At 31.5% G+C, this 72,089-nt stretch overlaps 4 protein-coding genes, 2 long non-coding RNA genes and 1 other non-coding gene across 8 annotated transcripts; 1 reads left to right on the top strand and 6 right to left on the bottom strand.

The window, feature by feature from the left end:
* Positions 1-2,586: 2,586 nt before the first annotated feature.
* LOC108457263 (lipid phosphate phosphatase delta) lies at positions 2,587-6,811 on the top strand. Its single transcript, XM_017756229.2, has 8 exons — positions 2,587-3,092; positions 3,226-3,321; positions 3,408-3,482; positions 3,591-3,721; positions 4,100-4,203; positions 4,290-4,418; positions 4,794-4,909; positions 6,238-6,811. Exons 1-8 carry the CDS (start codon positions 2,934-2,936, stop codon positions 6,646-6,648), a joined length of 1,221 nt encoding a protein of 406 aa, XP_017611718.1. The 5' UTR covers positions 2,587-2,933; the 3' UTR covers positions 6,649-6,811.
* A 30,135-nt stretch (positions 6,812-36,946) lies between these two features.
* Positions 36,947-43,766, bottom strand: LOC108457006 (carbon catabolite repressor protein 4 homolog 1-like). Of its 2 annotated transcripts, XR_008270873.1 has the most exons (13): positions 42,873-43,766; positions 40,705-41,458; positions 40,078-40,164; positions 39,909-39,992; positions 39,745-39,831; positions 39,567-39,653; positions 38,366-38,419; positions 38,177-38,268; positions 37,959-38,073; positions 37,712-37,856; positions 37,396-37,551; positions 37,182-37,279; positions 36,947-37,070 (listed from the first exon to the last, which is right to left on the bottom strand). XR_008270873.1 is itself a non-coding variant. In XM_017755797.2 (12 exons), exons 1-11 carry the CDS (start codon positions 43,028-43,030, stop codon positions 37,406-37,408), a joined length of 1,809 nt encoding a protein of 602 aa, XP_017611286.1. In that variant the 5' UTR covers positions 43,031-43,766; the 3' UTR covers positions 36,947-37,279; positions 37,396-37,405. The 2 variants fall into 2 exon arrangements, 1 of the variants encoding a protein (XP_017611286.1); XM_017755797.2 differs by having other exon boundaries at positions 36,947-37,279.
* A 7,934-nt stretch (positions 43,767-51,700) lies between these two features.
* LOC108456440 (uncharacterized) lies at positions 51,701-52,318 on the bottom strand. The gene is made up of 2 exons (XR_001866919.2): positions 52,114-52,318; positions 51,701-52,041 (listed from the first exon to the last, which is right to left on the bottom strand). It is a non-coding gene; the product is annotated as an uncharacterized LOC108456440 (long non-coding RNA).
* A 3,038-nt stretch (positions 52,319-55,356) lies between these two features.
* Positions 55,357-56,901, bottom strand: LOC108456957 (60S ribosomal protein L21-1-like). The gene is made up of 2 exons (XM_017755730.2): positions 56,420-56,901; positions 55,357-55,782 (listed from the first exon to the last, which is right to left on the bottom strand). The coding sequence occupies exons 1-2, from the start codon at positions 56,654-56,656 to the stop codon at positions 55,525-55,527; spliced, it is 495 nt and encodes a 164-aa protein (XP_017611219.1). The 5' UTR covers positions 56,657-56,901; the 3' UTR covers positions 55,357-55,524.
* A 1,544-nt stretch (positions 56,902-58,445) lies between these two features.
* LOC108456958 (60S ribosomal protein L21-1-like) lies at positions 58,446-59,920 on the bottom strand. The gene is made up of 2 exons (XM_017755731.2): positions 59,565-59,920; positions 58,446-58,855 (listed from the first exon to the last, which is right to left on the bottom strand). Exons 1-2 carry the CDS (start codon positions 59,799-59,801, stop codon positions 58,598-58,600), a joined length of 495 nt encoding a protein of 164 aa, XP_017611220.1. The 5' UTR covers positions 59,802-59,920; the 3' UTR covers positions 58,446-58,597.
* Positions 59,921-65,819: 5,899 nt separating this feature from the next.
* Positions 65,820-65,926, bottom strand: LOC128281000 (small nucleolar RNA R71). The gene has a single exon (XR_008271217.1). It is a non-coding gene; the product is annotated as a small nucleolar RNA R71 (small nucleolar RNA).
* An 823-nt stretch (positions 65,927-66,749) lies between these two features.
* On the bottom strand, positions 66,750-68,647 carry LOC128280818 (uncharacterized). Its single transcript, XR_008270995.1, has 2 exons — positions 68,311-68,647; positions 66,750-67,105 (listed from the first exon to the last, which is right to left on the bottom strand). It is a non-coding gene; the product is annotated as an uncharacterized LOC128280818 (long non-coding RNA).
* Positions 68,648-72,089: the final 3,442 nt, after the last annotated feature.

The raw sequence follows: 72,089 nt of genomic DNA, 5'->3' as shown, positions 1-72,089 counted from the left end.
CATTATGCCAGTTCTTTTAGTGCATGGACAATTTATGAGCAATTTAATTTTTCATTATTTATCAGACTAAATAAATGGATATGAATAAAAATAATTTCTACGCAACGTGCTTATAATCCATCATTTGTCTTTATATTATTTTACCATATGTAATTATTTATCATATTTTTAATAAAATTAATCAAAAGTAAATTCCTTATTAATATATACTACCAATTTTGGAATAAAAGAAATTCGTTAGTAATCTTATTCAAAACTAAAATTAATAAATTATATTTTTAATATTTTTTTGGCAAAGTTCTGAGATTCTCCACTTTTTATTTTATTTTTTGAAAATGCATTTTATTAATTACATTTAGCAATATAATAAAAATTACAAATCTAATAATTTAAGTACGCTGTAGTAAATTTGATTTGAATATAAGTAATACTTTGAATATACCAATAAATTTAAAAAAAATGTATAGGTAATTTAAACAAATGTAAGATTAGTAAATTAAATTAAATTTGAATTTTTTAATTTTAAAAAATAATATTATGTTGAAAATGAAAATATGATATTATCTAATAAAAATGAAAAAATTAATTAATATATGAACTTTTAAAGTATTAAATTTATTTACTTTTTTTACACAGAGTATAGATTTCAAAATAAAATTGATTTTTTTTTAAACCTCAACATTACATCGAATAGCGGTTCATATATCAAGGGTTTTAAATGACAATAATCCCTACTATATTTGTTCTAAACATTGGTTACAAGAAAATATATTTCAAAAATATATTTCAATTTAGAATTTAAATTTAATTTTGTTTGCTATAAAATTATATAAAATTTAGTAATTATAAAAACGTGGGAATAATATTTTTAATATGGCAGGGTTTTATATAGAAATGATTTTACATGACAATAATCTCAACTATATTTTGTTTAAATTAATTATGGCCACATGCCACATAGTCGAAGACACGATGATTTAAAATAGTGGTTGGTTTTTTGGGAAAAGGAAGAATTTTAGAGAAAATAAATATTTTTTAAAGAAAGAAAAATAATAAAAATGAAAAATGTAAATATTAAAATCTAGATTTTGGGTTAATTTTGTTTTAGGATACACGGTCATGTTCAATACTTTAAATCGTTATTTCATTTATGCAATATTTTATTTTATTTTATTTACACAATTATATTTAATTCATTTTCTATGATATATTTTAAAATTAAAAATAAATTTAGTTTTAATGGAGATACCATTAAAAGCCTAAGGGTGATATACCAGATTTTAATGGAGATTGGTTAAGAAACTGACACATTATATCACATAAAATAATATAATAATAAAATTTGAAGTTGACAACTCTGCATGTAATAATAGCTTAATTAATTTAAAACAATGTCAAAATCAAGATTACATGAACCAAGTAGAAGATGGAATAATATATTTTTGTTTCGATATTCATCCCAAGACTCATTCTCCTTTTCTTTTCTAATTTGGTTGAAATTTAGATTAAATTAATTGAATATGACGACAACAAAATTTAATTGATTAAATATATATATATTTTTTGTAAATATAAGGAAATACGTTATTTTTAGAGAAAGTGTTAAAACGCATCTAGCTAAACGAGCTTTTTTACTGATATGTTAGATAAAACGTATTTAGTTAGACTCTCTTTTTTCGTAATTATCAAAAAACGTGTCTAATTAAATGCATTTTTCTTGACATTTTAACAGGTAGGAGTCTCGACCCCCTAAAATAAAATGTTTTCTATTTAGACCCTTTAAAATTTTAAATTAATAAATATAAAATTACACTTTGACTCTCCTAAAATGATAAAATTTTAATTTAATCCTTTAAAAATTATAAAGATATAGTCTATTAAAATGATAAAATTATATTTTATTATCGTAAAAATTATAATTTAATTTATTTATAAATTTTTTTTTCACTTTGCCCTATTAGCAGAAAAACTCATCTACTTAAGTGTGTTTTCACTCTCTTTTAAAAAAAACTTAAATTTCTAAATTTAAAAATAAAGAAACCTATTTTATCAATTAATATTTTTCAATATATTTAATTAATTTAACCTGAAATTTAATACCATTCAAGTACACGGTTTCATTTCTATTTTATATCTCAAATTTTATTGTGAATAATCAAACGAAAATAACTCATTAATAACTTAAATTTGGAACTTATGAATACACCGGGAACCTAAATGGTAGAAACAGCAACATATGCAAAGCAATTTTTATTTTTAAAAGTTAAAACACTTCTGTTTTAATAAATTTAAAATTTAATCATTATATTTTTATTTTAAGAATTTAATTCTTTTATTTTTAGATTTTTAAAATTAAAGATTAATTATTAATATTGTTAAAATTGTTTTATTAAAATTAAATTTATTACAACTTCATATTTTTGATTTCATTACTATCAAATAAGTATTTTTATTTTAAAATATTACATTAATAAATTTAATAAAAATTATAACATTAACAATTTCACTTAAATTTTAGAATAAAAAAAAATCGAAATCTACGTATATCTATGATTTTAAACTTATTTAGAATGTTCTAACTTTGAAGTTTTACTCCGCGTGTGGTTGCTGACCGTTCTAGTGCCAGACTGCCAGGCAAAGTCCAACAAAGAAAATTCATGGACCTAAAAAATCTCAAATTAAAAAAAAGAAAGAAAATCAAACAGAAAATGAACAAAACTATTAATGGCTCATAGATTAGATTTATATTTTCTTTATGTACGGAAATTTGGAAAGGAACAAAAAGATTTAGCCAATTTCCTCAAAGTTTCCTCCCAAGTCGAAGAAGAAGTCCTAATAATTTAGGACTGTTGGGGTTGTTTTCGTTTCCGTTTTGTTTCCTTCATTTCTGCTTCTGATCCCCCGTTTGTAGGAGGGAAAAGAAGAGAGATTGAATGGAGAGTGTAGTATGGCAAGGGTTGGCTTTATCTGGAATTTTCTCTTGGATTGTAATTACTTGTTATTTCGATGTAACGAAAAAGATTAGATCTTTGCTGCAACCTTGGGTGTCTCACCATGTTGTCTCTGGCACTTCTATCATCCTCAAGATCCAGGTTTGCACCAAAATAAGCAATACCCAGATTCTCATTTTTCCTTTTTCTTTCATCATTTGTGTTCTTTTTCCTCTCTAAGCTTTTCTGATTATACTAATTGTTTTTTTTAATATTTTTTTAATTCTTTTGTCAGAAACATCAGCATAAATTCTTGGATGCTCTCTTTTCAGGGTTGTCTTGTATAGTTTCTGTGCCCTTTTACACTGCGTTTCTTCCTTTGCTTTTCTGGGTATGTTTTCTATTTTGCTTTCTCTTCGCGGATAATTTTGATTTGTAATTTTTCTCATTGGTTATTTCCTTTTATGATGTTTCCAGAGTGGGCATGGGAAACTGGCTAGGCAGATGACCCTGTTGATGGCTCTCTGCGATTATTTAGGGAACTGCATAAAGGTTTTTGTTTTAAACATGGTTTCATCATTTCTTTTTGGGTAATGTGTTGAATGAAGTCTTAGAGTTAATATTGATTTGGTTTTCTGATTGTGGAGTCTGTGGTTTTAGGATGTGGTTTCAGCTCCTAGACCAAATTGCCCTCCTGTTAGAAGGATAACAGCTACCAAAGATGAAGAAGAAAATGCTTTGGAATATGGGTTGCCTTCTTCTCATACTCTGAATACAGTGTGCTTATCAGGGTATGGATGTTTCCTATTTACATATAACTTTTGATTGGTAGCTTTTCTAGATTTTGTGGTCCTTATTTTATTAATAAGTTTTTCTCTAAATGACTTTGAGAAAATTAGTTATGTAGACGCAAATATTAAGCCATGTAGGAAGTGCGTCGAGGGTATCTACTAGGTGTGACTGATTTGCTTATTACCCTTCAATATTTCAAGACACCTAGCTCACGATAATTATGAACGTAGAAACTTCATAATTCTCATGAGTTGAGAATCGGAAAACAAGTTGAAAACTTAAAGAAAAGCCATAGGTCTGATGGATTGTCAGCCCTTTACAATAAATTAAGTGCCCTTATATTTTTCCTTGTCAATTTATTGGCTGGTATTTTCCAGATTCCTTGTATGCTATGTGCTATCCTACACACAGTGTGAAGATGCTTTTGTGAAACTTGGTGCAGTCACCCTTGCTTGCTTGCTTGTGGGTTTCATTGGCTTTGGTAGGTTAATTTTGTTCAAAAGTTCTTGATTTTACTCTCGGCTTTCCTTATTGCAAATATTAAGCTGAATTTGGTTTCATTGGTAGGAAGGATATACCTTGGCATGCACAGCTTGATTGATATAATTGGTGGTCTTGTCTTCGGGTTTATGATTCTTGCAATCTGGCTAACAGTCCATGAATATGTGGATGCCTTTATTGTCTCTGGACAAAATGGTAAGTAGACCTATAGTCGGCAAATTTTTGCTTCATAGGCTGAAAGAGTCTGTCCAAGCAGGTTGAATTATTATCAGTCCAATTAGGTGAATAGAGATCTAAACCAAGGACTATTTTCTGCATAAAGAGGAGATGCGTGCCACAACAGAGGCTAGCTTGTAGTTCCTGTGATGATGTGAATAGTTTAGTCAGTCTTCTATTTCCCTACCTTTGGTTCTGTTGATTAAAATGACCAGCAGCCTTCTTTACTTACTAAATATGATTGGTAATCTTAATGCTTGAGACATAATTATGCTTCTGGTTCTAGTTAAATTTTTTAATGTTGAAACATAATACATTTTTTCTATATTGTTTATGCTTACTTTTCTGTTGTAGTTACATCATTTTGGGCTGCCCTGAGCTTCCTCTTACTTTTTGCTTATCCCACTCCTGAGTTTCCAACTCCAAGTTTTGAGTATCATACTGCCTTCGACGGTGTTGTGTTTGGAATTGTAAGTAATTTATCACCCATATGGCATTGATACAATTCTTAGCTACTCTGTTATCGCCAGAATTGTTGTAGGAATGCATCTTTGATGAATTACTGCCTCTAAAGTTAAATTAGCAATATTGAATGCATACAGATGAAGAACAGAGGCATGAAAAAACATGAAATTGGTATTCGTGAGAACTTAGATGCATGGCTTTCATTTAAGAGAAGGAAATTAACTGTCTCTGGGGCAGATGCTGTATCATCCTGTTTTGATAACATAGCTGATAATGTTTGGGCCTTGACAATGTCAAAGTTGGCCTGTACTGCTTTTGTTTCAAATCATTTGCTTATACAAACTTCATTCTTGTCAAACAACTAGTATATGTTTACAGTTAGAAATATTTAGAGGTGAATTTATGGTATACAATATAGCTTATAGAATTCCCACATTAGACTCCTATCCGTTGAGTACAAGAAAGTTAGCTTTGATATGTCAGGCTCTTTCAGGAACTTAGGATTTGCATGATTTACCACACCAAAGAGAATTTCCCCTTGCTTCTTTCCAAAAAGCCTATGGTTAGATAGGAAATCACCATTTCTCAGCATTTTCTCTCTTGACAGCATTAGGGGAGTGCCAGTTGCTGTATCAAAGATACTTTCTGAAGCTGTTGGGATCATTTAGAAGATGCATCAGGAGAAATTTTAAGCTAGGGTTCTGCATTTTGACTAGTATTATTGGTATGAATACATGGATATCAACATACATTCCAACACAAAAAAGATGATGAAAATTTATCAGTTAGAAGGAAAGTAACTAAGAAGTTATGAAGGTAGATGTGGTTGGTGTTCTTCAAACATACTGTACGGTGTTTGGTACTATTATAATTGTAAACTACCACATCTTGGAAATTTACCGGGAGTGCAATTCTGCACCTTGTTATTGGAATTGAATATGGAATAGAGATAGTATTCATTGTTTCTATGAAATGCTTCCTATTCAACCTATTGTGGTTCCTTTACATCTAGTGACGGAGATAACGTCTCCGTCATCCAAGTGGTATTGGATTCAGTTCTTCTATTTCAGTGGCAGTTCGGCACCCTACCTTGTTGATGAAACAGATCAACTACTCTACTGGTATCGTAACCTAGTCCTTTGCTTTAAAGCATGTATTTATAGGAGCTGAAAGGTAATTCATTCAACTGCAAAGACATGCATGTTACTTCATAAGTGAGCATCATTCATTGAGATAATAAAATTGTTTAGTAACTTTCTCTTATGGAAACAAAAAATGTAGAATATTTGCATTGACATTCATCTATTTGACCTGAAGTGTTAATGTTGAGCAGGTCACCGGGATTCAACAGACATATCACCAGTTCCACCATGAAGCTGTTCCACGAATATTTACCTCGCAACTCACGATCCCTACGTTTTTGGGAAGAATGCTAGTTGGGATACCGACAATCCTGATTGTCAAGTTCTGCAGCAAGGCTCTTGCGAAATGGATTCTCCCAGTAGTGTCAAACACATTGGGAATCCCAATAAAATCAACCAGCTACATCCCAATGCTTAATGGTTCAGCTACAGACAAGAAATCCAGTGAGATAAAGCAATCAAGTTATATCCACAAGATGTTATTCTTCTCTCAACAAGATTTATTTGATGTCGACACTGGTATCCGATTCCTTCAATATGCAGGCCTTGCGTGGTCCGTGGTAGATCTTGTCCCCTCCCTCTTCTGTCACCTGAGGTTGTGATGCTTCTCCTTGGGATTGGATCTACTTGATTAGCCTGTTTTAGTGGCAGCTTGCAGCTTATTTGTAAATTTACATTTTTTTTTTTGGCTTTGCTTTTGTTTGGTACTGAATTTGCCCATTATCTTTATGTTAATGAAATGGTCTCCAAGGGTAGTTAAGCAAATTATTTGCCTCATCTTCCGACTGATCTGCCCTTTGGAAATATTTTTAGTCCTTGGCTTCATTCCAAATTGACGATATCAATCCTTTCTCTGTTGCCCATAATTTCATAGCACTTCCTGGAGGCCATTTGCCAATCACAAATTATATCATTCGTCACCCAATTATTAGCTTTTCAATTTTGTAACTACCATTTTCGGTTAAAGTTAGTTTTTTCTTAATTGGTATAATATCAGATTTAGTACCTTTTTATTATTATAAATTTTAATTTTAATTTTAAATAATTCAAATTGATCAAAGATTAATGTTTCCTTTTGAATAAAATTGTAAATCCAGGTTTCATAGTTTTTGGTCAGAATCTCTCTACTTAGCCGTCTTCATTTCTTACTAATTTAAGATCACTGTTAAGTGAAAATCAGAATTTTGATTTAAAAAAGAAAAAACTTTGGGTTGGCTTGATTTTGGAGGAATTTTGGGTGTGATAAGTCAATTAGTTTCCCCCAATCCTCTTCATATTGATCTACACCAACATCTGTTTCCAGAGTAAGCTTGATCTCTTTGGATTGCTTATTTTACTTACATAGATGCTTCTTCTTTATTCTTGAAAGCCTCTTGCATATTTGCTATTGGTACGAGTTGAGGTTTATTTTTTTAAAAATAGGTTCTTATTTAAAATTAGTATTAGAAGGCACAATTTTTTTTTGATAGAAATTAGAAGGCACATTTTGTATGCAATGGAAGGAGGTTGAATTGCCATAAATTAACCATTTTTTTTCACTGCTTAATCCATTTGCATAGTGTAAACAGCATGTTTGAATTTACTCCCTATAAGATTCGATCAATAAATACAACCAACACCAACTCCCTATAAACATCATGCCAACACAACAACAAAAACCCCAATCAATAAGTACAACCAACATAATAACAACAAAAGTTGTTTCGAAGAAGCTAAATTGAGCCCGCAAACAGAAAAGAGAAAAGCTAGTATTCAAAAAAGAAATTGAAAAAGAAAGAGAAGGGGACTTATCTCTGTTTGAGTTCGGGCTTGGAGCTTTGGGATTCTATTCGGCCAAGAAGAGCCACATATCTCATACCCAAGACGATTGAACGACGGATGTGGTAGATAGAGTGAAGATAAGTTCAAAACTGACTTGTTATTTTTGTGATTTACAAGTGGGTTTCAAGATCTGAATCGTTAGATTGAAAGAAAAAGGAAAGGAGCATTGCATGGTGGCTTTTGAGACAAGTAGTGCTGTTGGAGTGCGGTGGTTAAGAAGAGTAGCACAAGGAAAGAGACGAGAAAATATAAAAGGAACAAAATATAAGGGCGGAAGAAATGAATTCAATAGTGGAGTAATTAAATTACATTGGACAAATCAACGAAATAAAAATAAAAATTTAAGAAATACTCTAAATATAATTCATCCTTTAGATAAACGACTTGACACAAAATCCCTCTTAAAAAAAAAGAAATGTAAAAACTATTTTATGATTAAGTAGATGTTTTGATTCATTATTAGTTATAACTATTTTGATTAATTTTTTTTATTTCCATATTATTTTGAGGAGGGTGAAAGATTTTATCTCTATCATTGATTTCGATTTTGACTAAGTAAAATTTAAATAAGTATACAACTTCAATCATTTAGTCACATTAATTTTTCATATTTAAATAATATATTAATTTGATTAATAATCGGTATGTTTCTAATTTATTTAAAATATTGAATCAAATCGAATCTAATCCGCCAACAATAACATAGAATCTAAACTCATTAAAGTTACTAAAAGCAATTAAAAAACTACCATGGGTATTTTATGGGTATTTTATGTAAGAAGTTTTGTTTTATAATAATAACTACTTTGACGGTTTAGGAAAAAGAATAATAAATATTTAGAATGACACTTGAATAAAATGGATTTTCATCATTGCTATTTATTTATTTTAAGTGATTTTTGATGAAATTAATCACACTCGAATATAAAGAGAAATAAGTTTCTCTTAAATAATGTAATACTTTCAAAAAATAATAAAAAGTTATCAAAATAACTCTTCAAAAGGTAGATATAACTTATCTTAACAACGTGACATGAAAGATCATTGGTCACACACATGTCATATACCCAAACATTTTGTTTCTATTTATATTCTTTAAAGAATATATATACGCCTCGTTGACAATGTAGCAATGAATACTATCTTATTCGGTATTAAAACAAATCAATATTATTATAATATTTGGTTTACAAGCGCCGCAAAAAAGCTGCTAAAGACAACGCCTCCAAAAGACATGACTTTTAGCGGCATTTTTGAGAAAGCGTCGTTAAAGAACGTGACCTTTAGCGGCGCTTTCCACACAAACGCCGCTAAAGAACGTGACTTTTAGCGCCACTTTTCATACAAACGCCGTTAAAGAATATGACCTTTAGCGGCGCTTTTACAAAAACGCCGCTAAATATCATGTTCTTTTGCGGCGTTTTTTGTAAAAAGGCCACTAATTTTAGCAGATTTCTAATATCCTATTTCATTCATAGACAACCCTTCTTGTAACATTAAATTCAACCAATAACAGCAAATCTAAATGATACTTCAAAAATCCAACAAAAGATATATTATATAAATTAAGAAATGAAATAACAAAATATTCTTACAATAATGTTAAAAGTTATATTGTTAAAACATTCTTACAATAAGAAAATAAATGTCTAAGATGGTGGATTCTGTGACTGCTGAAACATCTTCATCATATTCTAAAGCTGTAGCTGGAGTTCGTTGTATTTTCTGTTTTGCTCTGCTTCCCTTGTTGTTGCCTCCTTTTTAAGTTGTAGCTGGAGTTCTTCATATTTTCTTTGAACCTCTGCTTTTCTCGATGCTGCCTCCGCTTTAAGTTGAACAATTTGCTCAACTGTGCTCGCTTGCATTTGAGCCATCTGATCTCTTAACCTCTGAACTTTAGATTGAGCTTGACTCCCCGAAGGCATATATTGCTGCGAGCTGAATCCAAAATATTGGGTTGGGTTAACACCAGATCCTTGAAATCGAACCCGACCATACCTTTCAGGACCCAAAACTTCAGTAATAATTTTGTTATCAATGTCCTCAAGATTAACAGAACTATCACTCGAAGCAATCGCTTTATACTCCGCCTTTTTTATCTTTTAGTTTCTCCTAATAAATCAATTAAAGAGTTAGAAATGAAATATATAATAAAAACAAATGCAACATAACTTAACATTATTTAAAACTACTAACGGCGAATTAAACCATTATGATTAAACATTATAAATATTTAAAATAAATCAAATTTTATTAAATAAATATACCATAATTTCTCTAGCTTCAAAAGTCATTAGAGATCCATCTTTCTTCCTATGTGTAATGTCAAAAACCTGAAGGCGTCCAACTTTTTGACCAGACGAGAGTTCCTACAATATAGTAGTGAAAATATTATTTAATAGAAAGTAATTAATATTTGACACAATTAATAAATTCAAAATACCTCGGTCTCAGTACACAGGCAAAACTTTTCGACCCTACTGTGTGCGTGAATTTTTGTTTTTGCCTGCTGCTTGTTCCAACTCGCTCACGGTCCTACATTATGAAATTATTATTACGTATATAGTAAATACTATAAACCGAAATAATTATAAGAGTTTGGAAGTACGTAATACCTCTCTTTTCTTTGAATTTTAGAATCTAACCACATTTTCCCATTGGTACCTCATCATTCCTGGTGAGACATTTTGTAATTTCTCTTTGAGGCTTATATCTTTCTTAAAATATTCTTTTTTTAAAGTACTTTTATGGTCTCTTCATTTTTTTTCCCAATGCCTTCTTGATATAAGTATCCAAGACCTCTAAAGCAAACCTCTCTTAAAAAAACACAAGTTTAGAAAATAAATATAAATGAAACTTAAACCAAAGTATTATAAATTACATTTATGTTTTGTTACCTTAATATTATTGAGAGCTTGATTTTTGTTACTATCAGGCATTTGATGCCATGATTCGTAGTTGATATTGTAACACCCTTAACCCGTATCCATCGCCGAAACAGGGTTTCAGAGCATTACCAAAATTTACAAATCATTTAACAGAAATTTAGCTTCACATAACATCCATACCTGTAATTAATCAAATTTAATCATAGTGTCCCTTATGTGAGCCATCGAGGCTCAAAATATATATCGGGACTTAACCAAAAACTCGAAAATATTTTCAAAAATATTTAAAATTTTTCAACACTGCAGGGGTCACATGGCTGTGTGGCCAAGCCGTGTGGTTCAAATAATACTCATGAAGCTATATTCATCAATTTACAAGGTGAATAAATCCACAGCATCACTTGTACATATCATCTCTAGCGTAGTAAGATTTTAAATAATTTTAACTCTTCCTAGTTTCTTTATTTTCATATGTATCTCTTTAATTTCCACACTCATTCCTTATGTATAACACACCGGTCATAAGCATACTATACCATTATAACCACAAGCTAGTGCAGTTGAACATAACTCTTTTCGATTAATCATATGACAAGCCATTTCATAAAATATTGCACAACTTAAAACTTGCCATTCTCTCACGATCACAAGTATATTTTCATTTGAGTACTTGCCCTTTCAACACATCATATAAATAAGCATATTACCATTTAACCAATAGCTTGGAACTTGTCTAAGCATCAACAGTAACACTTGTTAGCATACTTAAACATATTCATATAAATTCAGCATAGATAAACTTATTTTCTCATCATATTACACTTGAGTTTATTGCTCATATTAACATACATAATTTCTTTGTAGCATATCAAAGATAATTACATTTTTACATGTCATGATACCTATCATTCTTTTGCTGTTTCTTTATAAACATATATCATTCATTTCATTATATCAATATTTCACGCACCATCATTTCTATATATTTCAGGTATATACCTATGATAATTCATTTCAAACTCATGTTATCTCATATCAGAACTTTACCCATTGAACCATTTAAATATCAATGGTACACTTATTTTAGATCAATATCAATAATAACCATAAGTCTTCCAATACTATTTTCATATGTCACTTACCAATCTTTGTCAAATTAGAGAACGTCTTGCGGATTTGAGTCTGTCGTTTGCTCAGTGCCACGATTCACAACTCAGTATGGAAACACCATACATTCATTTCACAGCTTGGTATGGAAATACCATACCTACGTTTCACACTTTGCCATGAATCAACCACGGTCTTATCCGTCAATTCATCACTGATCACTGAACACTTTGCTATGTTTGGCACACTATATCATTTTTCCATGATTGGCACACTTTATCACTTTTCCATAGTTCAACTATGGACTTGCACTTCCACACTTTTCACTTGTCACTGATCAGATAAGTGTAGCTAAAGTTGCCACTTATCACTTGTCACTTGTAGTCGAAGCTATCACTATTCATTGATCAGGTAGCTGGAGCTACTACTTTTCACTAATCAGGTAGCCGAAGCTACCACTTTTCACATTGTACACACAAGGCGTACATTTCCTTTTCAAGTGTACACACAAAGTGTACGTTTCCTTTTTAAGTTGTACACACACAGTGTACATTTACTTTTCCAGTTGTACATTTTAGGTACATGTATCCTTTTCAAGTATCACCCTTTCAGGTGAAATTCCTTTTCATAATGAGATCATAAGATTACTCCTTTTGAAATAACCTTTACTGCAACACATGCAAGACCTCATTTATAAGGGTAATCACCTGTCCAATCGGAATTCAATATTCGAACGGATTCTTGTACCCTTTTTATCAATCACATATATCATATGTTAACATTTTCATGCTACATATTCATGTCATTTACATATCATAATTCTCACAAGTCAATAATCAAATCAATAAATTTTCATACTTAATTAAGTTATATGAGCTTACCTAGCTAAATTACAGAAATATCAAGATTTAAGAGTATTTTGGTAATTTTCTATTTTTCCTGATTTTTCACTCGATCTTGATCTAAATTGATAATTTCATTCAATTTATTAATTTAAACGCTAAAACAATTCATTTTCTTCAATTTGGTAATTTTTTGATATTTTTATAAAATTACGCCTAAAGTTTTACTCTTATTCAATTTAGTCCATGAACCTAAAACATGAAAATTAGCCATTTTTAAAGTAAACCCATACTAACTGAATATTCATATAATTTCCTCCTCCTCTCCATTCCACATCCTTAATTTATACATAATTCCACTATTTACTTATATGTTCACATCAAGCTGTCTACTTGAGTCATAGTCACTAAATTATTTATATCTTGAGCTACAGAACTCAAAATTAAAATCTGCTAATCTTCCCTGAAACTAGATTTACATATCTTCTTACCATAAAATTTTTAAAATTTTTGGTTTAGCCAATAAGTACAGTTTATTCTTTAAAATCATCTCTGTTCTACTGTCTGACAGTTCTGACCCTTCTTCACTAAAAATTAATTATCTCCTCATACAGGATTCGAATGATGTTCCTGTTTGTTTATCTTGAACATAGACTCATTTAGGATTCTAAACATATCAATTTAAGCCTGTAATTATTTTTATCCAATTTTTGATGATTTTCCAAAGCTAGAATAGGGGAACCCAAAATCAATCTGATCTTGTCTAACTAAATTTGTTATATCTCATAATTTACTATTTCATTGCTTACACCATTTCTTCTATGAAAAACTAGACTCAGTAAAATTTAATTTCATATTTTATTAAACTTCTAATACAATTTTCACAATTTTTGGTGATTTTTCAAAGTTAGACCACTGCTGCTGTCCAAAACTGTTTTAGTGCAAGATATTAATTACCATGTTTATAACACCCTTATTTTCTTTCTCTACACTATTTCTCATCACTTTCTCTTGTTTTCTCTTCATTAACTTATCAAGAAAATAGGACCATATGTAAGGAAACTCTACATTAACATCAATCCCATGCTTTTTCAATAATATCAAACTTAAAAATATATTGATATCATGATGTTCTTACCCTTCATCTTGATTTTCTCTCTCCTTTAGCTTCTATTCCTTGAATCCAATTTGATATTATAACTCCCCATAGTCTCCTTAACATTTTTCTCTCTTGGTAGCTATGGAAATTCTTTCGATTTCTAGGTGAAAATAGTAAATTTTTGGTGGAAGGACTAAATTGTAAAGAAAAGAAAACTTTCTTTCTTTTCTTCTCTTCTAACGTTTGCATGCATGGAAAGATGATGAGAATTATTCATCTTTCCTTCCTTATATACTAAATAAATAAATAAAAAAATAAATATCTCATTAAAATATTAATAAAATAATATTTATCTAATTAACTAATTTAAAATATCATCAACATAATCATTACATTCTAGAATTCTCTCTCTTACTAATTGACCATTTTTCCCTTCATGATCTTTTAGAATTTCATCCTTGAGTCATCACTTAATTTGGTAAAATTATCATTTAGTCCCTCATAAATTTTTACCTATTCAATTTGGTCCTAATTCATCTATTTTCCTTAATTTTTAGATCATTCCACTCTTAAAATATTTTCACTATTGGTCCTTTAACTTTTTCATATTTACACTTTTACCCTCAAATTTTGAGTATTTACTTTTGTGCAACAAGACTATTCTCATCTTTACAATTTAATCCTTTCTTGAATTAATATACTTCCCAAGGTTGACACAACTCAAAATTTTCCTTTTTGTCACTTTATTTTCTTATTTTACTATATCAACGATAATATCTTATTGTAAAAATTTTCGGGGTATTACATTTAGGCAACATATTGGCATTTCATGCTCTAATGCCCAAATATCCTGCTAAAAGTCGAGCTTTTGATCCAACAGGCTGACCAAGATTATTTCTAGATACTTTGACACGCTCAACAGGATTTAACTCGTATAAATCTTTAAGTAGCGTAGGTCTTCGACCTCTGCGCGTCCCACAACTTTCAGCTGAAAAATGGTATATTATAATATAAAAATTTGAAAAAGAAATCAATAATAAAATTCAACATGCATGAAAATTAAATTTAACATTACTTTGAATTTTTGCAGGCTCATCATGATTACTTTGAATTTTTGCAGGCTCATCAGGTGTTTCCGAAACATTCGAAGATCCAATAGCAGTCTGTTGTTCACTATTTGTTTCTTCCGAATTTGGAGTATTCTGAACAATACTTAGATCTCGTAATCTTCTTCTAGGCATTTTTTTTGTAATACATAAAATAGTTTAAATTTTAGTAACTAATTACAACAATAATAATACATATAAAATAGTTGAAATATTTAACAAGACTAAGATTTAAATTATAATATTATATATAATTAACAAATCGTAAAATCTTACTACATAATTCGTAAATATCTTCATCCACATCCTGGCGAACCCATTAAAATAGTCTACTAGTACTAGGGATATTTTCTTTTAAGTTTTATTCTGGAAAAGGCAAAGTTTCTGATCTTTCGACGATGTCATCTCTACTTCCATTGCCCATGTCAAACAAGTCTCTAGGGGTATTTTGGAGTACAACGTACCAACCCTCATCAGTTGGATCTTTCGAATAAAAAACTTGTTTCACTTGAGAAGAAAATACATATAGCTCGTCTATCAATTGTTGTCCAGTGTGAATCAAGCGAGAGAAATTCACCATTGTAAAACCAAATTGATCTTTTTTAATTCAGCGAGTAGTATTAACATCAGCCCAATCACATTGAAATAAGAAAATTTTTCATTTGCTATAGTAATCCAACTCAATAATGTCAGTAAGAAGTCCCTAATACTCCACATTTCCCTCAACAGGATTACTGTCCCTAATATTAGCATAACTTGTAATTGAAGAATTAACAACAATTCCATAATTTTGAGTTCTCTTCAATCTCTAGCGATACTTTGTATGAAATCTGAATCTATTGATGAGGAAGACACTATATCTTTTTACTACTCTATTCGGACCTTGGGAAAACCATTTAACTTCGTCATTGACGTCCTTCCCACTACAAACCTATTGAATCGAAAGTAAATTGAGTAATTATAAATGTTACGAGAAAACATTATTATTTGATACAAAATATCGCGATTATGTGTAACTTATTAACTTCAGTTGCATACTCTTTGGCTTAACCATTCATGAAAAGATCCTGTGAATAACTTAGTAATCTCTCGATGTTGTAATCTTCGGGAGCATGAACGAGATCTCAAGATTTGTTTGTACTCACTATGTTAAAAAGAGGTTTAATTGGTTAGAAGATAAACAAATAAAAAAGATGAATATTTATCAAATTCTATAACTTACTCCCGTAATGGTTCAAATGAATCGTGGTGAAAAAGAACATATCGATGTGCTTGTATCCAAGATCTATCATCTAATTCTACAATTTCAACTTTACCGATTGGTTCTCTATAACTTTGAAATAAATAAGTTTCGGCCAAGTTATGATCAGTGAGCCCAGCATTTCTACTTGGTCTATTCAGTCTTGTTTCAACATCTTCTAAATATCTAGAACAGAAAGTCATACACTCCTCTGCAAAGTAACCTTCAGCAATTGATCCTTCTGGATAACGCTTATTACGATAATAAGACTTCAATTTGCATAGGAACCTAAACACGATATACAACATTTTCAAAAGTTGTAACTAAAGGTATAGAGGTGAATGAATGAATACTTTACAAATAAATTAGCATCTTTCTATAGGATACATCTATCGATAGAAAACTGGTCCACCAAGTATTGCTTCATGAGGGAGATGGATTAGAAAGTGCACCATAATAGTGAAGAAGGAAGGTGGAAAGATATTCTCCAAATTGCATAAAGTCAAAGCGGCTCGATCTTGTACTTTCTTAAGTTCTTCAACATTCAAAACTTTACCACAAATAGCTTTCATTATATTGGATAGTTCAATTATACAGGACGTTACCCTTTTTAACATACAGCACCATAAAGCAACTGGCAGTAAATCTTGCATCAAAATGTGATAATCATGTGATTTTAAAAAATATAGTCTTCGATCTTTAAGACCCACGCATCTAGATATATTTGATGCATACGTATCTGGGACCTTTATATCCTTCAACACCATGCAGAACACTTCTTTTCTTCCTTCGACATTGCAAAAATAGAAGGTGACAATCGATATTTCCCATTTGGAAGTACTTGGGGATGAATATCACGCCGAATTCCCATGTCAACCAAATCAAGTCGACTCTGAAGATTATCTTTCGATTTTCCATCAACATTCAAAATTGTCCCAATGATGTTCTCACAAACATTCTTCGCAATATGCATGACATCAAGATTGTGTCATAAAATGTGATGCTCCCAATAAGGCAACTAAAAAAAATACTTCTTTTTTTCCATAAGTCTGTCTCATTAGGATCATCCTCTTCATCAGATTCATTCCTCGATTTTCTCTTTGTTTGCGTGTTGGGTGGTTGATTCATCTTTCCATAACTGAAATTGATATCTTTCAACATGAACAAGATTTTAGATCCAATGGTCTGCTCAGGAGCTTCTCTGAACTCTTCAGTACCGTCAAATAGAGTCCTCTGAAATCTAAATCTATGATTTCCATCTAACCACCGACGATACCCCATATAAGAGATCACATTATATAACTACTTCGAACATGTTTGCGCAGCACAACAAGGACAAGCATAACGTTCTTTGGTACTCCAACCATATAAATTGGCATACGCAGAGAAATCATTAATAGTCCACAACAAAGCTGCACGTAAATAAAAGTTCTCCTTTCTTAGTACATCATATGTCTCAACACCCACCCATAACTGTTCTAATAGTACATCATATGTCTCAACACCCACCCATAACTGTTCTAACTCTTCAATAAATGGCCACAAATAAATATTAATATCATTTCCGGGACCTTTCTCTCCAGGGATAATCATAGATAAAATAAAAGAAGATTGCTTCATGCAAAGCCATGGAGGCAAATTGTAAGGAACAAACACTACAGACCAAGTACTATACGAATTGCTTATAATTTTATAAGGATTAAATCCATATAGATGCTAGCCCAAGCCTCACACTCCGAGGATCGCTTGCAAAGCTTGGAAATTTACTGTCAAATGATTTCCAAGCTAAAGAATCCACAGGATGCCTTAATAATCCGTCATCGGTTCATTGATCATGATGCCATGTCATAGACTCAGCTGTCTTTGATGACATGAAAAGGTTTTGAAGCATTGGTATTAACAAAAAATATCGCAAAATCTTTATTGGCTTCTTTCTTGACTGTGCCCTATATTCATCCTCATTCACATCTTCTGTATTTCTATTTATCCAATGATATTTACTGCAAACGTGACAAGACTGTTGGTTTTTCTGATCACCCTAGTACAACATGCAGCCATTTGGGCAACTATGAATTTTGTTGTACCCAAGGCCTAAATCTTTTATCAGTTTTTTCATATCTTTGCATGAATGAGAGATTTTTGCAAACGGAAACATATCTCTCAAAAACTCTAACAGCATTGTCAAAGAGTTTTCGATCCACCTTCCCAAACATTTTAAGTGAAAAAGGCGAATGCAGAAGGACATTTTTGAAAATTTTGATCCCTCATAGAGTTGTTCATTCATTTCATTAAGTAACATGTAGAACTTCGCCGCTTATTCATTTGGCTCTTCATCAGGTACACTTCTTCCCGTTTCGGTAAAAGCATTTTCGCCAAGATTACAATCATCGATGCAACAAAGTCAAGTGGAAATGATTGCAAACCATGACTGCACATATTAAATGCATCCCACAACATACCTTCCATGTCATCTTCTTTAACAGCCTGATGGTAAGCACTATAAGGATAAGCCGGATTAATCGTTGAAGAGGTTCTACTAGGTGTACACTCTCAATGAAAAATCTATTTTTTATACCCCCGAATAAAGCCATCAACAATTAGATGTTCGTAGACAACTTCAAGAAAATGTCAATTGATGTTGCCACACTTCTTACACGAGCAAAGAATCATATTCTCTTGGCTTGCACTTTGAAATGCAAAATTTAGAAAAGTTTGTACTCCATTTCGATAGTTGTTGCTTACCATTGACAAATTCGCCCAACTCTTATCCATTTCGTAGTTTTTGAAGTCTAAAGTTGACAATAAATTACAGTTACTTAAATGTTCTCAATTGATTTAATTAATGTCATTGTACTAAAATAGATAATGCATATCAAGTGTCTAATGGCTGTAAACTAATTTAGGTAAGTTATTTTTTATAAGTATATATTTATGTATTACGTAAATTATGTAAGTAATGTAAATTATGTAAGTTATGATATGATATTTATTTATGCATTATGTAAGTTGTGATATGATATATATTTATGTACAATATGTAAATTATGTAAGTTGTGTAAGTTATGAGATGATATTTATTTATGTATTATGTAAGTTATGATATGATATATATTTATGTACATTATGTAAATTATGTAAGTTGTGTAAGTTATGATATGATATTTATTTATGTACTATGTAAATTATGTAAATTATGTAAGTTGTGTAAGTTAAATTTTAACTTTAAATTTTAACCCTTTAATTATACTCTTTCAATTTATAAATTTATGTTTTTAATAAATAATATAAATTTATAAATTTTATTTAAAATTCAAGGTCATTGTGTATTTGACAATCAAGCAGTGCAATTTCATTAAGTATACAACCAAGTATACAACAGTATCATATGAATTGAGACAATATATAATACAAACATACAAATTATTTTTAAATAGAGTTGCTACAACACTGCAAAAAAGACAAAATATAAAAAATGTCGTGCATTAAAAAGCGTGTCAAATTTAATATATTTTAAATAAAAATAAAATTTTGAATCAATATAATAGAAAATTTAAATTTATTTAAAATTTACATGATAGATGAAATTATATTAATAATTTTAATGGTTGGATTGTAAAAATACTAACCTTACAAAAAGAAATAAAATATATAAAATTATAGTTTTACACTAATATAAGTAAATCATTTTAAAATTGACAAATAATGAAATACGTTAAAGCAAAAAAATAAAAAATAAAAGATCTAAAATCGATAATATTTAATTAAAAATTTATAAGTAAACAAATATCATATTATAATATACCTTAATTGTTTTATATTACATGAAATAGTAATATATTATTAAATAAATAAAAATAACTAATTGTATATCTTTGAATAATAATCATTTATATTAATAAAATAAAATTTTAAAATCAAAACTAATTTAAATAATAAAATTGGATTAAATAATCAAAACTTCTAAGTAGAGCTGGGAAAACATGCTTGAGCTAGAAAATTCGTTTGTATCAATTCGAGTCCGTAATAATCTAAGTTCGAGAAAACCCGAACCTGTAACAAATCCGAATCAAAAAAAATCCAAGCTCGTAATAGATTCGAGTCCGAGATCAATTTGACTCGAGCATAAGATAAACCCAATCCTGTAACATGAAAAAACTTGATTTTATAACTCAATGAGTCTAATAGATATGGGTTGATGATAACTTAAGTTTAAAATTAAAAAAAGAATAAAAATTAAAATGATTAAAATAAAATACAATGCTTAAATCTATATCTCCAGTAACTAACAACAGAGTTTAATTTTATTTTATTTTAAATTTATAAACCCTAAACAATGTAAATTGTAATTTGAAACACATTAATTAATACAGCTTTTGTAGTGAGAGAATGGATACTACTAAAAATAAAATTTTAATATTTTAGTTTAGTTTTTCATTTTGGAACTTGAAAAGAATGCAGGATTGTTGAAATTTATTGAATTTGAATTTTTATTATTTATAGTGGAAGTTTATAATCGTTCTACCTTAAGTTTACTCTAAAATTAGAATCTACATTCACTTATTAAAATGTATTTTAGCGCTTATTAATTGAATTTTACTTAATAAATAAAAAGAATGGTTAAACTTCTAAAAACTCTAAAATTAATTTCTCTAAAAAACGTCAATGGATGTTTCATGAAGAATCCCTAAGGAGGCTGCCCACCCCATTGAAGTCCTTATTCAACATGGACTCTTTACGCATCCCCACATTTTTTTTACCATTTCTGTCATCCCAAATATTTTGTCCTAAAAACCATCATTTCTATTATAAGATTCCAAAACCTTTGGAAATGAAAGAGTCCTTGTTTAGGATTTCTAAAATTTAATTTAGATTAGCATTCCTATCGCAAGTCATCTACAAAATGGTTAAAACTATTTTAGAATGTCTAGAAAATTAAAATAAATCTGTGTTATGGAATCATTAATAACTTATGATTAAGTAATCTCTCTATGAAAGTCCTAATTGATTTTCAGTACACATGGATGATTGGAACATGAAGAAACCAAGTCTTCGTGAAAAACTTGAAAACCAATCAAACACTCCAAAAACAAAGTGTAGGCCCAAATCTGTCCTAAAACGCAAAGGAAGAAGCAAAGTGTAAAAGCAACAAGCAGCGAAACCTTCAAAAAGTGCATCCCATGGAAACAGACAACAAGAAGGAAAAATATGAAACCTGGGCAAGCTGAAGACTTAGAAACTAAAAATCAAAATGACCATTAAACCTCATCAACACAGAGAACAACACAAGTAATTTTTGAAGATTAGGAAAAGAGAAAACAATAGCCACAAACAACTTAAAGCTCATGTAACCGAAAAGAATACCAAAGAGGGACACTAGAATATCCCACTAAAATCACTCCATTGATATTGAACATCCAAAGCTTTCCTAAAAATCGTAAGTAGAAAAATGATACATACTTAGTAGTCTTCTTGGCTTTTTGCAACATCCTTCGAACTTTCAATGCAGTTCCATTATTCGAAGGCTGCAAACTAACCTGTTCAAGGAAATATCACCATTCAGAAGTAGTATGAAAGCAAAGTAGTATCAATTAATGAAATTGGGTAAAAAGTAAATGAAATGGCAGGATCAATAACACAGAATGCAAATACTTTTACCAAGACACCTATACCAACTAAACTAAACATTCGCTTATCAAACACAAGACCAAACATCCAAATTTGAAACATCAAATAGTTTCTACTTACAAGTTAGAACTATGAAGAATGTCTAGAAAATTAGAATAAATCTGTGTTATGGAATCCTTAATAACTTATGATTAAGTAATCTCTCTATGAAAGTAATCTCTCTATGAAAGTAATCGTTTCAATTTCAAAATGTTCTATTAAAATTCTCTTACACAAATTCAAAAAAGAAAGCAATCTAAAAATTCAACACAAATTCAATCCCAAAATTTCTACTAAAAATTTAAAATATATATCCAATCCAAAAATTCCTAAAATTCATTATTGATGAGCCATTCATTTTATAACCAAATAACCCCAAAAGTAAACCCATTTTATAGTTCCAGCAAGCAAACTAAAATATAAATTTCGATGATCAATTTCTGAGAAAGTTTGAAGCCAACTTTACAAAATCTAGACATATTCAGCAATAAGTTTTAGGGTTTTAATTTTTTCATAACGGAGAGCGAAATTTACGGACTAGTTGCGGCAACGAAGAGCGACAGTGACGGTGATGCAGCAGAGGGGTCGGTGGCAAATGATGGCTAGGGATTTTGATTTGGGAAAATTTAGGGATTAGGGAAAATTTAGGAAATTGGGGAAATTTTGTTGGGGGAAAATTAACAAGCATCGGGTATAAGGATTGGGATAATATGGAAGAAAGCAAAACGACGCCGTTTTGGTTTAAAAAAATTGAATGTTTATGGCGTTTATAGAAGCGCTGCTAATGCTGATCTATTGCGGCGTTTATAGGCTAGCGCCGCTGATTCCCCTAAAGCTAAAACTAAAACGACGACGTTTTGATTATAGTAATATTTTTGCTACGTTTTTTCCTAGTGCCGCTAATGCCACTAACTACATAAAACGGTGTCTTTTTAATTAATCTAAATTGTTTTTTGCGGCATTTTCTTAATAGCACCACTAATGGTCAACCTATTGCGGTGTTTCTACCATAGTGCCGCTAATGCCACTAAAGAAGCAACTTAAAACGGTGTCATTTTAATCAAAGTAAATTATTTTTTGCGGCGTTTTTTACAAAGCGCCGCTAATACTCGATCTATTGTGGCGTTATTGTCAAAAACACCGCTAATGCCTTTGACAGGAATAAATTTCTATAGTTTAATTATTTATTAAATTCCTTTAAATTAATTTTGTTTTCTTTCAAATAATATATTTAATTTGTACAATTTTATAATTGTGTACGAAAACAATTTTACAAAATGAAACCAAACTGAATTACGAAGACTTTGTGTCCACGAGTTTAATTTTTTTTGCACCAGATAAAATTTATCCAAATTGATTTTGATAAAATTTAACTTCTCAAATTTTATCCCTAAACCTTAAATACTAGACCCTAAAACATTACCCTTAAATCTTAAACATTAAACCCTATATCATAATCTATACACCCTAAACCTTAAATCCTAATTAAACCCTATATATATATATATATATATATATATATATGTACAAAAGTAATTAAAAAGAATCTTATTGCTTACCTAAACCTTAAAAAACTTGATTTTTGTCACTTTTATTAAAATTCCTAACCCTTAAACCCTAATACCCTGACCCTTAAATCCTTAAACTCTAAACCATAAATCTTAAAGCCTAAAGCCTAGACTCTAGAACATAACCATTAAATCATAAACCTTAAATCCTAAAATTATATATTATAATTTATACACCCTAAACCTTAAATCCTAATTAAACCATATTATATTATAAGGTACAAAAGTAATTAAAAAAAGAATCTTATTGCTTACCTAAACCCTAAAATGACTTAATTTTTTGTCACTTTTATTAAAATCCCTAACCCTTAAACCATAATACTTAACCCCTAAACCTTAAATACTAAGGTTGTAACTATAATACACTAAATCTCAAACCACAAATCCTAAACCATAAACCTTAAAACATTAAACTCTAAACCCAATATAATAAACATGTAACACCCCTAACCCGAATCCATCACCGGAATAGAGTTACGGAGCATTACCGGAGTTACCGATTCATTTATCAGATATTTCATTAATCCGATATCTTTTCTTTTCCACGTTCAAGTCTCGTATTCAAGTCATCCGGATCTTTATAAAGAAATTTGATCGTCGTTTTCATTTATTTCATGTTATAATACATTCAACTAATGCTCTAAACAAAATTATCATTTTACCCCTAAACTCTTAATTAATAACGATTTCATCCTTAGGTTAAGATAAAATAAAATTATTGCAATTTAATTCTTATTTCCAGCCGTTATTCTCACACAAATTGATAACAACCTATGAATTCTATAAAATGTCAGAATTTTCCATAATTTCAACACATTTCAATTTAATCCTTAAAACATGTTTTTCCCTGATCTTGAGCTAAATTAATAATTTCATTCAATTTTTTAATTTAAATAATAAAATAATCCATTTCATGCAAATTGGTCATTTCTAACATTTTCTTTACAAAATTGCCCATAAAATTTTACTTTTATTCAATTTAGTCCATGAGCCTAAAACATACAAATTAGCCATGCTAGCTGAATATTCATACATATTTTCCTCCTCCTCCTCTCCATTCCACATCCTAAATTTATATAACATGCAACAAGTAACATTATCAATAATTTCACTATTTACTTATGAATATTCAAAACTGTCCATTTGCGTCATAGTCACTAAATTATTTATATCTTAAGCTACAGAACTTGAAATTAAGATCTGCTAATTTTCCCTGAAACTAGACTTACTTATCTTATTACCATAAAATTTCCAGAATTTTTGGTTTAGCCAATCAGTACAGTTTATTCTTTAAAGTTGCCCCTGTTCTGCTGTCTGACAGTTTCAACCTTTCTTCACTAAGAATTAATTATCTCATCGTACGAGATTCGGATGATGTTCCCGCTTATTTCTATTGAAAATAAACTCTTTAAAGATTTTAAACACATAAATTTAATCCCTTAATGATTTTTATCCAATTTTTGATGATTTTTCAAAGTCAGAACAGGGGAACTCGAAATCATTCTGACATTGTCTCACAAAACTTATTATATCTCATGATTTACAATTCCATTACTTACACCGTTTCTTCTATAAGAAACTAGACTCAATAAGCTTTATTTCATATTTTATTCATCCTCTAATTAGATTTCTAAAATTTTTGGATATTTTTCAAAGTTAGACTATTGCTGCTATCCAAAACTGTTTTAGTGCAAAATGTTGATTTTCATTTTGCCCCAAATTTCACAGTTCATACAATTCAGTCCTTACTTAATTAACCCCTCAATTAAACTAATTTTCTCAATTAATACTTTTCCTAGACATTATAAGTTATTTCATAACTATTGAAATTTAGAATTTCCACATAAAACTCTAACTTTGAACTCTTTTACAATTCAGGTCCCAAACATTCACTTTCTATTCAATTCTTTCAATAAAATCAGCATATAAACAATTTAAAGCTCTAATTCTATATCAAATCATCATATACTTCCAGCACATATTCATAGAAACTTTCAATTTCTTTCATAGAATCAAGAACTAATGAATTCAACAAATGGACCTAGTTGTAAAAGTCACAAAAACACAAAAATTTCAAGAAATAATCAAGAATTGAACTTACTTGAAGTAAAAATATGAAAAAACAGCTTAAGGGAACTCTTCCATGGTGTTTGTGCTGATGAGAATGCAGAAAAATAAAGAGAAATCTAGATAATTCCACTTTAGTCCTAGCTTTATTAAGTAAATTTTGCAATTTTCTAATTTTGCCCTTATTTTCTTGGTGATTTTATACTCTTGCCGTCCAGGCCAAATAGACCTTGGGTCTATTTGCCTTTTAAACCCTCTTTCTTTTATCATTTAAGCTATTTAATCATTTACCACAATTTTGCATTTGATACAATTTAGTCCTTTTTGTTCAATTAGCTATCAGTACTTTAAAATTTCTTGACAAAACTTTAATACTAACTTATTAACACTCCATAAATATTTATAAAAATATTTATGGCTCGATTTAAAATTCCCGAGGTCTCGATACCTCGTTTTCAATTCTAATTATTTTAATATATATATTTTTTTGTACATTTCACTATTTCAAAATTTTTTCTAACTTCACATTTAACTTATACTCACTAAATTAATCATATTTCCTACTCATTTGTCGGATTTAGTGATCTCGAATCACTATTCCGACACCACTGAAAATTAGGCTGTTACAACTCTCCCCTTTAGGGATTTTCGTCCCAAAATCTTACCGTAAGAAGTTGCTTTCAACACTCATAAAACACCTTTACTAACTTCTTAGAATCACAATTTGATTTAACCTCGAATATCTTTTTCCATTCACCTTTGAGCTCTAGAACACAATGTTGGAACATACTGTCAAAATTCTAAATTACCCTCTCGGGGATACATATACTCAACGATCATCAAATGAAAACTCAGTACCCTCTTGAAATGATCATACGATCTTTCTTTGTCAAATGAACAACCATAAACTAAATAACATTTTCCTTTCCGATGTTAATGACAATCCCAATTCAAATCTATAGTCATTCTATCTCATAACACACTAGTATTATCATTGATCGCAATAATCCTAAATGTTCTTAATGTTCGCACTTGCTAACAAATAGACATCTGAACATGAACTCAAAGATATTATGTAACGCTCGTGCAATCATTAGTACATCTAACTCACAAGAAGATAATAAAGATCTTGATAATTTCTCAAAGAAAGCCAGAAGAAAAACACTGCTTACCGACTCTGGACTTCCATCATAACAAAGATAATATATTTCCCGTATGTATAAAACAAAATCATAATCAGTAGAAATATAAGAATAGTCTCACATAGATTTTTACCATTAACTTCATTTCCAACATATTAAAATAGAATTCCAAGAAGATGAAGAAATGACGATCATAAACCACCAGACCAATAGGGCTTTCGTCAACATCATAATTAACTAGCATTCTCAAAACATCGAACTCCACCGTAGACCAACAACCACACACACATATCTCTCGAGGATAAAAGAATATATAGAATACCCGAAAAGATGATCATATTCGTTTCAACTGTAACTATCACACACGTACATCTTTACTACTCAATTATCATTTTTTTTACTAATTACGTCATCATGAACCCGCATTATTCCATTCACTAACGAAAACCAATTCGGGAAAAATTTCAGCAAACACATACTTGGACATTGTATCTGAATAAGTCGGCTAGCCGAGGTTAACTTTTTCTTTAACCGTGACATTACGTAATCTGAAAGATCTTTAGAATAATCGATATCTTTTTTTAAAAGCGTATTCACTTGTCAAATTATTTTCAACTCCGCTCGCATTATTAATTATTCCATTCTTGTACTCATTAGTTTCACATTTGTGAACTTATTCAACATTTTTTTTGTAAATTTTCATTATAAAATACTACATTGGTAAGAGGGTGAGGTCGTAAAGCCTCTAACTGAGTTCTCATAAATACACACATATAACTTAGCGTTTATCATCAACATCATATCATCATAAATACATAATTCACTTCAAACAAATTAACATACATGATTATGTTACACAAACTTTTCAATTATCCATTTCAAACTAGTGTACTTAAACATACATTCCATGAATTTTGAGTAAATTTACTTATAGCATTTACTTAATCAAACAAGTCAGACACATAATATCATATGAATGCCACACAAACATAGATAAGTTTATCACAATATAAACTTTCATTTCATTCACGTTTCATCATTTCTCAACTTTTGATTATCTCATTTCGTACATTGTCACATACATATCATGAACTTCTATTCTTACATTTCTAAGTTCCTTCTCATCATAAACACATTTCAAATATCTCAATATCACTAACTCATACTTCTCTTACCATATACATAATTTAAATTTAACATTTAATAATAAATAATTTGAATTATAGTAATATAATCGTCGTTGAGTATGTTTGTACTCGATGTTATTACCATAATTTGTTTGTACTCATTGGTATTACCATAATTCAAATTATAAATACTATAATAAATAATAGACATCAAACATGTAACAATATAAGTCATATGTGTTAATTATGCTTTAATTTCATATCTCGGCAATAGTCTTTCATCAAATGACATCATATATCATCTATATTATCTTTAATCAATTCATGAACCTTTGGTGCAAGCTTTCAATCTCATATCTCTATTTCAATTCACAATTCACATTTCTTTTCATAATTCCACTTTTTCACACTTTCTATAGTTTAATCAATCAAATTCATTCGATTTTCTCATTTCATTTACTCAACCCTATTAACATAACTCGGACTCAGACGGATACACAGATCCAACCAAACACACCAGTAAGGCACATTGTGCCTAAAACGGTACATAATACCTGATAAGAATACGACACATAAGTGCCTGAAATACGACACATAAAGTGTCTGATCAGTAAAACCGACAAATCCCGTACACTTCCAGTTCCTATGGCATGCCAATTATATCCGACTAGTCCGACAAGTTAATAGGGAATTCAATTCTCATTTCAATTTCACTTAATATTCATATTTACCCCTATTAACAAGACTCGAACTTTGGCGGATACACTGATTCCATCCAAACACACCAAAATGTCCAACCAAAACACACCAGTATCATATAATCCTCCCAAACACACCAGAATAATATAATCCATCCAAAACACACCAGAATAGCACAAAGTGCCTCTTCGGATAAATCCGAAGGATATAAACATCAGCATATCCAAATCTCATCTCCAAATCCCTTCTCAAAATCCTATGGCATGCCAACTATATCCGACTCAGTCCGGTACAGTTAATAGAGTATTCAATCACTTTCCAGTTTCCAATTAATACACATTTCAATTAATCACATATTCATATCAATTTCATCACATTCCCAATCAATAAAATTTTCAAATATAATATATATCCAAAATTCTATTTCCACATCAATTACATATATCTATACAAATTTAATTCAATATTGATACTTACCTTAAAATTTTACTTACTATACACATAAATTTAAATATAACATTTATTCATACCTTTATGAGTTCCGACTCATCATAATCTACTTTTGCTCACATATTTGAGTATCGCTTTCAACATTATCGTAATTAGCTCGGTTGGGAAAGTATCTCTATCTTTAAGTAAAATAAATCTCATCAGAGCTGGAAGATATTAAATTATCTTATCACAAGTTATATAATGGCATGTATTTCTAGACTTCACATATGCTACGTTCGTCCGAGAACCGACTAAACCTTAGCTCGATACCAATAAATGTAACGCCCTAACCCGAATCAGTCACCGGAGTAGAGTTACGGAGCATTACCGGAGTTACCGATTCATTTATCAGATATTTCATTAATCCGATATCTTTTCTTTTCCACATTCAAGTCTCGTATTCAAGTCATCCGGATCTTTATAAAGAAATTTGATCGTCGTTTTCATTTATTTCATGTTATAATACATTCAACTAATGCTCTAAACAAAATTATCATTTTACCCCTAAACTTTTAATTAATGACGATTTCATCCTTAGGTTAAAATAAAATAAAATTATTGCAATTTAATCCTTATTTCCAGCCGTTATTCTCACATAAATTGATAACAACCTATGAATTCTATAAAATGTCAGAATTTTCCATAATTTCAACACTTTTCAATTTAATCCTTAAAACATGTTTTTCCCTGATCTTGAGCTAAATTAATAATTTCATTCAATTTTTTAATTTAAATAATAAAATAATCAATTTCATGCAAATTGGTCATTTCTAACATTTTTTTATAAAATTGCCCATAAAATTTTACTTTTATTCAATTTAGTCCATGAGCCTAAAACATACAAAGTAGCCATGCTAGCTGAATATTCATACATATTTTCCTCCTCCTCCTCTCCATTCCACATCCTAAATTTATATAACATGCAACAAGTAACATTATCAATAATTTCACTATTTACTTATGTATATTCAAAACTGTCCATTTGCGTCATAGTCACTAAATTATTTATATCTTAAGCTACAGAATTTGAAATTAAGATCTGCTAATTTTCCCTGAAACAAGACTTACTTATCTTATTACCATAAAATTTTCAGAATTTTTGGTTTAGCCAATAAGTACAGTTTATTCTTTAAAGTTGCCCCTGTTCTACTGTCTGATAGTTCCAACCCTTCTTCACTAAGAATTAATTATCTCATCATACGAGATTCGGATGATCTTACCGCTTATTTCTATTGAAAATAGACTCTTTAAGGATTTTAAACATATAAATTTAATCCCTTAACGATTTTTCTCCAATTTTTGATGATTTTTCAAAGTCAGAACAGGGGAACCCGAAATCATTCTGATATTGTCTCACAAAACTTATTATATCTCATGATTTACAATTCCATTGCTTACACCGTTTCTTCTATAAGAAACTAGACTCAATAAGCTTTAATTTCATATTTTATTCATCCTCTAATTAGATTTCTAAAATTTTTGGAGATTTTTCAAAGTTAGACTATTGCTGCTATCCAAAACTATTTTAGTGCAAAATGTTGATTTTCATTTTGCCCCAAATTTCACAGATTCATACTGATTCAGGTCCTTACTTAATTAACCCCTCAATTAAACTAATTTTCTCAATTAATACTTTTCCTAGACATTATAAGTTATTTCATAACTATTGAAATTTAGAATTTCCACATAAAACTCTAACTTCAAACTCTTTTACAATTTAGGTCCCAAACGTTCACTTTCTATTCAATTCTTTCAATAAAATCAGCATATAAACAATTTAAAGCTCTAATTCTATATCAAATCATCATATACTTCCAGCACATATTCATAGAAACTTTCAATTTCTTTCATAGAATCAAGAACTAATGAATTCAACAAATGGACGTAGTTGTAAAAATCACAAAAACACAAAAATTTCAAGAAATAATCAAGAATTGAACTTACTTGCAGTAAAATATGAAAAACCAACTTAATGGAACTCTTCCATGGTGTTTGTGCTGATGAGAATGCAGAAAAATAAAGAGAAATCTAGATAATTCCACTTTAGTCCTAGCTTTATTAAGTAAATTTTACAATTTTCTAATTTTGCCCTTATTTTCTTGGTGATTTTATGCTCTTGCCGTCCAGGCCAAATAGACCTTGGGTCTATTTTCCTTTTAAACCCTCTTTCTTTTATCATTTAAGCTATTTAATCATTTCCCACAATTTTGCATTTGATACAATTTAGTCCTTTTTGTTCAATTAGCTATCAGTACTTTAAAATTTCTTGACGAAACCTTAATGCTAACTTATTAACACTCCATAAATATTTATAAAAATATTTATGGCTCGATTTAAAATTCCCGAGGTCTCAATACCTCATTTTCAATTCTAATTATTTTAATATATATATATATATATATATTTTGTACATTTCACTATTTCAAAATTTTTCCTAACTTCACATTTAACTTATACTCACTAAATTAATAATATTTCCTACTCATTTATCGGATTTAGTGATCTCGAATCACTGTTCCGACACCACTGAAAATTAGGCTGTTACAAAACACTAAACCATAAACCTTAAAACCATAAACCATAGACCTTAAACCTTAAACATTAAATCTTAAAACCTAAACCCTAAAATAAAATTATTATTTTTTATGGCTTGACCTTTACCGTCATTTTTATCACAAACGCCGTTATTGCTTGACCTTTTGCGGTGTTTTTATCACAAACACCGCTACTGCTTGACCTCTTGCATCATTTAAGGTTTAAGGTTTAGGGATTAGGGTTTATGGTTTAGGTTTATTGTATATAGTTTATGGTTTAGGGTTTAGAATTTATGGTTTAAAGTTTAGTGTTTAGGGATAAACAGATGCACAATCAGAAATTTTTTAGGGGCTGAAATCAAATTGTAAGTAAAAAAATGCAATCTCATCATTTCGATAGCATATATTATTATAATTTTTAAATAATTAAATCAAATTTTATCCATTTTCAGAGGGACAAAGTACAATTTTACCTTTAAAATTTTAAAAAATTTCAAAAGGCTTAAATGAAAAAATTTTCATTCTAGGGGGGCCAAACCCTTTCAACCCCCTAGTTATGCCCTTAAATGTATATTAATTATAGGGTTTAGGATTTTATTGGATATGATTCACTTGAGATTGTAAAAACTTGAATTCAAGTTGGATTTGTGAGACGTAAAGTTTTATTTAAGTTGGATTTAATTTTATATGATCCAAATTCCTAAATTGAGGCATTCAAAAGTAGCTTATTAAGTTTTATTTTGGGATTTTGGGGAGGAGGAATTGATTTTGGGAAGAAGATCAAGACATTTCGGGGATAACAAAACGAAGTCCTTTCGCAAAAAATAATACATATTTGCGGCGTTTAGATAAAAAAAAGGCTACTATAGCTCAACCTTTTGCGGCGTTTTGACAAAAAACGCCACTATTGATCAGCTTTTAGCGGCGTCTGGACCTAAAATGCCACTATTGCTCAATTGCTCAACTTTTAGCGGCGTTTGGACCTAAAACGCCACTATTGCTTAGCTTTTAGCGGCGTTTGGTAGAAAAGCGCCACTATTGCTCAACTTTTTGCAGCATTTTCCTTCCAGCGCCATTAATGTATAACATTTGCGACGTTTTTTGTCTTAGCGCCACTAAAAACACAGCTGGAGACCTAGTTTCCTGTAGTGATTAATCGATAAAATTCATATATTGCGTTTTACTTTCTCAAATTTTTCGTTCTTTTACAATTTATTTCAATGAAGTGTCAAATCTATATGAACGACTCTCAGAATAGAAAAATTTACAAACCCTTTGACCCAAAGTTTCAAAGACAGTTGAGACCTCAGTTTCGCATCAACAGAGGCTGGATTTTGATGAAGAACTCCACAGTTTCACCCTCAAATTACAGCAAAGTTATGAATATAGCTTGTCGTTGTCCACAACAACTTATTGTACATGCATGAAACAAACAGCAAAACGTCATTAAATGTTTGCTGCAAAAGGCAACTATTTATAGCAAAGAAAGGAAGGCCCCGCCTCCAACTGCTCACTTCTGCCGTTCCCTTGCATATTTTTGTTACAGTGAATTACTTGTCTTCTTCTCTCTTTTCGCACTGAAATCAAGAACACTGCCCTTGATTTGATTTGATTTGATGTGACTTTATAATATTATATATAATAAATTCTGTGGTTTACCGCATAAATGGTTCCATTTAATGGATTATTCTTTACCGTAAGTTTTCGCCAGGCATTCTTAATTCGGAAAATTAAAATAAGTATGCATTTCCAATATATTTTTTCAAGAACGCGACTTGAAATTGGAACAAAACTCTAGTTTTGGCTTCTCTTTTTCTTGTTATCTCATGAATATGTACTGATTAACTGCAGTTCCTTACCAGATATTTTGGTGAATGCTCCATTCCAAAAGGATTGCCAGATCTGTGTAATTAATTGGCAAGATATATCATATCTTGTACGAAAATAGACAAGTTTTTATAATATTATTACCAAGTACAACATTAGGTTGACTAAAACAGTAGTTATATAGGGATGTCTTGTTTGAAACATCCTCAACTTTCCTATATCTTTATAAACTTGGGCTGCGCTTCAAGAGTTGAAAAATGTAAGGCATGGTGATGATGTAAGAAGAAGCAAGGAGGAATCTCGGTGGCATACATGGGGAAGTCCAGGCATCCATCAGCCACTGCTTTTATTTTATTTTATTTTATTTTGGTTTTCTGGGATAATAACTTATAACAAAACCATGAGATATGTAATATTCTTGTACTGATTGGGACTGAATATTTTGTTGCTGCAATCTTTCTCTTTTTTGTTCCTTGGCTTTTTTTTTTTTTTTTGATCGCTCAACACAACACTTTCAACACCATTATTACATAAAAGAGAAAACAACACCAACATCATAAGACATAAACTGTCAGACTGTGGTGGGAAATGTCTCTTTCTAACATTTTATTCCCACATCAGAGATATGATATAGCTCATGAACTGGTGGAATATATAATTTTTTGAGTGAGGCCTTAAATTAGTTTATGGATACATATACTTAGGGAAATTGAAACCATTTTGGAACTTAACAAACATAGTCAGAATTGGAAAACACTTGAAAGCAGTAAGGTCATGGTGGAATGGGCAATTCATGGATCTTTCTTCATCTGTAATTTTATGTTTAAAAATAGAAGCTAACTGGAAAGAATTTTGTCGGTGATGATTGGGCAACTGCGTTTCCTTTTAATTCTGAGTTATTTCTGTTAATATCTCCCTTCCCAAAATATGTCATGTGCCTGTAACTTACATATAATCCTCATTATATTATACTCACTATTACTTATTATTGCCAACATGTTATGATTTACTTCACTCTCATTACCCACCACTAGTAATACATTCTTGTCAACTGACTTATTTCTCATCTTGTATAAAACATGGCATTTCTTTCGTAACATATTTTGGTAAGGGGGAGTGCTATTTGTACACTTAAGTGCAAGTGCACTCTTTGTTCGGCACGGAGAGAGAGAAGAAGCACTTGTATTCTAGAGAGTTGTTAAGAAGAGGACTTGTAAACAGTATCTATAATTGAGCTTTTAAGTCAATACTCTCCAAAACATCTTAAAGGTGAAGGAAACCTAAGAATCTTACAGATTTTCTTAGGCTTAACTCCACAGTCTTCCGAACATGGAATGTCGTTTTTAAGGTTAACACTACAACCTTCTCAGCATGGAGTGTTGTAATCAAGGAATGCTCCTGCCAATCTTCCTAGGCTTAGCTCCATAATGTTCCAAATCTAGAAGGTTTTTTGGTGAGGAGAAAAAGTGTTGCTAACAAGTGAAAAAAAATGTACAAAGAGAAATGGGGAGAAAGATTGGAGCAAACCTTTAAACATTGAGTGCGACAGTAAAGGTGAAAAAGGGCCAAGTGTGGTTGGGATTAAGGCGGAGCAAATGAAATGGTTGAAAGAGCTTTTAGAGAGAGTTTAGAAGTCTAAGAAATTTGTCAAAACGCCAAAAGCCCACTCACATAGACTCCTATTTATTAGTTTTAAGAATAATAGTTACAAAGTTAAGCAATTAATAGCAGTAATGTGATTAACTTTTCGATTACAAAGAGATTAAGGTTGGACAAAAGAAAAGGTTGAAAGAGCTTTTAGAGAGTCTAAAAGTCAAGAAAATCGCCGAAAGGGGAAAAAGTTCCTTAGAAGTTGTTATAGGTTTATTAATTACAAAGCTAAATGATTAATAAGAGTGTTGAGATGAATTTTCCATTATAAAGAGGTTAAAGTTGAGCAAATAAAAAGGCTGAAAGAGCTTTTAGCGAGAGTTTAATCAAGTTATGAAAATGCTGCAAGTCCCCTCACAACTGTTGTTTCTAACAAAAATTATTCTATGCTGATACTTTTCTTGAAAATGTTTTTGTTCTAAACAATAATTATTCTTAAATAATATTATTCTAAATAGAAGTTTTGAATATAATTGTTCTTGAAATGCAATTATTTTAAGCAAGAGTTGTTCCGAACATAAATTATTTTTAAATGGTAACTACTCTTAATTACAACTTCTATAAAATAAAGTTCTATTTTGAAACATAACCATTGGCGAATTTAAGGGGTGGTAGGAGTCCCGACCCTCCTAAAATTTTCTTTTTAACTATTTAAAATTTTAAAATTTTAAATTAGTAAAATAAAATTACACTTTGACCTCCTCTAAAATGATAAAATTTTAATTTAATCATTTAAAATTACACTTTACTATCATAAAATTATAATTTGATTTCAGTCTCCTAAAATATTTTTGACTTCACCCCTAAATAACTATTTTCAAACAATGATTTTTATGAAGAAGAATTATTATAAACATAAGTTATTTTTTATTAACATTTGTTATTGCGAAATCAACTATCTACATTTTTACTGCATGAGAATTCTGCAAAAAAATATAGTGTGGGATAGAGAAAAAAAAACGATAGAATAGTTATGATTTTATGATTTTGTAATCCTAAAAAGGGAAAAAAAAAAAAAAAAAAGGCATAAGTTTGTCATGTCATCGTCCTTTATCCCCAAAAAAAAAGGGAAAAATGCTATTACTTTTCTCCGAAAAAAAAGGGAATAACATGATATTGTGCTTCCTTAAAAATTGAGAAAAGCATGCTATTGATTTATTTTAGTATTATTTTTCTTAAAAATTTGATAATAGCTATCCTTTTGTTCAAAAAGAGCATTCTATTGTGTTTCCTTACAAGAACAGGAATAGAATGTCATCATTTTTTTTTTTTAATCTAGGAGGAGCTTGTTATTTCTTTCCTAGAAAATACCATTACTTTTATCTAAAATAAATAAATTAGTATAACGCAATTATAATGCCGAAATATACAACATATATTAATATAACCACTTAGGTTTTCTTTACTTCATTATTGTAATTTTTATAATAAACTTTTGTAAAAGTTATTTTAATTAATTAGACACCTGTGAATGTTGAACTCTTTTTAACCTTATTGCATTGTAAAGTTTCGTCAACTATCTCTACAATCACGAATGTCTAGTTCTTTGTTAAACAAATCAATCAAACTAAACTAATGTATCTACATTGTGATTAACATATGAAAAATATGGCGTTTTGTTGGATGTTCCTATTAATTGTCCTAAGTTAGGACGCAAGTTGGAATTTGGAACAAAAAAAGAAATCACAAATAGAATATAAAAGGAGAATAAGGTAAAGAGAAAAATCAACAAACAATTTTTTGCCAGAGATTTTATTTAACAATTTATCCAAATCACATTAAGATTCAAATTTTCACTACTTAATAATATATATATATATATATATGCAAGTATGACCAATTCATAAACCATTGAAATACAATATTAAAATACTCACATCGATTGCTTGGTGAAGATCAACTTGATAATGAGTGAATTTTGTTTTAATGATGCAAACAAGAAGATTTTAGTTGCAGGAGAGAAGAATAAGAAAAGAAAATGATTTTATTATATTTTATTCTTGGGAAGGCAAAACGAAACATGAAGCTTTAAAGATAAGATGGGAAGGCAAGGCATGCCATGCCACTAATTAAACCACCACTTCCTTTGCAGAAGAAATTTTAAGGTACAAAGGACAATTCACTAAAATTATATTGAGCCGGTGGACACTTCTATTTGCCAAAAAAAAAAAAAAAGTAATCATTTTTCTATGAAACAAAGGTGTTGACATATTACAAAGCAGATAGATCAAAGCAAAGATCCCTCAATCAAAGAGAATTTACCTTAAAAACACAGGGAGCTTGATCTATCATTCTTACAAATACCTTTTATCTGTATCCATCGGCTTCTCAAGAGTCATTTTCTTGGCCATCTTCATGACCTAAACAACAGGTAGCCGCTTGTTATTTTACATATACAACTAAACCCAGCACAGATACATACGAACTCTCTTGCATATATTGTGTCATTTAAAACTGAGGGTGCATTACATCATACCTTAAAAGTGTTAACGTCTAGGCCTTGTCTGGAACCGGAATTCAGCTAACAGTGCTATATGATCAGAGGACCACTCTGGAGAAGGAAGGGCAGTGTCTTTCCTCAAGCTATCCTCATCCAAGAGTTCCAATAATGCCTCCACTGTTAAAGAATCCGCTGAAAGTACAAAACAAAATACTCATAAGCATCTGCATCAACCTAAGATATCATATATCTAAGTACACAAGAATCTCAAGTCACGGCATTCAAGATAAATTATAATTTGTATATGCACTATCCAATCCAATCATCCAAGTGTTTTGAAAGAACAACACACCGGTGTAGAATATGTAATCCAGGGTGCCGATAAAATCTCTTGTGCAATTTGTGAATAAAGGTTCATTAGTTGTGATGTCCATTTTTCTTCTCTGATGTTCCAAACCAAGACCAACACCTCTCGCAAAGGGTGAGTAGGCACTAACCTATTCAAAGAAACAAATTTTGTCAAATACAAGCTGTGATTAAAGTAATAGGATTTAGAAAAAAAACATAAGCTACTTATTGAAGCACTAAAGAGAGTTTACCAGTGGCAACTGATGAGTCAACTTGCTGTGAGGACGCAAAATCGCAAGAGGATCTACCAATAATTCTGGATGCAGTGGATCTACCTTTCCCATAGCAAGAAGTGAATGGGGAGCACTATGAAAAATACAACAATACACAATTTGGAAAAAGTCTAATGCAACAAAATGGTCTTAAAGCACTACATAATCTAATATAATGTAAAGGATAACAGTATTACCTCCCAGGACCTGAATTAAAATCCCCACACACCAACATTGGAATGTCTGCACTTGCAGCTATTTTCTCCAATCCCTTCAAGAGGGTATGCACCTACAACATTATAGAGAGAACACAAAATAAACGATTATTTTGAAATACAGATACATTTATGTATAAATAAAGAAAGAAATTAAAGAAAAACTAAAACCTGCCAGATTTTGACATCCTTTAACTCTGGTGGAACATTTACATGTGTATTTGCCTGCACTCCAAAACCAGGAATGATAGGAAACAATTACATGATGCTTGTAGACTAGAAACTACAGAAGAGTTGCAAAGAATATAAATGAACAACTAAGCTGTCTTTAGATAAGTCAAGTTTCATGAATGTAAAGAATAGCCAAACTTCTAGAAGAGATGAGTATGATTAACATTTCTATTCCATCTTTGAAAAAATAAAAATGGAAAGGAGTAGGCAGAGAGACTAAAAGAACCAAAACACAATAAAGAGAGAGCACATAGTAACCAGCCAATCTAATCCAAATTGGCATTTGGTTAGTCAAAATCAAGTATGCAGAAGTTTAGTGGGATTTTGATGCTTCTTATCTATGTTACTTGAACTTGGGTGAGAGTGTTGGATGATGTGTTTGACACATGCATGGTCAGATTTTTCTAAGTTTGTCCATGTATTTGGAGGATCCTTAGAGGTCACATCCCCATATCTATGTGCCGGACACATGTACATTAACAAAAATGAAGAGTTGGAGCAACATAGCTTCTAATTGCTGGAATGTGTTGTTCTCAAGCAAACTTTTTAGCTGGCCAACCTAAAAGATCAAAATCCCATTATACAAATATAGGAACACTCATTAACCATTTTGGGTACATTACACCAGCTTTCTGCATCACAACCTGCCTGCCACCTGCAGAACGGTTCACACCTGTATATGGATCTAGAGAAATCAACCTGCCTATAGAAAGCAACAAATTACACACATCCATGGCTACGAAACTAGAAATACACTACTTTAAGTAAAGCTAGGCAGACCAAGAAAAAGTTACTCTTCAAATCCTCTAGCAACAAATTCAACAAGCTGTGCAAAACTTGCCTTTTTACGTTTCAGTTTTAGATTATATAGGACAAAACCCAGGTAACATAGCCCATTAGTTGAACTCAAGCCTATAAGGCTAAAGATACTCCCAAACTATCCTTTATTTATTTATTTCAGGGCAGAACAGCTGCAGCAAGATCAAAGCATGTTCAACTTGCCAACAGCCCAATAAAAAAAACCCTGATATGATATCATGTTTTGACCATGAATAAAGCATGGAAGTAAAATAATGTGAACTAGAGAACATATAATAGAGAAGACCAGACAGCATAGAAGAATAAAAAGAACAATTCATACCACACAAAGAAGCTGTCGCTTCCCAGGATTGTCAGCTCCCTGATTACTAAACTTTGCTTCCAGAACCACAATTAAGGCGACATTATCCTGCAGATGAAGAAGAATTTACATGATATGATCATTTATGTACTGTTAGAGAATGAATACAGATCAAAATTAGCTATAATAGATTTATTACCTTAACCAAACGATTTAAAGCAGCTTTCTTCTGAGTAGTTTGAACTGCAACCTCAGTCAAGGATTGAGCAGCCTTATTAAATTCAACCTGCAAAAGACATGATTTACTTTAGCAAAGAAAAACAAAATAGAATCCCATATACCACATTAGAAATACTTCCGAACCTCATATTTTTTGACATGGGAAAACCTATCTCTACGGAAAAAAGTAGCACAGCCATCAATTGTATGGATATTTCCACCGTAAACCTGTGTCATAAACAACATAAATTATACATTAAAGAGTAATATCATTAAACCAGTGAGATGGGTATCTGAGGAGTTCTTAAGCAACCTCATTTGTCTTCCTCTTGTATAAAGCTTGATACCCATGTTTGTCCAGCTCAGGGGCGAAAAATTCCTCGAAATGGTCATTTTGCACCTGAAAAGATGAGAACAGCAGGTAATTAGGCACACGCTTTGTTCACCTAGATGACTGAAGGCTGAAGATGATTTCTGGCTGATGATGAGTTGAATCCACCTAAAGAAATTCTGGCCTCCCAAATCATTTCTCATTCAACTATGGTCTCTTCTTTGTTTTCAGGAAACTCCATTATTTCTTAACAAAGATGGAAGAAGAGCAAACTGACTTCCTCATTAGCATCGCTCATCACTACTTCCACTCTTAGATCAAAAAATTATGGAGGCAAATAAAACCTTTTAGGTGCATTTATATATATAGACATACACACAGACAGTTTGCATTTAAAAGAAAAAACAAAGGATACAGGTGAGCATTAACCCAAATCTAAGAATGACAAAAGTGCACAAGATCTACATCTCCAACCAAAATAAAATAGTAAACAATAAACATGGAAGCAATTTTTTATCATGCAATAAAATTCAAAGTAATCTCTCAGATCAAAATGGAATTTTAAAAGGCAGCCATCATCATTCATCAAATGCTAACTGAAAGTATTACCTCTTGAAGACAAACAATGTCTGCACGATAACCAACAATTTCTCGCAACAAATTCTGTCTGCGGTATGGCCAAGAAAGAGCCCATGATGGACAATAACTGTATAACTCACTACTGGCATATGTGTCGGACAATATGTTGTAAGACAGAACAGTAAAAGTTCCAGAAGATGAAATACGGCCATCCGAATCAAGCTGTCCCATCATATCAGTTCCGCTTACTGGGATCAAGCGCCGAGGAATAGGGGAAGGTGCAGGAATAACACGAGATGTCAAAATAGTATTGGGATGTCCAACAGGTAGTTTCATTTCCATATCAACAACAACACACTCAAACTTGAGAACATGGCCAATATCATCTGCTGAGGGTGTATATGTTTTAGAGCGTCCAACTTCAAACCAGGTTTCACCACCACTCCTCTGTGTAACTGCAGCAGGATACAGAGATGTAGAACCATTTGTCAAGCTAGCGCTTGAAGCTGAACCAGTTAAGGTAGCATTAACAACTCCAGACCCTGTGCTATTGAAGCGGCCAAAAATCTCTTCTTCCTCATTTCCATTTTCATTTACAGAACTAGCAGCATGGTCATGCAGAACACGGTGATGCTGCCATGCATCTGAGAAGCACTTTGGAGAGCAATGGTAACTTTTAGCAACAGGTATTTTAGCCTTCACACAACCTAGGCACTGCAATGTGGCTTGCTCAGAGGGATGGACACTACAGACAGCAACTTTCCTATCACTTTGTATGCGATACCTGTGAAATAGAACCAAGAAAGTAACATTTTGTATTAGACATGTAACATAAATGGAAAATTGTCCTGCTATATGAGTATTCACTTGATCCCGGAAGAAGACAGCATAATCAGATGAAAAGATCTTAAATCACAATAATAGGTGCACAGGATACAGGCAAGATACTCTCTTTCCCAAATAGCAATCCAGCAATTATAATAAGAATGCATAACATCCTCATCTCAAAGTTCAGTAAAACTACAAGGTACCTAAAGTATGCTTCAACCATTAACAGACATAAATAATATCTTATAAGGGTTAAATATTTTTGTCTTGCTACGAACGATCTAAAGAGTAACCAATGACTAAAAAAATCAGTTAATTCAACTTTATATTACCAATTGCTACATGCAACTGATGTCAAGGATAGAGATCTATGAACTTTTGTGATGAAAAATATTGTAACTACAACGACTTTCTATTACCTTTCAAGGCATCTCTAATACTTCTAAGAATGTAACCAGACTTACTTCCACCCATGATTTGGTTTAAATAGGAAAAGCTTGAAATAGGCAGGAACATATTAATTGCCTCCTTACTACCTTTTCAACAGTTTACATTGGCTGATTAATATGCATCCAGTCTTTTAACTGCACGATTCCTTGTTCATATAACCAAGATTTAATGTAACGTACTTCTCAATCTAAGTTGAAACATTCTAACAAGTTTCACAGAGATAAAGATGCCAGGGCGTCACAATAATAAAAACACCCACAACAATTATTATTAGTGACAGAACATTCTAGCTAGAAGAGCCTGTTCATCATGGAATGTTGTATCCATAAAGTGTCATTCCAATTTAAGCAGAGACAGAGGATGACATCAGATAGGTGAACAGCGCAAACTAAATCCAAGTAAAACCAAACAAATGGCATGAAACTTAAAGCCATAATCGGAATCAAGAAACTACTACTTAGGCTTCAAAAATTACAAAACCAAATCATCAAATTAAAAGATTAATCCAGCACGTAAAGTAACAAAACACAGACTGCAATCAAGTCAAAAGCAATCACAGTATCTCCAATAGCACAAGCAGAAAGTCTCAACTTATAAACCTCAATTCCATACATTCCTCCGTGTAATTATTTCTAACCGCCCACCAAAGAAGCTCCATAGAATGTATTTACTTAGAACAATAAAATATATATTAACCAAAAAACTAGTTCAACCCAATTGACCTAAACGAGACTACCAAAACACCGAAAAAAAAACTAATAAAAAACATAAAAAAAAGGCAGAGAAGTTTCGTAATACAAACACTTACCACCCACTAGAAGAGGGGGAGAAACTTTAATTTTTAATTAAAACACTCACCAGGCATAAAAAGGCTCATATAAGATTAAATGAAACCTTTTGACGGATTTAAAAACACTTACCACTTGTACCTCAAGAAATGACCATCAAGAGGGGCCGACTCAGGCACGTCATCGGTGGTAACGGTCTTGTCGGGTCTGCGTAAAAGCAAGTAAGGCGTGAGCTCGCAGCCAACAATTGGTATATCAGAAGGGAGGTGCACCCGTAGCACGCTCAGCATGCTTTGACTTCTACGGCTTCCTTTGTCACAGTTCACAACGGTCACTGCTTTTTAAGCCTATTGAATCCAATCCCACACTAATAGTAGCAGCAGAACAAGAAATGACCTCGAAACGATGAGCAATCCTGTCGGGGCGGAGTCCAGGCGGATCCGCCATTTACTTGAGCCAAGAACAAGCCAGCCTTGACCCGAAATCACCCTTTCTTTTATTTTCTTTTTTCCCAATCAAACAAACCCTCGAAAACCTCTTAATTTAATCTTAAAAATAAAATGCAAAGTTAACAACAGATCTTGTAACAAAATCTAGGGTTTCGAAAAGAAATGATAAAAAGAATGACAAAGAATGGAGGAAATAGGAGATCGAATGATAATTAGGGTTTTACAGAGGAAGTGGAAAGGAAAATAAGAGAGACAAATTAATTATAATATAAAAAATTTGAACGACGAAAAATAAAATAGTAGCAGTATTTAGTTTAGAAAAAGTTCAAAAAAAAAAAACAGAAGAGATCGAAACTTAAGAAGTGGAAGGTGGCGCGGCGAGGCGTGGTGGGGGTGATGGCAATGGACCGGAAGGGTGGCTTTGTTTTGGTTTTCCCCTCGTTGATTCGGAGTTCAGCTCTTTATATTAAAAGATGAGAGAAAGGCGAGGGAGTCGCTGTTTTTTCATTTTTATCTTTCAAATTCTTTTTTTTCTTTCTAGTAAATGACAATGTCAATCATAAATGATGATCTCCATCTTTGCTTTTTATTTTTTATTTTTAATTATCCATTAATACTAATAATTGAAATATATTATTATCTGAATTTCATTTATAGAATATATATTCTTAGAATTTATTTACTTTTATCAGTTCTATTAGTTATAATTTTTTCTTTTACATTTTTTAATTATTATTTTTATAGTTTATAGGTTTAATATGGCATAATGACAAGTTTAGTCCTTATTTTTACCAATTTTGTCACTTTAACCTATTTTTTTTAATTATCACTTTATCCTAATCTATATTTTATTAGCACTAACGTGATAACCTATGTGACCATCTACATGCATTTCATTATTGACATGAATAATTTTTTAAAAATTGTTATGACTTTTTTTATTTTTGAAATTTTAGGAAGTATACACGCTTCAAGTTGACATGTTAATGTTGTTAAGTTGTTTACAGTCCACTCAACTTTTTTACCTTTTTGAAGGTTAATGCTCAAAATAATAATAAAAATTATGACCAAAATGACAAAAGAAACAAATATTAAGGGTTAATTTTATCATTATACCTTTAGGTGTTTCATTTTATGTTTTCATCTTTTTTTTTTTACTTATGTAAAATTTAAATTCTGTAAAAATCATTCTAATATTAGATTTTCAAATCATATATATATATATAATATCAAAATACATAAGTTCATATCGCAACCTTATTTTTTCTATTTAATTTCCATATTTTATTTTTATCTGCTAAATAAAATTTAAATAATATAAGTAAAATAATTTAAACACAATTTTATCTTAATATATTACAAAATTCAATTTTAAATGAAAATTGCTATTTGAATTTATATTTTTTCAAAATAATTATTACTTAAATAGATTATGCAAATCATATATGTGCGTTATGTAGTTTTTAAATAATATTTTAATATATGAATTGTTATCTACATATTTATTTAAATATATTACAAGCAATAGTGTAGAATAATATATATATATATTATAACAATGTAGTTTTCTCCAATTTTTTTCATTAAATTCTTGTTTTTATTTAATATTTTTATCAAATTTGATATATTAATACATAGATACAACTAAATATATTAATGGACGAGGTTAATATGTTACCAAATTGATATTAAACAATCCCTATATATACTTCAAGAGTTAATATCAATAATTCTATTAATATTTAAAGATCTTAATTTCAATAATCCATAAATTTAAAATATATATTAACTATTCATGTTTTTAAAACATTAATAAAATTAAATTAATTCATATAAAAATTTAAAAATTTTACAGAAGGATGGATATAAGTTATCTTAAAATTTTTAAATTTAAATTTTAACTCAAAAACAATTATGAAAAATAAAATTTGATATCAACCAAACGTGAGCATATAAAAGAGGGTTAAAATCCTCCATTGTTTACATGTAATACTATTTAATCCTTCAGTTTATTGCTTAACCAAAGAGACGAGTATGAACTCTCAAAGTACAAGGGATCTAAATAGAAATTAACCCAAAAACCTAAAAAAGTCATTTCCCTGCGGCCTAAAATGGGCAGTAAATTTTCTTCCAATTTATTAATATTCTAAATTCCTTACTTAAATTAATAAAACTATTTATATTATGTATTAGATTAGTTTTAGAATTTAACCTAAAAAATTATTTTATTTAGATTATTAAATTGCCAAATTGTAATTACTTTTATACCTCACGTATATTTTTCGTCTCTTAAATACATATTTAATATAATTATTTAATTAATAAAATATATTATGATATTATTGGTATATTTTTAAAAATTAAAATTATTATGTAACTATAATGAGAAAAAGTTTAAAGAGATTCATTAAATTTTTAAAAAAAATATCAATCACCCGTAAGTATCTTAATTTTAAAATTCAAAATATTGATTTTGGATAATATTTATAAAGTTGATTGAACTAGAAGTAACAGAATCTGAATAAGTTAAAATTGTTTTGGTTTGACAATAATGGTGGAATGCTTCAAAATATAGAGATTAAATTATCATCTTTCTCAGTGTTGTGGGAAGATAAGTAATAGCAAAGATTGGCAATGCAATAATAATTCCACGGGAACTTCTTTCTTCCCACACCAAATGGGAGGTAGCAGAAGTCGTGGCTATTGGCCTCAACTTAAAATTTCTTTTCCAATAACCTTTCGAGCCTGAATTTTTGTTGAGATTTTTCTATAGGGCTAAATTAAGATTTTTATTTTAAGAGAGGTCATAATTAAATTATAAAATTTTAAAAATTAAAATATAATTTTATTATGTATTAGTTTATAATTTCATCATTTTTAGAAAGATTAAACATATTTTTTCTCAGTTGAGGTAAAGGACAATTTTACATATATAAATTTATAATTTAATAAGTGTAAGGGAGTTAAACTGTAATTTTCTATGTTTAAGGAGCCTATCCCTTGCATTCGCCTCGATTGTTGGCAAGTCACCTTCCATTTACCAATATTTTTGCTTTATTAAAATTAAATATTAAGAAATTTTAAATTTAAAATAGTAGTTTTAAAATTAAAATACTATTCAAAATATAATTTTAAAATATTGTTAATTATTAAACAAATCATTACTATTCTTCTAATAAAATTAAAATACTATTAAAAATAAAATTTTTAAAATATTGTTAATTAAGAAACAAATCATTACTATTCTTCTAATAATAATTTTAAAAATATTGTTAGAATATTTGTAACTCCTTCAAAATATAATAATATATTAAAAATATTAAAAAATTAACCAGTTCACTGAATTTCTTTATAATAATTTAAAAACAAATATTGTTAAATATATTTAACAGTTTAAAATCATATTTAAAATTTTAATATATTGTTATGAAATAAAAATGTTTAATTTTATTTTATTTTTGGTCAATTTTTTCTTGAGTGTTAATGCAAATATGCATGCATGTTTATCGTACACAATTAAAAGAATAAAAATATATATTATATCTTTTTTTTTGATGAAGTTAATTTTGTTAATTGTGTATGATTGAATTAAATACTGCAAAGCTTTTGTTTTTAATATATTTTGGGACCAGTTTTTTTTTAAATTTTTAAATATTTTTTACTAATAAATAAATAATTTCATTATAATTCATGCTAAGTGAAGTTTTTTTTTCTAATTGTAAATCATTATATGAATATTTTATTAATATAAAATTCATAATTACTTATATTAAATATATATTTTTAAAATTAAATTGCCAAACAAATTAAAAATTAAAGTTTATTATGTTATAATTTATGCTAATTAGATTTTTTATTATAATGATTTTTAGGCTAATTGGAATTTATTATAATAAAAATTATTTTATAGGATTGAGTTTCTAAAAATTAAAATATTTAAAAATATATTTAAAAATTAAAACATTTATTATAATTATAAATATATTTCATAAATAAAAATTGATGGATTTTATAAACTATTTTTCATCTATGTTTAATACAGGAAATTCTATATATCATATTACATATAATAATTTAAGACATTATTTTATCAAATAAAATATTAAATTATAAATATATAAAAGAAATTATAAATTTATTTATGATGTAAATCATAAAATTATATTTCTACAAAATTATAAAATAATTTCAATATATACGTACAATCAAACCCGTGCATTGTTGGGTAAGAAATCTAGTTAAACATATATTATTGTATTTTAATTTCTTAATCATATTATTTGTAAGATGTTATACATTTTTTAAAAAGTTTAAGAAATTATTAAAACAATTTAATGAATAATACAACTAATACGTGTATCATAAGAGTAAAACAACTAAAATATGTATATATGTTATCTATTAGGTTGATACTTCCGTTAAATAAGAAGTATGGCGAGTCTAACATTAATATATCTAATATTTAAATTTAAAATTTATATATATTTATTCTTTAAAAATTACATATTTATTTAAATGATATGTTTATAAAGATGTTTATATTTTTGAGCATTACCTAAAGGAGCCTTACTAAGTTTAGGACTAGCTCACTTGCAACTGATGCCTCGCATAATATAGCTTATGTTCATTTTCGACACATTCAACACATAAAGCTTCACCTTTTTTACCTAGCCAATACATGGTATCATATCCCTTTCTAGCATTGATGATACGAAAAGCATCATCAAGTCTATTTAAGTCTAGCCATTAGACCCACAAAGTCCAGTTCTCATCTAGTTGGACGACTTTTGTTCTCCTTAAGTTGCCTATCAAGGATGAACACCCTATTGGACATGTACAAAGAGGTGGGAATTCTTAGGTAGCCAATCCTTGCTATAAATACCCCATTCATTTAGCAAGGAAGGCAAGACAAGCTACCACTTAACCAAACTCTAGTAAAATTTCTCCTACAGCATGACTCTTCGTATGATTTCATCGTCGTGTGAACAATTATCTCCTCTTCCTAATCTTCATTGTATCCACAATTTGGTGCAATGAGTGTGGATGAAATGTCTCAAAAAATCAAAATACCATAAGCAACCCTTCACCCAAGTCATTCACTCTGGCCAAAAGAGTTGTTCTCAACCAAACATATGCCTATATAATCCTTATAATGATCTGTGCAATAATAGTACCATCAATATTCAATCCAAGAACCTAGGTATTACAATCCTTATTGAAATCATCAATTAATTTCCTTTACTGTATTTCCCCGCTCTCGAAGATCAAACCACTTAAACCCCAACTCTAACTCTTACTCCCAACAGTACTTAAAGTTACTGGAAGAAATGAGATCATTAAAATACCAAATGCAACAATAACAATTTTGATATGACCAACAGTACCAACAATAACAAAAGCAACTTTGTTAGAATGCAAAAATAACTAGATAAGCAAATAAAACCCCTTATGGTTAATGACATCATAGCGAGCCAACTTTGTCCTTTAATGTTCAAAGACAAGAAAGGAACAAGCATGCAAAATACTAGCCACAAGCAACTTTCCCCCAATAGCAACCTAACCTTGTCATGATAAGGTGGAAGTCCTCAAGAGAGATATACAAGCTCTTCGGCCAAATACGGATGATATGGATTGAATTAATGCTCAAATAACCTTTTGGCTCCCAAAGTAGCAACTAAATAAATGCCACCAAAATTTAGACCGCTAAAGGAAACTTACAAGGGAACTAAAGACCCAACTGAGCGTCTTGTACAAAATAAAGATTGTACAGACATGTTAGGTGCTACATATGCTAACAAATACAAAGTTTTTTGTGTATGAATTTAAGGAAGAATGTGAGGATTTGGTATTTTTCAGCACCAAAGGGCTCTACTCACAATTTTGAATAGTTGGGTTTTCAATCTAGGGTGTTTTCACGTATTCCAAACAAAATGCTCCAAATAACTACAAGCCTCATTTTCGTTTAGCAAAGAAATAACAAGCCTTTGTGAGACAATATTAAATGCTTTAATATGGAAACCAATGAGACTAATGATTTGAAAAACTAGAAGGCAATTGGTATGTACATAACTGGTGTTAGTCATGCCCATTTGAAGTACTCTATCACAGAGAACAAACATCAACATTTGGTTAAATCTTTACGAGAAAACCTACAGATACGTCGAGATAGAATAAATGAACTTATCCAATGCAAAATTCTTTTACATGATACTCAATTTCATATCACCAAAGGATTGAATGCTTGGGGCGAAGATGACCTTCCACCAGAGAACAACAAAGAGAACATCCTAGTTTGTGAGCAAACTTGGGGAGTCAACTTCACTTTCACTCTCCTGATTCGCAAGGAATGATAGAGCTCGCTACGAACCATACAATGCAAGGAGATAGGGTCTATACAACAAGTCTAACAACTACATTACGCTAAATGCTTCATGGGCATACATTCTAAGCCAGGTTTAGAACCAAGGGATCCTTGAGTGCCTACCTCTAATGAAGCCAAATTGCCAAGGTTTTCAAAACAATGGTCAGACAATTTGTTAATTGGTCCAACTGGTTCAATCGATTGAATTAAATAAATCACTAGAAATTCATAAAAATAAAAAATAAAATCTGGTTCAATCGGTCCATACTGATTCCTAGGTCAATCAATCTGATGCCTGTCTTCAAACCAGTACCCTAACCAAATCTTGGCCCAACCAATCTGATCAATTCATCTAATCTAGTTGAAACAACCATGCAAATTGCAAAGAAATAAGCAAGTAGTGAGACATGTACAACTTAAATAGTTTGTAGTTTAAGAACCTTGTTGCAAAGAAATAAACAAACCTAGCCCCTTGAGCGAAAGATAGACGAGAGAAAGCTTAGGGAAAGAAACCTTTAAGAGGTGTCATATTGGACCTGATAGATGTCTATGGAAATAGGTTAGGAATTGTTAGTTTTCAACTTCTGAAGCTCATAACTTTGTATCTCACGTGGATCAATATCAAAAGGACGACATTTAGGAGGTGACATGAAAGTTTGAGGGTTTGCAACAAGTACAACAATTTCTATGGATCATGTTGCATGAGAGGCTGTTGACTAATGTTGGAAGAAGCCATCGAAGGATGACAGATGATCCAAATTGCAAACTTTGTAGTGCTCCTTTTCAAACATCATTGTATACACTTAGAGACTATCATGTTGCAAAAACATTTTAAAGGCAGTTGGTTCACCCTTCAAATGCATCCACGTTCTTTTCACTTCGTATGAAGGAATGGCTAGTGGATAATGTTCTTAATGAAAGTAGTATTGTCTTAAAAAACACCGATTAGGAATCCTTTTTGCTATTGGATGTTAGAGATCATGGAAACAATGTAACCTTCCCATTTTAAGAAGGAACATTATAGTTTAGAGGAAATAATTTTGTATCATGGGCACAAAACATTTAGGAATAACAGCAAGTCAAATATCTGTGTTTTTTTGGATTATTTGAATTGGAATATGTAAAATTGCCTAAAATTTAGAATTCATGTATATTACTATCCAAATCTAAATCCGATTTAAATATTATTATTTGTTAGATATTTGAATTAGTAAAATTCAAATCTAAATCTACTGAAATAATATAAAATCAAACAAAAATAATCTTATAAATTTCATTTATGATTAACAATAAATAAATACAAATTAACAAACAAATTAAATTTGACAATTTAACAACAATTTAAACATACCTAACAAATTAAAAGTTTCATAACAACCTACAAAAAAAAATCTGAATTTAACATTTTTAAATCATATGTCGATATTTACACCATAAAAATCTAAGTATGAATTTGTGAGATAATAAAAATCAAACAAAAATCATTTTAAATAAAATTTATTTATAGTTAAATAAATAAATGTAAATTAACAAATGTACTTAAATATCAATTCACACATATTAAATATGATAATTTCACAATAATTTAAATAAAACAACTTAAATATAAGAATTTCAAACAAACTAAATGTTCCATAACAATACCAAATATTGGAAGTAAATATTTTCTAATTAATAGATTCGGATATCCACAGTCAAATAATAATTTTAATATTCAAATTCAAATATTATTTGACTCTATAAAATTTAATGTGGATATCTATTTGTGGCAAAAGATTAAATTAAAAAAATTGACAGTGAATACAAGTTACGTGGGGAGTGCCGAGGATGGGATGGACCAAATTAAATGCAGATGTTGCATTTCAATTCCAAACTCCCAGAGGGCTTCAGAGAGATCGTACAGGTGATGGGGTTGAGTAGGAGCAACGGCTGGCTGCACCAACGTGGAGAATGCTAAAATGCGGGCTATTCTAGACGGTTTACACTTCACATAGGAGATGGGCAGGTAATTGTGGAAACTGACAACAAAGGTGTGGTACAAATGCTAAGTGCGAATGCCCATGAATCTAACAATCAAGCACTGGCAAGGAGAATTATGGTGGTATGCAGTGGTGAGTGGGAAGTGTCCTTTGCACATATGATATTGAAAATTCAGAGGAAACAGCAATAAACTTAATTTAATCCAAACCCCAGAAGATGTAGATACAAAATAGCTGATATATTGGTTCAAACTTCAAAACGAAAGCTATATTTATTACATAAAGCAGAGAAATGAGGAAGATGAACAAGGTTTGGTGGCTGTTTCACTAACTGCAAGGCCAGGTACACTGACAAGTGAAACGATTGATAAATGTCTGAACGCAACTTCCCTGGCTTCCTGGGAAGGATTGACCACATTGGCTGCTGCAAGTTCCAGCGTCACAAGAACCATCACCAGGGATTCGTCCATGGCACATTTCTTGTCCATGGACTTCATGCATCATCATACAAACTGCACCAAAATTACATGAGATTAGTAAATAAAAGGTGACACAGAAACCTAACTATGAAACGAATAAAAGACCTGAGGAAATAAGGAGGATGGCAAAGAACAATCTGAAGGAGAGCTTCGACATTGTCTGAAATCCAAGATGTTTGGGCATGGAAGAAATCAAAATGGTGGTTGGTAATTTATAAGGTAGATTGGGACAGGACATGTTCTGTAGGGAATCAAAGTAAATCAAATCTTGACTGAAAGTTTTGGGATCTTCTTCAATAATTCCTTGATTTGAGGCCAAGTTTATTCCTTCCCTGTTTTAATAAACTTCCATATATAATAATGGATTCTGGGAATGTATTTTCTGCAGCACTGCAATCTAGTACTTGAAATATCAGCTATATTTCCTGTTTATTTGAGGAATCTCATAGCTTTCTCTTTTTTTAAGCATTCCTTAAGTGAAAAGATACGAGGCACAAGTACTGCCATTTGCCTCTGTTTTGTAATGGAAGACCATCGAAATAAAATAGAATACTTCTTAAAATACATTTTCTATTTTAATATAATATTTAAAATCCAATTCTTTAAAAAATTGAAAATAATTTTATGGGGCGCCTAATTCTTAAAATTTTTAACTTGTCATGTAATTAATTATTTAATTTCTAAAACAGATTGTTTTATATAATAAACTTTACACTAAAATTTTGACACTTGACACTATTCTAGGATCGAATATAAGAAAATTTCGAGAAATTTTAGAAAATGTGTCAGTTGAAGAATTTTTATGAAAGTGAAATTGATATTGGAGATAGAAAGCAATAAAAAAGAATTGTGGATGGGTAAATATGGAAAAAAATTAAATGCAAATTTGACTCAATGAGAAATGTGAATTATAATGATTATTTGGCACGGGGATAATTTGGAATATGTATTGGTATGAAGAAAGGCACTTTTGAACTAAATTAGAAAAGATTTAAAAGTAAAAGGATTAAATTCTAAATTTTTATTTTTACCAAAAAAAAAGGTAAATGTATAATTTTCACCACTTAGGATTATTATTAAAAGATATTTAAGTTCATAAATGTTTAATTGTTGTAAAGAAATTGTGCTAAGAGGAAAAAAGGGGTCAAATGAGAATTTTGCCACGTAAGAGTATTTTTGTCATCTTTCAAGTACTTTATATTATAAATGTTATTTTCATGAGATATTTGATGATACATGTGATACTTTTATAAGGTTATTTTGATACATTAATACGTGTTTTCTTGTTTCTTTTGTCATTTTTAAATTATCATTTAAAAATTATAACATTCAAAAGATTTTATGATGTTCTTATTGAAAGTGGTAAATTTAAATACAATACAACCGTGGAGGATATGTGGCATCTACTCAGTTTGCAATTCCCAAAAGGAAGTACTGTATAAATTAAGTGGGTTTGATAGGAGATGATTAGCCATAACTTTTGTTACCGTTATATGTGTTTGAGGCGGTTTTCTTTAGCCATTGCATCCTTTCTTTGTGGAGGTTCTCAATCCTTGCAGAGTTACACAAGGTTAATTAATGGGACCTCTTGGTGGGCAATGGTGAGTTACTTTCTGTACTGTGGCCAAAAGGGGGAAGAAACTTCAGTTGATGTCTTCAGATGAGCTTTACATATTATTCCTTGTTGCTAGCGGGATCTATCAGAAGGACTTTATGATGCTAACAGCGATGCTAGACAATACTAGGAATAATACGCATTTAGAGAGCAAAAATTATATAAACGTTCGACAATTATGCAGAGGTGGATTTTCATTTCTGACTTCCTGGTACAAGTTTAGTAGCCATCGAAGTTCCTTGAAGCCTATCTTGGAGAGTAATGCGGAGATGAACCAATACCAAAGGTAACGTCAAGGCTCGCCATTAAAAGATAAATTATAAAAATAGTTATTTTTGTTTAAAATATTATATTTTAATAATTTATATTATCGTTTTGTTATGATGTTATCACTTTATCGTTAAACTCCGTACCTTTCTAATAACAATTCAAATACGTTTTAAATACTAACTTAAATGTACGGCTAGAATGAGAATAGATTTTTAATTAAATAAATTTAATTAATTAAAATTATTAAATTAATTACACCTTGAACTGGAAAAGAAAAATCATTCGTCTCTTTTCTTTTCTTTTTCTTTTTTTCTTTTCCATTTTCACTTAAAAACTATTGTTTGACACCTGATGATTCTCGAAGCCTGCATGTCTGGAGGAGGTTGCGAAGGTTGAAAAATGCTTGTTATGATTTAGGTTTTCCTCGCAAGGATGACCATCCATGCCATACATTGTTTGCAAATTGGCAGTCTGTTTGTTTGTCCACCTCCAAAGAAGAGATAGAGTCTAAAGATTGTCAGAAAGCCTTTTGGATGGGTGGTCAATTGACAGAGGAAGGTCTGACATGGTTCGTTGACAGAGGATTTAAAACCATTGTTGATCTAAGAGCTGAGACTATTAAACTTTTATCAAGCAGCCATGAATGATGCTATCTCACCTGGGAAAGTTGAATTTATAAGATTTCCAGTAGAGGTTGGAACTGCACCTTCAATAAAACAGGTTGAGAAGTTTGCATCTTTAGTTTCAGATTGTAACAAAAGGCCCATCTATCTCCATAGTAAGGAAGGAGTATGGAGAACTTCTGCAACGGTCTCTAGATGGTGGCAGTACATGACTCGTTTTGCATCTCAGTTAGCAAATGATAGATTATCACAAGATGCAAATGGATCAGGAGATCATCAAGCCTCTTCTACTACTGAAGAAAAGCTCAAGTTACAAGAGACAAATGAGTTATTGCAAGAGACTTCGAATGGAGCACATAAGAAAGAAGCCTCCTCAGATGATAAAGAAGATAACAAAATTCGTATAACTGACATTGACCTTGTTTCCAGCCAAGTTATGACTTCTGAGAAGCAGTCAATGTAGAAGGAGCAGTAATTAATATCTATGAGACTGCTGATCCTCTAAACGCTCAGATTCAACAAATATGAAAATTGTTATTTTTTAGTCAAAAACGAAAAGCAAAAGGAGACAAAAAAAAAAATCACTTCTTAATAAAATAAGAACACAAGTTTTCAAACATAAATAACAAAAAATATAATATAAAGCAAACAAAAATAGTGCGTTCACTCCGCCATTAAATGTGAAAAATACTCACAGAATGCGCCATGTGTGGAAATATTGCTTGATGGGCTGGAACGTGAGATGGTGGTAAAAGTGTGCAACAAAACCAAGGATTTTTTTGGTTAATTACGTCATTCAATCACGTACTTATATAATGCAAAAACAATTGAAGGAATTCCTTTTATCACTAAATTAAAATGATTGATAAGATTAAAATCTTTTCAAAAGCAGTAATTCTTCAAATGAACTACAAATAGAAAACAACACATCCAAAATAACTATCAAGGCTTACTTAAGTTATGCAAAGGGTAAACCAAAAACAGCAAGACAAAAAAAACAGAGTAGAACTAGTAGCCACCCTTGAGATCATTAACAACATCGTATGGAATGGGAGTAACAGTTTCCAACATCGCACCCTCGACCATGAAACCAGGTTTTGGGCCCTCAGGCTGCCTCTTTGTGCTAATCACCTCACCCTTTGCCTTGGCCTCTGCCTTGAGCTGATCATTCTTTATCTTCCTCAGTTTGAATTCCTCAGTGCACCTTGAAGGCTGAACATGCTCCACTCTGACATGAATCCTCTTCCTGATAATCCGGTTACCCACCTGAAATCCGGAAGCATATTAATACAACAATTACACAAATTTCCAACCCCCCATACAGTGCACAAGCTTGAAAAAATCAGCCGGGAAAAGAATATAAAAAGGCCCGATAGCAACAAGTGAAGATTGCAATATTGTTCACATGATCACCGCTGAAACGCTGGGGTGTTGCGTCCCATTTAATCAACATGATAAGTCGACTTATTGAAATATATAAACTAAGCTCATCCCAAAAGAGTGATTATACATATTTTTTCCCCTTCAACAGCAACTCCAACATGACAAAGGGGCTACACTATTGCTGAAAGTAGTAATGTACACAAGGAAATCTAACTTTGAAATAGCAGCACACCATATTTCAAAATGGATTTTCATAATATACATACCGAACAGATTACTATAAGTGGATAAACAAATCCAATCTGATAATCAGAATAAACAATTCCAACCACATAGAAAACATCAGCAAACAGCATTCAGAAACAAGAAACTTATTGCACATAAAATGCTGTATTGGGACTTAGTTGGATAAATCGTAGTGAAATCGAAACCCAAAGTACAAATAAACATAATACATCAAGCAAAAATGAAACTGAAAACCCCCAAAACGATTCGTACACCAAAACCCCCAAAACAGTACCTGCTTGTTGACCTCAACGCCGATGGCGCGCTTGGTGACGTTCCAGACACGACCAGTGCGGCCATGGTAGAACTTGTGGGGCATACCCTTGTGAACGGCACCATTTACCTTGACGTCAACATAGTCACCGATCTTGTAGGTCCTGAGGTAAGTGGACAATGGGATGTAACCCTTCTTTCTGAAGGGTCTGGAAAACAGATCCCTAGTCCGAGATCGGAGACCGTGACCAGCTGGCATTTTTCACCCTCTCAGGTTTTCCTTTCCTCGCCGGCTTGTAGAAGATAGAGATAGAGGCGTTGAGCTGTAGGGACGATTAAAACCCTAACTATGATCCTTTTATAGTCGCTTTTTTGGTCAGGTTTATCTTTCTCTCGACATTTTTGGGTTTGGGCTTTGATTCCTATTTCATTCTTTGAATGATTGAGAACGAAGGACCAGATCCGCCATTGTAGGAGCTCATCCGGGCATAAAAGGCCATCTAATATGTAGATTTCTCGTTTTGGATTTTTGTCTTGTTTTTGCAAAAGACCCATTAAAACCTGAAATTCATTAAGAAAAGTTATTCAAGTACGGCAAGTTAGGTTGAGTAGGGATGTAAATGAAATATTACTGCTCGCAAGTTACTCAAGTTTAATTTTAAAATAAAATCGAACACGATTCAGTAAGTATTGAGCTAAGTTTGAGCTAAATTTGAGTTTAGAAATACTTGACTCAAACAGCTTATGAGCCTTATCAAGTTTTGTTATTTATATTATTAAATTACTTTATTACCTCTAATATATATTATTAACTCTAAGTTTAATTATCGAATCAAGCTCAAGAACAAAAATTGATAAACGAGCTTAATCAAGCTCGAAATTGAGAAGCTCGATTATAGCTCGAGCCAAGCTCGAGCATAAAACTAGATGTTCGAACGAGCTGAAGCTGAGTATCGAATTCTAAAATTTGGGTTAAGCTCGAGTTTGATAGTATTTGGGCTCAACCCAAGTTTTAACATTTTATATGGGCCAGATTTGGAATTTTAAGACTATTTTTTGATACAAACCTAACAAAGGAGTCTAAAATTTTGTTTGAGCCCGACCTAGCCCATGAGCACTTATTTTTGTTCATCAAGGAGCTTTTTTTTTTGTTTTTTTTTAATGCATTAAATGTCAGATTTTACTTGAAAATTTAGAAGTGAGTGAACTAGATCTTAAGTGCAAAAGTATGACTCTAAACTAGTGAGTATTAGAACTTATAATCTATTTTTGTTCGAGGTATTAAATTAGTGGATACTCTCTATGGGCAACATCATGTTGACGTGGATAAATCAAACTATGTAAACATATCACTATGTTGTACATTATTCATCATTTATGCGTGAAGCAGTTGACACTGCTTCTGGTACCGCTCAACTTTACTTGCAAATAGCGTATCTATTCTTTCAATACATTCATGAAATTCAATGCATCCAAACCCACCAATGTTATGCATTAAACATCATATCAATAAGTATACATGCATGAGCATCAATTCATTTGCGCAAACATTAAAAAAATCATTCAAATCACATGTATATGCAAATTGAAACTCTTTTCCTTGTTGGTATATAAAAAACCAATTAAAACAAAATACTAATTTAAACATTTATAAAAAAAAAAGATAAAAGACATTTAAAGCATAATGGGAGAATAAAATTAATGTAAAAAGCATCTTATTACATTCTCACAACAAAGCAAAAAACTTGAAGAAAAATAATATAGCAAAAAAACCATTTTATTCAAGAGTCAAGATACATACAACAACATAATCCTATTTGCATAAAGTCACTATCTTAAAAACATGCTAAGAGGAACAGATCAGTTGTTACTTCAAAATTTGTTATAAAGAAATGTTAAAAGGGAAAAAAAATCAATATTTGTATGTGCACAATAATACCAAATATTTGGATATGCATGGAAAGCATAGTGATACCAAACCAAAAGCTATCATTTTGAAGAATATAGAAAAGAGAAACAAACATACAAAATATACTTCATTAGGCAACTTTATCTCTAAAATAAAATGATTCATAAGATTAAAATCTTTGCAGAAGCAGTAACTCTTCAAAATAAACTACAAAACGTAAGCAACACATCCAAGATAACTAACAAAGCTTACTTAACTTATGCCAAGAATAAACCAAAAAACAGAGTAGATCTAGTAGCCACCCTTGAGATCATTAACAACATCATATGGAATGGGAGTAACCGTTTCCAACATCGCACCCTCGACCATGAAACCAGGTTTTGGGCCCTCAGGCTGCCTCTTTGTGCTAATCACCTCACCCTTTGCCTTGGCCTCTGCCTTGAGCTGATCATTCTTTATCTTCCTCAGTTTGAATTCCTCAGTGCACCTTGAAGGCTGAACATGCTCCACTCTGACATGAATCCTCTTCCTGATAATCCGGTTACCCACCTGAAATCCGGAAGCATATTAATACAACAATTACACAAATTTCCAACCCCCCATACAGTGCACAAGCTTGAAAAAATCAGCCGGGAAAAGAATATAAAAAGGCCCGATAGCAACAAGTGAAGATTGCAATATTGTTCACATGATCACCGCTGAAACGCTGGGGTGTTGCGTCCCATTTAATCAACATGATAAGTCGACTTATTGAAATATATAAACTAAGCTCATCCCAAAAGAGTGATTATACATATTTTTTCCCCTTCAACAGCAACTCCAACATGACAAAGGGGCTACACTATTGCTGAAAGTAGTAATGTACACAAGGAAATCTAACTTTGAAATAGCAGCACACCATATTTCAAAATGGATTTTCATAATATACATACCGAACAGATTACTATAAGTGGATAAACAAATCCAATCTGATAATCAGAATAAACAATTCCAACCACATAGAAAACATCAGCAAACAGCATTCAGAAACAAGAAACTTATTGCACATAATCTGCTAAATTAGCTACATCTTTACATACTATATCGGGACTTAGTAGGATGAATCATTTAACAATGAAATGGAGACCCAAAAATACAAATAAACATAATACATAAAGCAAAATGAAACTGAAAACCCCCAAAACGATTCATACACCGAAAGTCCATCAAACAAAGAAAAACCCACAAATAAAAACTAAAATCACCGTTGTTTCAGTACCTGCTTGTTGACCTCAACGCCGATGGCGCGCTTGGTGACGTTCCAGACACGACCAGTGCGGCCATGGTAGAATTTGTGGGGCATGCCCTTGTGAACGGCGCCATTTACCTTGACGTCCACATAGTCACCAATCTTGTAGGTCCTGAGATAAGTGGACAATGGGATGTAACCCTTCTTTCTGAAGGGTCTGGAAAACAGATCCCTGGTCCGAGATCGGAGACCGTGACCAGCTGGCATTTTTCACCCTCTCCGGTTTTCCTTCCCTCGCCGGCTTGTTGAAGAGAGAGAGAGAGAGAGAGAGAGAGAGAGAGAGGCGTTGAGCTGTAGAAACGATTAAAACCCTAACTGTGAGCCTTTTATAATCGCTGATTTACAAGACGTAGGTTTATTTTCCTCTCGACATTTTTGGGTTTGGGCTTTGATTCCTATTTCAGTCTTTGAATGATTGGTAAGGAAGGACCAGATCCGCTAATTTTTGGAACTCATCAGAACATTAAAGCCCATCTAATATGTAGATTGCTTTTGGATTTCTTTTTCTTTTTCTTTTGGTTAAATTTAACGAGAGTCCCTTTAACTATTTCCTTTGTTTGAGTTAGGTATCTAAACTTTATTCCATAACTAGAGTTGGCTCCTACCATTAAAAAAAGTCAAAGTCAATCAGGAAGCACAACATCATTAAAATATAATTAAATAATAATTATATTAATATTAAATAAAATAAAAACACCTCTCTTACGTTTCTCTCCCTAATGCAACATAACTCAACCATAGAACAACTATAGCAAAATTTACTCAACCATATGAAGCATCAGGGTTAGACAAGATAGTTCTAACGAAGCCAGTGAGCTCAATATGAATGTTCCTTAAGCCTTTCACCATGGAAATGTGGTTGATCATCGATTCCGTTTTAATCTACGAAATGTTCATAGTGTGGTTCTTGGAACAATAGTCCAATCATGACTTTAGAGGTTGATGGAACAATCTAGTTGACACTCCATTTAAGTTCACTTTCTCCTCCATTTTTTATTTTACTTAATATTAATATAACTTTTTTATTTAATTAGTTTTTAGTAACATATGAACGTGGCGCTTCCTAATTGGCTCTGACCTTTTTTTAAAGGAGTGTAACAATAGGGGGCAACTTTGATTATGGAATAAAGTTTAGATATTCGGTTGGCATTCAAATATTGCGCTACTTGTGGAATATAGTGGCTTTTTTTTTTATATCTCCAACATGTTTGTTAGGAAGGATTTGGTGCATTATAGATTGCAAGGCCAACAAAATGCCCATTGCATAGTCCTACCAATCTTGTCGGGCCATGCACATTTAGACAATAAGCATCCCTTATTCAAACTTAACGAAGATTATTTTGAGCCTCCTATTTAAAACCTCAAGCTCTTTGATAACCTAAAGATAGTCAAGCATGTCAATGTCATCACTCAACTTGTAGATAAAATTGGTCCTAAAGAAGAAATGTTTGTAGAACTTGTTGAAACCCCTTTTGAAACAATTATCTTAGCTCCAACTTTAGATATTCGGTTCGACAAAAAAAAAAAAGTTTAGGTGCCTAAAACAAAGAGCATAATATAAGGGTCTCTTGTTGAATTAAGCTTTTTATTTTTATGTTTTTACAATAAACCCATTAAAACTTGAAATTCGATTTGAAGCAATTTCTCAGGGTTGAGAATTAAGCAAAATCAATCTAAATTGAGGTGTTTGGGCGATTTATAAAATATAAGTTAAAAAGTTGTGGATACCAAATTGATTTTTTTCATTTAATTTAGAATTTGTTTTGATTTTTTTATGATGTAGACAAATATTTTACATTTGAAATAGTGAAAATAACTTAAAAGTGTATGCAAAAGCATTTAAAAATACAATATAAGTGTTATTTAAAAAAGATATTTATGAGAAAGACTTTGAAACTTTACTAAATAATATTCAAATGTCAAAATTAATAAGAAAATTGAACCAAACCACATTATTATGGACGGTTTGAAAATTTAAAAAGAAAAATTCAATCCAACTAAACAAAACTCACCCTTACCGACAAAAGACTTGGTTTCAAAAATTTGACTGTTATTATTTCTCTTAAATTAAATTAGTATTTATAACTATTTTGCAATGTTTGTTTAATTTCTTTATGGATGTTCACATTAATCATTTCTAATTTTAAGTTATATATGAGTATAATTTTTATTTTATGTATTTTTAATATATAAATAATATGAGTATATAAAAGCACATATAACTATTATATCAACCTAAATAAACAATTTTAGAGCTCAAACTCAAACTTCTTTAAGAGTCGGTTGGCATTCAAATATTGCGCTACTTGTGGAATATAGTGGCTTTTTTTTTCATATCTCAAACATGTTTGTTAGGAAGGATTTGGTGCATTATAGATTGCAAGGCCAACAAAATGCCCATTGCATAGTCCTACCAATCTTGTCGGGCCATGCACATTTAGACAATGAGCATCCTTTATTCAAACTTAACAAAGATTATTTTGAGCCTCCTATTTAAAACCTCAAGCTCTTTGATAACCTAAAGATAGTCAAGCATGTCAATGTCATCACTCAACTTGTAGATAAAATTGGTCCTAAAGAAGAAATGTTTGTAGAACTTGTTGAAACCCCTTTTGAAACAATTATCCTAGCTCCAACTTTAGATGTTACACAAAGGGCTAGAACACTTGAATGTTTAAAGTTGAGCTCAATTTCTCAATTCACAACGTCAACTTTATCAATAAAAGAATAAACATGGTCATTTAGTAAATAAATAATCTAAAGAGGGCAACATTGTAGTCCTTCCCTCCTTGCATATTTGCTAAAATGTGAGAGGAAAATAAGGCAAAGGGAGTTACCTAGTAAAAAAAATTGGTTGTTAATTATTAAGTGTTTGTTGAAATTTGTTTTGTCATAAAGAGAAGTTGGAGGCATATTTTGTTATTGACATTTGACAATGTTAAGCGAAGTATGTTTATTTGCTTCTTTTCTTGAGTTTCATGTTATCATTATTTGTTTTGCTATGGAAAACTTTGTTTGTTGTAGCATTTTACCAAAAATGCCAAAGACGAAGAATGTTAGTGCTAGGAGTTTTGCTCCACCTGTAACATCATTTGTTGCATATTGCCAAACAAAAAGTTTGAGCAACAAATTGTTTATCATTTCCATGCACTGTCAATTTCAACATGGGTTTACAATATAAATAAAACAAAGAAAAATAATGTGATACCTATTAAAAAAAAACTAGAAAATATGTGAGTCCATTATACTGAAAAGACTTCAAGATCGAAGCCACATATAGAAGATTATAATGGTTAAAGATAAAGACAATATACTATCCTCATTTTTAAGTAAATTGAAATGAACGCTTAAATGATGCTATACAAGTTCAATCTATTTATAGTGAGTTGCATTTTTTAATGTGATTGTGGGGTTTATGAACATTTTTTTGGCAAAACATTTAAATTACTAAAAATTGAGAGTGTGTTATAACAATTTTTAGTAAGCAAAACTATTTTAGGGAAAATTTCACACTGGAACTGCGGTTATAAGGCTCAAGCCAACAACACTTCAGAGATTGATTGGACGTCGGGTAAAGTGCCACAAACGTGGGTTTGATATCAAACTTGCTCCAACAAGTACATACAACAAGTCTATTCAACATGTTCTTACCAAAGGAACACTGTAACACCCTGATACCTGACCAGTCTCTAGATTTGAGCTACAAGATGCCATATTCTTTACTAAAGCAACTATGATTAATTATACTCAATTCAAAACCATTACGCATTCAAATACAATTAAAACATACGTATCGCAAGATAAGTAACCATTTTCAAGTCTTATACGAGCTTACGAAAGCTCTTTTGTTAACCCGAGATTGAAATAAGACCAAATTTCAAAGAATTCAAAATTTCAGGTTAATGTCGTGACTTCAAGAGTTCTTCGTCGTAACTCACTCACAAGATCTCGTCACAATGATAGAGGTCCGATGTCACAACGTGATTGTCTATTTCTAGATGGTCCAAATTGGTACCTATTCCATCTACTCATTTGTACAGGTTATTACTTTCATTCATTCAACCAAGCGAAATTCCATAATTCAATACTCTTTACTAAGCATTTAACACAACTTATGCATAAACATTACTTCCATTATACCATTGCGGTCAAACATACAAGTAAATATCATGTTGATAACCATTTAACCATTTGACATACTTGCTGATAAGTCGTAATTTATACATATTTTTATCTCATGCTTAACACATTTTTGGATGAATTATCATTAGATTTGTGGAATTTGATGCTCCTAATCTATGAGCATAGGAGAGTAAAAATAGCGAGAAACACCAAAAACGGAGAAAATAGGTCAACGTGGGAAATCAACACTGCTTGGACTTCCTCACACGGGTAGACCATATGCCCGTGTCTATTTAGCAAATTTAATACGGCCTAAGCCACCCCACACGGGCGTGGCATATGGCTGTGTCCCTATCGAGCCCAAGTCTAGTTCTACTCGGAAAAGGCCATTTTTGAGGGTTTTGAAGCATTCTAAAGCCTATATAAACACCTGAGGGACGCACCTAAAGGGAATACACGAAGTGGGAGGCAAAGAATTACTCAAAAAAAGCCGATTGATTCATCTCAGAAGTCGGATTCTCCTTCAAGACTGAAGATCTCCCTTCAATTTCCTTCAGGGGTTTTTGGGTTTCTTTATGTTTTGTTATTATTATTCTTCTAAGATGTTTTCTTTCACGCATATGAACTAAATTCCCTAAATATATAAGGGGGATGAAACCTAAGACGGATCTTGTTACTATTTTCTGAATTATATGATAAATACTTAATTTGTTCTTAATTATGTATTCTTAATTCTTACTTTAATATTCCAGGATATTGATTCAAAGTATTGATGTGCTTATTCAGAGGAGCAAAAGTCCCTCTAAGAGTAGATCTAGCATAATTAAGCGGAGTTGATTGCACCCCTAGACATAGGGTGACATAAATCTGCTGGATTAGGGTCAAACCTAATAAGGGAATTCATAGATCAAGTTAATACAACACTAGGGGTTTTAATTAGAAATAGATTTCAATTAATCAACCTAGGGTTAGAAGTTGTTAGTCTCGAGAGAAATAATAATATAAATTAGGGATTTTTACGGATCGAGTCAAGTGAATAAATTGTCTAGTTTAGAGTCAAATAACAAGTGAAGTCTAAATGGATTCTTCCTTGGGTATTGTCTAAATCAATCAGTTTTCCCAAAAGTATTTCCCCAATTTACTTCCTGTGCATTCTTAGTTTAGTTAATTAGTTTAGATAAAACAAATCCCTTTATTTTTAGGTTAGATAATAAAAAGAAGATTAATATTAGTACTTTTAGTTCCTATGGGTTCGACATTCCGGTCTTGCTATAAGCTATACTACTGTTCGATAGGTGTGGTTGCCTTTATCGTGATAATAGTTAGTTTTCAAATACGATCAATTATAAATATAAAACTTATCACGAACATCAAGTTTTTGGCACCGTTGCCGGGGACTAAGATATTAGGAACACTTAATTTTTATTACTTTAGCCATTTATTTTTATTGCAATTTAAATTTATTTTTGCTTAAATTATTAAAATTTTATTTTATTTGCTTCTAGCAGGTTTTTGTAGTTTATGACTAGAAGAAACCCGTCAGGACCTCTACTTTTTGATAGTGAGATCGAAAGCACAGCTTGCAGAGACCGAAGAGAAATAAGGCGAAGCCTACGATATATAGAGGAAGGGCAAGAGAATGATAGTCAAACTACAACTGAGGGGATGGCTGAAAATCAGAATAATCAGTTACCTCCTGTGGTTGCCGCAGATCTAATAAATCAGAATCCTGCTCCTCGTACTATATATGATTATGCTAAACCTACTTTAACAGGAGCTGAATCGAGTATAGTTAGACCTATTATTGCTGCAAATAATTTTAAACTGAAACTTAACACGATTCAAATGATACAACAGTTTCTTCAGTTTGATGGTTTGCAGTACGAGGATCCAAACACTTATTTGGCGAATTTTCTGGAGTTCTGCGACACTTTTAAGATCAATGGCTTTTCTGACGATGCCATACGCCTTCGGTTGTTTTCATTCTCATTGAGGACTAAAGCTAAACAATGGTTGAACTCGTTACCACAAGGGTCAATCACAACTTGGGAACAAATGACCGAAAATTTTTTACTAAAATATTTTCCGCCGGCTAAAACGGCTAAACTAATGAATGATATCTCTTCTTTTATGCAGATGGATCTAGAAACCCTGTATGATGCATGAGAGAGATACAAGGACCTATTAAGAATGTGCCCTTACCATGGGTTACCTCTATGGCTGTAGGTTCAGACTTTTTACAACGGTGTAAACCCCTCAACAAGACAACTCATCGATGCAGCCGCTGGTGAAACTTTAAACAACAAAACACCTGATGAGGCTTATGAATTTATTGAAGAGATGTCACTGAATAACTATCACTGGCAAGTCATGAGAACAAAGCCGACAAAAGCAGCCGGTGTTTTCAACCTCGACGCAATTACTATGCTATCTAACCAGGTAGAACTATTAAATAAAAAGATTGACGGTTTGTATAGTTCTACTCAGGTACATCCAGTAATAAGGTGCTATTCAAATGGAGGAGGAGTACACACAGAATATCAATCCTTCATGTAACACCCCTCGCCCTCATCTGACGCCGGGACGGGGTTCGAGGTGTTACCTGACTTTTGCTAACACTTCCATACTAAACAGGGCCATGAAATCTCAAATAATTAAAAAATTTTCTTTTCACATGCAATCTGTCCCTTATGCGAGCTTACGAGGCCCAATACATGCATTCAAGCGTTCAGGACCCAATCGAGAACTCATGAAAACTTAGAAAAATCTCTTGCGTTAAGGCTTCACACGCCCATGTGCTCAAGCCGTGTGGCCGAAATAGGCTAATTATCAAGCCTTTTGTCACTCTCACACCACATGCATAGATACATACTTATCCAATAACATACAACGTGGCATAAATGAGCTCTTAAACATCTACAAACATGTTATGCTCAAGTTATTTTCTTATGCAATAAATATTATAGAATTTGCCCATATCATTACCACATACTAGACATAACTATCATTACATCACAAACCATTCATGAAGCATTATTAACTATTTACCAATCACTTAATCCTGCATTAGTTACTAGCTCATCAATGAATCTCAATTCAATCTCTAGGTATACATGTTGTAAGCCACATCACAAGAGATAATAACATACATGCATAAGAATAATCATATGGGCCCATAATGTCATTAGCCGACATAGGCCAATTTACATGACTAATACTACCTTAATAACAAGCCAATGCCTTTGGCTAAATCATAATATTACATACTCACATTAAAACCCTATACATGCCATAGACTCGAATCACTTGAGTTTACTTACTCCGATAATGTTAACTCGATAGGGTGATAATATCTCTGACGGCCTCCAACCCGAGCTAACCTGGAAACTCTAGAAAACATGGGAAAGAAGGGGGTAAGCTTTAAGCTTAGTAAGTTCATATGAAAACAATAAGCAACTCATTAACTTGTTTTATCAATGTTTACAACATATTTTCAAGTTCACTACAAGCTGTCTTTCTGAGCAACGGTCACTAAATTATTTATATCTGGAGCTACGAAACTCGAATTAAGTTCCATTAATTTTCCTGAAACTAGACTTATTTTCCTTTCTTCCATAAAATTTCCAGAATTTTGGTTAAGCCAAATAGTACAGTTTATTAGTTAAAGTCTCCCTGTTTTAGGGTATGACCACTCTGACCCTGTGCACTACAAACCGAATTTCTCCTGTACAAAATTCCAACGACCATGCTGTTTATTTCCCATAAAAATAGACTCAATAAGGAATCCATTCATGTAAGGTATAACTCTTAATAATTTTTTTTACAATTTTTGGTGAATTTCTAAAGTTAGAATAGGGGATCTCGAATTCATCCAGACCCTGTTTCACAAGAATTCAAATATCAAACAATATGGAATTCTTTTTCTTCCTATGTTTCTTTCATGTGAAAATAGACTCATTAAGCTTTAATCCCATATTTTATTCTGCCTTTAACTCATTTTCCACTATTTTTAGTGTATTTTCAAAGTTACACTACTGCAGTAACTCAAATCTGTCAAGGCTAAATTACTCATTCATGATCATTGTTCATAATATTAATACAACACCATTTTATCCATCATGGTAAGAACACATATTATGCATCATAGATCATCACATATCAAGGCATTCTCATAGGATTAGTATACATACTTGCACAACTCGTAACATAACTCGAGTGCATACTCACCAATGACTTACCTCATTGAGACCATCATTAACCCTTTCCTTGGATTGCCCGTTGAACACTTGGAATACTAATTAGATACTCGGAAAAGCCTTTGCACATAAGTGCCTCAATTGTAGCTAAAGCTACCTCATATCTCATGACATTTCAATGCTCACTCTCGAGCTAGTCATCTAGACTCATAATTCCTAGTGACATGTCACTTGTATCCTATTCTATTCCTAAGGTTCAAACGGGATTTTTCCTCGTCTATTAAGGCTTTGTCTTATCATATTTCTATTAATTACATACACATTAATATCTGTACAATTCATGTAATGATAACATTTAAATACATGTATAGCATGGTATTGTTTACATACGAACTTACCTTGATACCACAAATGTGAAAAGGACATACTCGTCCATAAATCGATTTCTTTCCGTTCTAGGTCCAAGTCTCAATTTTCATCATCTATACCATCACATTTAGCCTACCAATCAGTCACAATATTCATATGGGTCTAAAAATCATATTTTACAAATTTTTATTTTGACCCCAAAACTTTTACATATTTGCACTTTTGCCCCAATGCTCGTAAATTAATTTTTATTCAATTTCTATAAGGTTTAAGACATGCTGAACATTTTTCTCTTCTATGGTAACTCCAAATTTTCACTAATTCACACACTTATGGCCAATTTGTAACTTTCACAATTTAACCCCTTTTTGACATTTTTACCAAAATTCATTGAATAAAACTCATATTTAACACATCAAACATTCATTATCCACTATAAATCATCAAAACACAACCATATCATGAATGGGTAAATTTTAAACTCTAATTTCTCTTCAATCAATTGGTAGAAATAGAAAATTTAAGCTTCGGGATCTCAAAATACGAAAATCATTAAAAACGGACAAAAACTGTACCTATATAAGCCATAAAAGCTTGGCGAATGGAGCTCATCCATGGCTGCTATTTTCTGTTCTTTCCACGGTTGAAGAAGAAAGAATGAAAAAAATGATAGCTTTTAACATTTGTCTTATTAGGTTATTTTAATTAATTTACAAAATTACCCTTTTATTTCAACCAAATTTCAAAAATACCAAACAAATATCCATTCACTAACTTATTAAAGGAATAATTGTCACATAAGGACTTTCAATTTAAAACTCATAACAATTAGGCACCTCATATATAAAGAACTCAACTTTTGCACTTTTTACAATTTAATCCTTTTGACTAAATTGAGTGCTCAAACGTCAAAATTTTCGAATGAAATTTTTACGAAATATTTTAATGAATTTATAGACTATAAAAATATAATAAAAATATTTTTTTTTCTCGTCGGGTTTGTGGTCTCGAAACCACTGTTCCGACTAGACCCAAAATCGGGCTATTACACTTCAACCCTAGCACCGAGGAGGAACAAGTTCAATATATGAGTAATAATAATTCTAGACCTTAAAATAACCCATACAGTAACACTTATAATGCAGGTTGGAGGAACCATCCCAACTTCTCGTGGGGTGGCGAAGGAAATCAAAGCCTACTATATCCCCCAGGTTTTCAACAACCACCTTACCAGCAGGAAAAGAAGCTGAACCTTGAGGAGATGCTAACGAAATTCATCTCGGTGTCAGAAACTCATTTTCAGAATACCAAAACAGCACTTAAGAATCAATAAGGGTCGATCTAAGGGCTCAAAACTCAAATAGGCCAGGTTGCTAAATTGATTTCTGACCGGCCACAAGGTAGTTTGCCCACTAATACTAAAACTAACCCAAGGGAGCAGCTTAATGCGATTACCATTCGAGATGATGAAGGGTTAGTTGAACTTAAACCAGACTCGAGGCAAGGACTTATGGTAAGTAAAGGTAAGGATGAGGTGGACCACAGTGAACAAAAACTGATAAGTAGAGAATATAAACCTCGTGTGCCATATCCAAGTGTGACAAGGAAAGACCACACGGACAAACAATTTGGTAAATTCCTTAAATTATTAAAGAAATTATATATTAACTTACCGTTTATTGAAACTCTTTCACAGATGCCGAATACAGTTAAATTTTTAAGGGAGTTTTTAGCAAATAAATGGAAGTTGGATGAGACGTCGCATGTGGAGTTAAGCGCAGTTTGTTCAGCCATTCTATAAAATAAGCTACCCAACAAATTGAATGATCCAGGGAGCTTTACGATTCCTTATTTAATTGGTAGCTTAGATGTTAATAATACATTGGCTAATTTAGGGGCGATCATTAACGTCATGCCCTACAAAATGTTCAAGCAACTAGGTCTTGGGAAACCCAAACAAACTAGGATGAGCATTCAGCTAGCAGATAAAACCATCAGATTTCCTAGGGGTGTCATTGAAGACGTACTTGTCAAAATTGATAAATTTATATTCCCAATTGATTTTGTTGTTCTAGACATGGAAGAGGATAGTGACGTACTTTTGATTTTAGGACGACACTTTTTAGCAACTGTTAGAACTATTATTGATGTTGGTATAAGTGAACTCATACTTCGTGTGGGTGATGAAACAATCACTCTTCAAGCTCGTAATTCGAGTAACACATCAAATATTGAGGGTGGTTGTATAAATCATGCTACTAATACTTATCATGTGGCGCATCCTTATTTGCAGGAAACACGTTCGAAGAGCATATATAAGTCATGTTCAAGTAACAACAAATGACCCATCTATGAAGAACAAAGGCTACAGATCGATGAACTAGATGAATGTCAGACACAGAAACCGAGAACACACAATAGACCAAAACCACGCCATGACGGACTCAATGTTTTATCAAATCAACTTAAGGTTGGAGACAAAGTACTATTAGATGCAACAGACTCTCGTATTACCACTTCTGAATCTAATGGAGTGATCCCTTTTACGGTACTTAACATTTTCCCATACGGTACAGTCGAGGTAACTCATTCCAAATTCGACACTTTTAAGGTAAATAGTTATTGTCTAAAACTTTATTTTGATAAGATTAATAGCAGGAATGAGGAGTGTCAACTCCTTAAACCACCATGACTATGCAAAATCGAGGTAAGTCGAGCTTAGATTATAAATAAGCAATTCTCGGGAGGTAACCTGAGCACTAATGGTATTGATTTCTTTAAATTTTAGTTTTTAACATCTAAATCATTAACTGAGTCCTTGAACACAGGTTTTCCAAATCCACACGACCAAGCACACGGGCGTTCCTTAGGCCGTGCTCATACCACGGGTGACGAGACGGCCGTGTAAAAACAGAGTAAAATTTTTCTCAAAACACGGGATTCGATAAGTTTCCACGGCCGTGCGACATGGCCGTAGGCAATCTTGCCAAATCAACAATGACGTGCGACACGTCCGTGCCTACCACCCGTGGTTGAAACAGTCAAAATAACATGGGCGTGCGCATATAGACACGGGCATGGGAGAAGCGAACGAAACAGAATACGGCTGTGCGACACGACCGTGTGCACCAACACGCCCAAAGAACACGGGTGTGGGTCAAATTCCAGACACGCCTAAATTTGAAAATCACGAAACACACGGGTTGAAATAAGGGCATACGGGCGTGCCCCACGGCCATGTGCCCCAATATCTATATAAATCCCCACTATTCATCATCCCCTTCCCCAATACCCTAACCCTATCCGCCGCTTTCTCCATCGCCGTCGTCACTTAAGCTCCGACCATCACCCCAAAACCCACCATTTCTTCTCCATTTTCCTCCATACACTTTAAAATATTCTCTCTTGTCCTCCCTTCCTTACACATTCCTTTGTTCTTCTCTCTTTCTCTACTCTATTTATTTATTTTATTTTATTATTTTTAATTTTATCTTTCTTTTAATTATTTTTGAAGACTTATGCTTTTATATTTTGAACTATGTTTATCCTAATGGTTATTATTGAATAAGCCTTAATTCTCTTCCACAGTGGGTTTATTTTCTTATTAGTAACTCAGAAACATGCCTTTCATTGGCTATATCTATAAATCTAGCCTTCACTATTCCAAGGATTTCATTCAAAAATTCAGGGAAGTTTCGCTTCTATCCCTCTCTTTTGATATTATGCTTATATGATTATTATATATCTTTGTACATTGAGGACACTGTGCATCTTAAGTATGGGGAGGTTATTTATATGATTATCAGAA

The sequence above is a fragment of the Gossypium arboreum genome, chromosome 9 (assembly GCF_025698485.1).
Source record: "Gossypium arboreum isolate Shixiya-1 chromosome 9, ASM2569848v2, whole genome shotgun sequence".
NCBI lineage: Eukaryota > Viridiplantae > Streptophyta > Magnoliopsida > Malvales > Malvaceae > Gossypium > Gossypium arboreum.
The sequence above is the reverse complement of the archived record's forward strand: the minus strand, read 5'-3'. Positions and strand labels throughout refer to the sequence as shown.

What these genes read in the sequence shown, in the direction of transcription:
- LOC108457263 (XM_017756229.2), top strand. Translation starts at nt 2,934, where the DNA reads ATGGAGAGTGTAGTATGGCAAGGGTTGGCTTTATCTGGAATTTTCTCT. An exon ending in ATTTAGGGAACTGCATAAAG is followed by an intron (nt 3,483 to 3,590) that starts GTTTTTGTTTTA and finishes CTGTGGTTTTAG; the next exon opens with GATGTGGTTTCAGCTCCTAG. An exon ending in AATACAGTGTGCTTATCAGG is followed by an intron (nt 3,722 to 4,099) that starts GTATGGATGTTT and finishes GGTATTTTCCAG; the next exon opens with ATTCCTTGTATGCTATGTGC.
- LOC108457006 (XM_017755797.2), bottom strand. Translation starts at nt 43,030, where the DNA reads ATGCTGAGCGTGCTACGGGTGCACCTCCCTTCTGATATACCAATTGTT. An exon ending in CATTTCTTGAGGTACAAGTG is followed by an intron (nt 41,459 to 42,872) that starts GTAAGTGTTTTT and finishes TCTATTTCACAG; the next exon opens with GTATCGCATACAAAGTGATA. An exon ending in ACATTGTTTGTCTTCAAGAG is followed by an intron (nt 40,165 to 40,704) that starts GTAATACTTTCA and finishes TCATCTTTTCAG; the next exon opens with GTGCAAAATGACCATTTCGA.
- LOC108456957 (XM_017755730.2), bottom strand. Translation starts at nt 56,656, where the DNA reads ATGCCAGCTGGTCACGGTCTCCGATCTCGGACTAGGGATCTGTTTTCC. An exon ending in GCGTTGAGGTCAACAAGCAG is followed by an intron (nt 55,783 to 56,419) that starts GTACTGTTTTGG and finishes TCCGGATTTCAG; the next exon opens with GTGGGTAACCGGATTATCAG.
- LOC108456958 (XM_017755731.2), bottom strand. Translation starts at nt 59,801, where the DNA reads ATGCCAGCTGGTCACGGTCTCCGATCTCGGACCAGGGATCTGTTTTCC. An exon ending in GCGTTGAGGTCAACAAGCAG is followed by an intron (nt 58,856 to 59,564) that starts GTACTGAAACAA and finishes TCCGGATTTCAG; the next exon opens with GTGGGTAACCGGATTATCAG.